Source organism: Prunus dulcis, chromosome 6, assembly GCF_902201215.1.
Source record: "Prunus dulcis chromosome 6, ALMONDv2, whole genome shotgun sequence".
NCBI classification, from domain to species: domain Eukaryota; kingdom Viridiplantae; phylum Streptophyta; class Magnoliopsida; order Rosales; family Rosaceae; genus Prunus; species Prunus dulcis.
This window is the reverse complement of record NC_047655.1, coordinates 24,525,574-24,591,866: the sequence shown is the minus strand read 5'-3', so window position 1 is coordinate 24,591,866 and position 66,293 is coordinate 24,525,574. Positions and strand designations below refer to the sequence as shown.

At 38.6% G+C, this 66,293-nt stretch overlaps 12 protein-coding genes across 17 annotated transcripts; 7 read left to right on the top strand and 5 right to left on the bottom strand.

Moving 5' to 3' along the window:
• Nucleotides 1–7,298: 7,298 nt before the first annotated feature.
• Nucleotides 7,299–8,219, top strand: LOC117630530 (protein NRT1/ PTR FAMILY 5.5-like). Its single transcript, XM_034363237.1, has one exon. The coding sequence runs from the start codon at nucleotides 7,299–7,301 to the stop codon at nucleotides 8,217–8,219; it is 921 nt and encodes a 306-aa protein (XP_034219128.1).
• A 233-nt stretch (nucleotides 8,220–8,452) lies between these two features.
• LOC117632674 (26S proteasome non-ATPase regulatory subunit 7 homolog A-like) lies at nucleotides 8,453–11,867 on the top strand. Of its 2 annotated transcripts, XM_034366224.1 has the most exons (11): nucleotides 8,480–8,848; nucleotides 9,182–9,274; nucleotides 9,392–9,473; nucleotides 9,693–9,789; nucleotides 9,933–10,008; nucleotides 10,158–10,216; nucleotides 10,366–10,488; nucleotides 10,615–10,672; nucleotides 10,774–10,859; nucleotides 11,491–11,578; nucleotides 11,692–11,867. In XM_034366224.1, the coding sequence occupies exons 1-10, from the start codon at nucleotides 8,662–8,664 to the stop codon at nucleotides 11,560–11,562; spliced, it is 933 nt and encodes a 310-aa protein (XP_034222115.1). In that variant the 5' UTR covers nucleotides 8,480–8,661; the 3' UTR covers nucleotides 11,563–11,578; nucleotides 11,692–11,867. The 2 variants fall into 2 exon arrangements, with proteins under 2 accessions (XP_034222114.1, XP_034222115.1); XM_034366223.1 differs by having other exon boundaries at nucleotides 8,453–8,848; nucleotides 11,491–11,867.
• A 747-nt stretch (nucleotides 11,868–12,614) lies between these two features.
• Nucleotides 12,615–15,337, top strand: LOC117632673 (putative tRNA (cytidine(32)/guanosine(34)-2'-O)-methyltransferase). The gene is made up of 9 exons (XM_034366222.1): nucleotides 12,615–13,004; nucleotides 13,094–13,143; nucleotides 13,235–13,343; nucleotides 13,457–13,517; nucleotides 13,614–13,666; nucleotides 13,875–13,967; nucleotides 14,105–14,168; nucleotides 14,559–14,666; nucleotides 14,887–15,337. Exons 1-9 carry the CDS (start codon nucleotides 12,834–12,836, stop codon nucleotides 15,126–15,128), a joined length of 951 nt encoding a protein of 316 aa, XP_034222113.1. The 5' UTR covers nucleotides 12,615–12,833; the 3' UTR covers nucleotides 15,129–15,337.
• Nucleotides 15,338–15,929: 592 nt separating this feature from the next.
• LOC117632672 (josephin-like protein) lies at nucleotides 15,930–16,770 on the bottom strand. The gene has a single exon (XM_034366221.1). The coding sequence runs from the start codon at nucleotides 16,501–16,503 to the stop codon at nucleotides 16,093–16,095; it is 411 nt and encodes a 136-aa protein (XP_034222112.1). The 5' UTR covers nucleotides 16,504–16,770; the 3' UTR covers nucleotides 15,930–16,092.
• Nucleotides 16,771–19,480: 2,710 nt separating this feature from the next.
• LOC117632671 (sulfoquinovosyl transferase SQD2) lies at nucleotides 19,481–24,048 on the top strand. Its single transcript, XM_034366220.1, has 11 exons — nucleotides 19,481–20,237; nucleotides 21,288–21,354; nucleotides 21,558–21,628; nucleotides 21,735–21,852; nucleotides 21,980–22,053; nucleotides 22,195–22,250; nucleotides 22,332–22,415; nucleotides 22,548–22,635; nucleotides 22,724–22,801; nucleotides 23,212–23,268; nucleotides 23,395–24,048. The coding sequence occupies exons 1-11, from the start codon at nucleotides 19,873–19,875 to the stop codon at nucleotides 23,894–23,896; spliced, it is 1,560 nt and encodes a 519-aa protein (XP_034222111.1). The 5' UTR covers nucleotides 19,481–19,872; the 3' UTR covers nucleotides 23,897–24,048.
• A 1,742-nt stretch (nucleotides 24,049–25,790) lies between these two features.
• Nucleotides 25,791–27,556, bottom strand: LOC117631687 (BAHD acyltransferase DCR). The gene has a single exon (XM_034364966.1). The coding sequence runs from the start codon at nucleotides 27,436–27,438 to the stop codon at nucleotides 26,035–26,037; it is 1,404 nt and encodes a 467-aa protein (XP_034220857.1). The 5' UTR covers nucleotides 27,439–27,556; the 3' UTR covers nucleotides 25,791–26,034.
• A 9,220-nt stretch (nucleotides 27,557–36,776) lies between these two features.
• Nucleotides 36,777–39,115, bottom strand: LOC117632611 (transcription factor DIVARICATA-like). The gene is made up of 2 exons (XM_034366150.1): nucleotides 37,981–39,115; nucleotides 36,777–37,573 (listed from the first exon to the last, which is right to left on the bottom strand). Exons 1-2 carry the CDS (start codon nucleotides 38,403–38,405, stop codon nucleotides 37,078–37,080), a joined length of 921 nt encoding a protein of 306 aa, XP_034222041.1. The 5' UTR covers nucleotides 38,406–39,115; the 3' UTR covers nucleotides 36,777–37,077.
• Nucleotides 39,116–41,118: 2,003 nt separating this feature from the next.
• On the bottom strand, nucleotides 41,119–44,355 carry LOC117632377 (laccase-4-like). Its single transcript, XM_034365835.1, has 6 exons — nucleotides 44,172–44,355; nucleotides 43,427–43,578; nucleotides 43,051–43,295; nucleotides 42,822–42,950; nucleotides 41,815–42,747; nucleotides 41,119–41,582 (listed from the first exon to the last, which is right to left on the bottom strand). Exons 1-6 carry the CDS (start codon nucleotides 44,259–44,261, stop codon nucleotides 41,452–41,454), a joined length of 1,680 nt encoding a protein of 559 aa, XP_034221726.1. The 5' UTR covers nucleotides 44,262–44,355; the 3' UTR covers nucleotides 41,119–41,451.
• Nucleotides 44,356–51,728: 7,373 nt separating this feature from the next.
• LOC117632128 (protein NRT1/ PTR FAMILY 8.1-like) lies at nucleotides 51,729–53,770 on the top strand. The gene is made up of 4 exons (XM_034365539.1): nucleotides 51,729–51,858; nucleotides 51,945–52,162; nucleotides 52,264–52,817; nucleotides 52,939–53,770. Exons 1-4 carry the CDS (start codon nucleotides 51,729–51,731, stop codon nucleotides 53,768–53,770), a joined length of 1,734 nt encoding a protein of 577 aa, XP_034221430.1.
• A 1,286-nt stretch (nucleotides 53,771–55,056) lies between these two features.
• On the top strand, nucleotides 55,057–58,730 carry LOC117632129 (protein NRT1/ PTR FAMILY 8.1-like). Of its 3 annotated transcripts, none has more exons than XM_034365542.1 (5): nucleotides 55,057–55,155; nucleotides 56,253–56,428; nucleotides 56,525–56,742; nucleotides 57,072–57,622; nucleotides 57,738–58,730. In XM_034365542.1, exons 2-5 carry the CDS (start codon nucleotides 56,323–56,325, stop codon nucleotides 58,570–58,572), a joined length of 1,710 nt encoding a protein of 569 aa, XP_034221433.1. In that variant the 5' UTR covers nucleotides 55,057–55,155; nucleotides 56,253–56,322; the 3' UTR covers nucleotides 58,573–58,730. The 3 variants fall into 3 exon arrangements, with proteins under 3 accessions (XP_034221433.1, XP_034221431.1, XP_034221432.1); XM_034365540.1 differs by lacking the exon at nucleotides 55,057–55,155 and adding an exon at nucleotides 55,237–55,447; XM_034365541.1 differs by lacking the exon at nucleotides 55,057–55,155 and adding an exon at nucleotides 55,257–55,345.
• A 1,751-nt stretch (nucleotides 58,731–60,481) lies between these two features.
• On the top strand, nucleotides 60,482–61,804 carry LOC117632618. The gene is made up of 2 exons (XM_034366159.1): nucleotides 60,482–60,910; nucleotides 61,019–61,804. The coding sequence occupies exons 1-2, from the start codon at nucleotides 60,578–60,580 to the stop codon at nucleotides 61,460–61,462; spliced, it is 777 nt and encodes a 258-aa protein (XP_034222050.1). The 5' UTR covers nucleotides 60,482–60,577; the 3' UTR covers nucleotides 61,463–61,804.
• Nucleotides 61,280–64,877, bottom strand: LOC117632617 (pentatricopeptide repeat-containing protein At3g09060). Of its 3 annotated transcripts, XM_034366156.1 has the most exons (4): nucleotides 62,567–64,877; nucleotides 62,441–62,488; nucleotides 61,945–62,082; nucleotides 61,280–61,392 (listed from the first exon to the last, which is right to left on the bottom strand). In XM_034366156.1, the coding sequence occupies exon 1, from the start codon at nucleotides 64,794–64,796 to the stop codon at nucleotides 62,724–62,726; it is 2,073 nt and encodes a 690-aa protein (XP_034222047.1). In that variant the 5' UTR covers nucleotides 64,797–64,877; the 3' UTR covers nucleotides 61,280–61,392; nucleotides 61,945–62,082; nucleotides 62,441–62,488; nucleotides 62,567–62,723. The 3 variants fall into 3 exon arrangements, with proteins under 3 accessions (XP_034222047.1, XP_034222048.1, XP_034222049.1); XM_034366157.1 differs by lacking the exon at nucleotides 61,945–62,082 and having other exon boundaries at nucleotides 61,307–61,392; XM_034366158.1 differs by lacking the exons at nucleotides 61,280–61,392; nucleotides 61,945–62,082 and adding an exon at nucleotides 62,147–62,191.
• Between the last annotated feature and the right edge of the window lie 1,416 nt (nucleotides 64,878–66,293).

Below are 66,293 nucleotides of genomic sequence, written 5' to 3'. Positions count from 1 at the left end.
ACCTCAGCCACATAGCATGTGCAGTAGCTTCTGCTGCACTCATGTACTCAGCCTCTGCTGTTGACAGAGCAACACTACTTTGCTTGATTGAAGCCCAAGAAAATGCACCTGACCCCAAGTTGAAAGCATAGCCTGATGTGCTCCTCATGTCATCTTCACTTCCACTCCAATCACTATCACAATAGCCAATTAACACTGCTCTTTTTCCCTTATCATAGGCAATTCCATAGTTTATGGTGCCTTGAACATATCTCAGCACTCTCTTTGCTGTTCCCATGTGCTTCTTGGTTGGATTATGCATGAATCTAGCCAAGAGGCTTGCTGTAAACATGATATCTGGTCTGGTTGCAGTCAGATAGAGCAAGCTCCCCACCATTTGCCTATACAATGTCTCATCTGCTAGTTCACTTCCATCCACTTTTGACAACTTTTCATTCACTGCCAGAGGTGTTGCAACAGACTTGCAATCCTTGAGTCCAAATTTGTCAAGTAAGGTCTTTGCATACTTCTTTTGGTGGAGGAAGATGCAAGAATCAGTTTGTAGGACCCCAAGACCAAGGAAATGATGCAACAGCCCTAGGTCAGTCATCTCATATTGTCTCATCATATCATCTTTGAATGCAGCCATCATTTCTTTTGAGCTTCCTGTGTAGATAATATCATCTACATATAGAGACACAATGAGAATACCACTTGTAGACATCTTAGTGTACAAAGTAGCTTCACTTGGACTTCTATAAAAACCAGTCTTGATGAAATAAGAATTTATCTCATCATACCAAGCTCTTGGAGCTTGTTTCAAACCATATAAAGCCTTTTTCAGCTTATACACTTTATCTTCACTTCCTTGCATCACAAAACCAGATGGTTGATCTACATAAACTTCTTCATTTAGCACTCCATTAAGAAATGCAGACTTTACATCCAGTTGAAACAAATTCCAGTTTCTCTGTGCAGCCACAGCCACCAAAGTTCTCACAGTATCAAGGCGAGCCACTGGTGCAAAGGTCTCATTGAAGGCAATTCCAGGCTTTTGAGAATATCCCTTTGCCACCAGCCGAGCCTTATTCTTCTGCACAGATCCATCTAGGTTCAGTTTAGTCTTATAGATCCATTTGACTCCAATGATTGGTTTATCAAATGGTCTATTCACAAGCTCCCATGTATTGTTCTTCTCAATCATGGTGATTTCAGCTTCCATTGCTTTCTTCCAAGAGTCATCCTTTGCTGCCTCTTCAAAACTTTCTGGTTCTATAATGCACATGTTGCACTTTTCATAAATTTCTGCAATGCTCTTGTACTTGAGAGGAGTATGATCAACATCCTGTGATACTGCTTCCCTTTCTTGGTCACTGGTTTCAGTGTTTAAGCTAGGCATCTCATTCACTTCCAATTGTTCTTCAAATTCATAAGAACTCCCTTCTGCTCCTTGTTCTTCTTCTCTGATTTCAGTGAGCTGAATGTTCACACTAGTCTCCTTCTTTGTATTCCAATCCCAACACTCATTCTCACTAAATATCACATCTCTTGAAATGATAACCTTTTCAGTTTCAATATTGTACAGCCTGTATCCCTTTTCACAGCTGCCATACCCTAAGAAAATACATCTTTTGCTTGCCAAATCTAGCTTCTGTCTTTGCTGTTTTGGTACATGAGCATAACACAATGAACCAAACACCTTCAGATGCTTAATTCCTGGTTTCCTCCCACCATAAGCCTCAAATGGTGTCCTTTTGCTCAAGGCTTTAGTTGGACATCTATTCAAAATGTACACAGATGTGTTGACTGCCTTTGCCCAGAAATCAAATGGAATTTTCTTTTCCAACATCAAACATTTGGCCATTTCTACTATAGTTCTATTCTTCCTCTCTGCCACACCATTTTGCTGTGGTGTGTATGAGGTTGTGAGCTGCCTTTCAATGCCTGCATTGTCACAGAACCTCTCAAACTCCACTGAAGTGTACTCTCCTCCTCTGTCACTTCTCAATTGTTTTAGTTTGTAGCCACTTTGCAATTCCACAGTGGCTTTGAACTTCTTAAACACACAAAGACCTTCTGACTTATGCCTTAAGAAATAGACCCAACACATCCTTGTGCAATCATCTATGAAAGTGAGAAAGAACCTATTTCCAGCTTTGGTAACTGTCTGCATAGGACCACAGATGTCACTGTGAATAAGTTCTAGTGGGGTTGATGCTCTAGAGATAGCTTCTCTTGGAAATGCTTCTCTACTCTGCTTGCCTAGAACACACCCCTCACATACCTGTCTATCTTCTTTAATTTCTGGCAGCCCTACTACCATATCTTGTTCTTTCAATAGTTTTAGACTACTCATATTGAGATGTCCAAACCTTCTATGCCAGAGATCAGTGGAATGGTCTACACTTGCTCTATAAGCAAAGTGCATTTCAGCTTGCAACTTCAAAGGAAAGCTTCTGTTTCCTTTCATCTGAACCTTTGCCACCAGATTTGTATGAGAGCTGTCATTGTAGATTTCCACCTTGTGATCACCAAATACCAAATAATAGCCATGTTCTATCATCTGTCCCACACTGAGTAAGTTCTCTTTCAGTCCAGGTACAAGCATAATTTCTTTGATATGTCTCTTGCCTGCTTTGGTTTCAACCACAATAGTGCCTTTTCCAGTTACTTCTACAAGCTGTCCAGTTCCCATTTCAACCTTGGCAGTCACCTTTCTGTCAATATCCACCAACAAATCCTCTTTTCCTGTCATGTGATTACTACACCCACTGTCCAAATACCAGATCTCTTCATCCCTTGTTACACCAGCACCACTTACATTGCTAGCATAGAACATTGTTGGTGCAGCTTCCACTTGAGTAGCATAGTTGACCTGCTGTGGTGTTTTCTTGTTGTAGCAGTCTTTTGCAATGTGGCCAAGCTTATCACAGTTATAACACTTTGGCTTGCCCTTGAATCGACATTCACCAAAATGTAGCTTACCACAGTGCTTGCAGGGAGTTTTAGTGCCTTCACTTGCCTTGTTATCCCACTTCTTGCCTTTGGATTTCCAATTCTTATTCTGCTTGCTGTTCTGTTCTCCAGTCTTAGTCTGTTTGGCATCTACACTAAGGCTAGCAAATGCCTTTTCTGTTCTGTTTTCATAGTGCCTATCTAAACGCAACTCAAAGCTCTTTAGTGAGGCAACAACCTCCTGCACCTCAATCTCATTCAGATCTCTAGAATGTTCAATGACTGAACAGATAGAGTCATATGTAGATGGCAGACTAATAAGCAGTTTTTGAACAATTCTCTCCCTAGGCAATTCCTCCCCATAACTTCTCATTTGATTAATTAAATCAAATAGTTTAGTAACATAGGCAGTTAAAGATTCATCATCCTTCATTCTTGTATATTCAAATTCTCTTCTAAGGCCTTGCAATTTAACACTCCTTACCTGCTTATCTCCATGGAATTCTTGCTGCAGAATACTCCAGGCACCTTTTGATGTCTCTTCATGAGATATCCGTGGGAATATCTCCTCTGAAACTGCTCCTTGAATCAATCCAAGGGCCTTGGCATCCTTCATGAGTACCTCAGCAACCATGCCTTTCCCACTTGATTCTTCTGTCACCTTCTTCTGATCATCAGACTCATCTGACTTCTTCAGATCCATACCATCAAGTCCTTTGATCACAAAATCCCACAGACCATGAGATTTGAAGATGGTCTTCATCCTAATGCTCCAGAAATCGTAGTTCTCACCATTGAAGATTGGTGCTCTCAACTCACCACCACTTGATCCAGCCATGTTAGACTTAGATCTGCAGAACTCAAGCTTAGCTGCAGCTTCAATAGCTTAGCACAGAAAACGCCCAGTATTACAAGATCAAACCTGGCTCTGAGGCCATGTTAGCATATGCAGAACATTATCATGCATATAGATTCATTCAAAGCATGTAATCAATCTTAATGAAAATGCAGAGAGCTTTAGAGTAGAGAAAGGTCAGATTTGTGTGTGAGAGAGAGAGAGCTTGAAGAAGAATGCTAGCTGTCTCAGCTCAGCACCAAAAACATGCATATATTCTCTTGCTGACCAAAACCATTACAAAGAATATATTCCCTATAACAACACACAATCTAACCAATCAATCATAACCCTATAAGATAATGACAAGTGGCAGAATGCTATTACATTCCTGCTGTACACTTGGACTATGATCCAAGGCAGCCTTTCTAACAAGAATAGAACCTTCCTATTCTAATTCCATCACAGCAGCTACACCTATACACCAACAGACCTCGACCACAACCCATCCGTCTAACCAAAATATTTAGGGTACAAGATACCAAAACCATCCTAACCCTGATCGCCACGTGTACGACCTGTATCATAAGAGGTGTGGTAATTAATTTCCATTGGAAATACCTACTTCACTGAACAAGCAACTGATCTAAATCACTATGTAGGGAGCTTATGGGTTCCTGTTATTATCTTTCTCCCTTTTTTTTTTTCCAAGAATTGTCTAAAAAGCTTTGTAACAGAGAAATAAAATGGTGTGCTGGATTTCACGTGTTTGGGATTGCAGTGTCAATGGTTTTTGCAACCCTATGTTGCATCACAGCTGCGAAAGTGGAGACCCGAAGGCTGGGCCTGGTTGAGAGCGAGGGCTTTGTTGACAAGCCAACTTCAGTAATTTCCATGACCATGTTTTGGTTGCTTCCACAGTTTCTTCAACTTGGAGTGGCTGAAGACCTTTCAGAGAGGAGCGTTATTAAAATCTGAGAAGCTGGAAATTAAGACACCGGAGGAAGATGTAGATGCAGAGGCAATAAGGGAGGACAAGAAGATGTACATGAAAATGTTTGCTCAAGCTGTTAGTGGAGTGGGAATTATATGCGGTGTGTTGTCTGTTTATGTGGTGGGTGAGATAAGTGCGAAGTTGGGAGGGAGTTCGAAGGTGGGAGGGACCAGTTGGTTTCAATACACCCTGAACAAGAGCCATTTGGACAATTACTATTGGGCCTTGGCTGCATTGACTGCAGCTAATCTGGTAGTGTATGTTCTACTGTATTTTCTAGATCTTATATGAGATAAAATAGATGATTTATTTATATATATTTTCATGATTTAGTTGCGGGGATTGTGAATGATTATTGTTGTCCGCGAGCAACGCTAATTTGAATGTCAAATTGTGAAGAATTTATAGCTCAAGTAATTAAGAACAATTACCTTACACTTGAAGTTTTATGTTCAAATCCCTTACTATCGCTTATGAAAGAAAAGTATGTCAAATTAGGAATATATGCAAGCCTTTCCTCATGCATGCAGGGTTTAGGCCTTTTGACATTGTCTACAGTAGAGAAGATACTCTTTTACATATCACTACCTCTAATAGCTGTGGGAGTCTCTGCTTACATTGCCGCCACACTGACCCCCATTGGCGACCAATTGAAGCCGCTGTCATCATCATCAGAATCTGAGCCGTTGTTGGTGCCAGCGGCATCAGAATCAGATAATGCCAGCACCGGCACTGCCAACGCCCACTGGACAGCGGCCATGTTTGAGAATGTCTTATTGGTGGTACTAGCGGTCTTCCTCCCAGTATCTGCACTTATAGCAGTTGGTTATGTAAGCCCTTGGTGGATCAAGTTTCTGATTCCCACCGCTGTTACCGTTGTGGCAACAATTATTTTCTTGACAGATTCAAGTTCTTCATACCAAAGAGAACAAGGGGACCTTTATACTTTCAAGTTTCACCTCCAATTTTTACCACAATACATATCAAAACCGGCCTCTTCGCCATTCCCATGTGCATCACCTTCATCCTCTTAGGCGTCGTGTGTTCAATCGGAAACACTTTCTTCATCGAGCAAGCAGTCGACATGAACCACTATGTTGGGAGCTTGTGGATTCCAATCCTTATCCTTCCAGGGATCCAAGGGTCCGTGAGGAAAAACTGGGGGGGTGGCAGGAGAATGCTGTGCTAAAGTTCCCAAGTTTGGGATCGCAATGTCAATGGTGTTTACAACTCTCTGTTGCATCACGGCTGCGAAAGTGAAGACCTGAAGACTAGGCGTGGTTGAGACAGAGGGTTTTAGCGACGATGCCACGTCGATAATTCCCATGACCATGTTCTGGTTGCTTCCTCAATATATTCTACTTGGGTTGTCGGAAGCGTTTTCGGAGAAGTGCATTGCGGGTTTTTTCAGCGACGAGCTGCTGCCTGGAGCCAATGAGGGTGATGAGGCAGCAAAAGGGGCGAAGAAGAAATACATCGAAAGTGTTGCTCAGGCTGTTAATGGGGTGGGGATTATATTGGGTGTGTTGATAGTTTATATAGTGGGTGAGATTCAACCCACTTGGTTCCAATCCACGGTGAACAAGAGCCGTTTGGATAATTACTTCTGGACCTTGGCTGCATTGTTTGCAGCTACTCTTGTATTGTTTGGTTTGTTCAGCTGTTGTCTGTCTGTTTATGAGTTTAAACGTCGGTCGACAGAGGATGTGGAAGGCAATGTCACTCCAGCAACAACAACAACAACAACGACATAGTTAAAAAATAAGAAAGAATATCGATGTTGTATTGAGTTTCAATAATTGCTGCTGGCTGTATTTGACTTGAGGATACATAGATTTGCATATGAATTGTGATTTTCTTACTTCAGTGTTTTAAAGTACTTCAAAATGCAACTGCAAATCCGAGGGGCTATCAGCAAAATAAAATTTCTCACACACCTGTAATTTTCCTCCACTTCTCTGAGATTCAGCCTCCAGCAGATGAACCAGTTTGTCTTTCTCTTTGCGTATCCTGGGTCGCATGCTGTCACACCATTGCCTCGGAGTTCCATGAAGGACATACAAAACTGATTCCTCTAATTCCTAACTCGCTAAATCAGAAGTTAGAAACTAAAGTTAAAATACAAAGAAAAGAATCAGAGCAAGAAGGAAGAAGACAGCGAGACCTTACCGTAGGAGAGATGATGGTGGAGAAAAGGGATGAGGATGGGAGTGGCAGTCGATTGAAAGGGAAGCTGCTCCGCTGCTCTACTTGTCCAAGGAAAAGTCTTTGTTAACTCATTACTTTTATAATATGCCTTGATTAATTAACTAATTTAATAGTCTTTGTTAACTCATTACTTTTGAGTGGCATTATTACAATGTGGGCCCAAGTTACCTTCCTCTCTTTTTCATTTCTTCTTTAAAATAAATTGACTTCTATTTTGAAGTTCCAGTCAATGAATTTCCAATATCATATTGAAGTTTTTGGCTATAAAGCTTCCTCAATTGAACGAGAAAGAAGAGAGTGAAGGAAGTTTTCGTCTTCACCCCGGGAATGCGCGGCCTTGCTCTCGCCGCAGTCTGCATACTCGGTTATGTAACCTCTTGGTCGATTAAATATGGCGTCTCTGCCCTAGTTATCATAATGGCAGCATTTAGTTTCGCGGCGCTGTCACCTTGTTCTTACAAACGTGTTAAAGCACAAGGGGTTCCTGTGAAGTGGAAAGAAACCAAAAACATCCTGTTGGTGAAGCTTGTAGGCGCCTTGTTCGTGGCGATGAGCGTTGTGTCCGCTATTGGAAACACTTACTTCGTTCTGCAAGCGAGTCACTTGAACCAGAAGGTTTGGTTCGTGAAGTTTCCTCTTCCCATTCTTCTGTTTGCGTATAACGAAGCCAGATCAAAGTTTGGGGGGTTAAAACGGTCTGTCGTTGCCATCTCCATCGGGCTCGCAGCGTCAATGGTGGTTTCGAGTCTGTGTTGTGTCGTAGCTGCGCTGGTGGAAGCTCGAAGGCTGGCCGTGGTTAAGAGCTCCGGTTTGATAGACTTGCCCGAAGAAACAATTCCTATGACCATGTTCTGGCTGGTTCCACATTTTGTTCTGCTTGGGTGCACTGATGGGATTTTTCGTAGGGCAATCGGTTCTCTGTACATGGTGGCATTGATATCTGATGAGGAGGCTAAAAATCTGGAAGCATCGAAAGTCCTGCAGTGCCAGTACGCGGGTTTCTATGATATGGCTGTTTATGGAGTGGGAGTTATGGGCAGCGTGTTATCGGTTCATGTGGTGGGTGAGATAAGCTCAGAGGGGGGGAAGATCAATTGGTTTCAGCACACCCTAAACACAAGTCGTTTGGATAATTACTACTGGACCTTGGCTGCCTTGGTTGCAATCAATCTGCTGATATTCTTTGTTTTGGCCGCATGCTGTGGTGCCTGTTTTTATGTCGTTTCAAGGTTCAAGGATGCGAAATAAGTTCTGAGTTTAAATCTCAAGCATCCATAAACAAACTCTTAACTCAAAAATATCAATGCGATAATGCGCTACCGAAACACAAGTCATGGAGGTAGAACATTTTTTTGATAACTTTAAAAAAAAAAAAAAATTATTCTAAAGGTTTCATAATACCTTTAATATTACTTTAGTGATTTAGAAATTTAAAAAAAAAAAAAAAAGGAAAAGTAAAATGGTTTTACTTATACAAATAATAAAAACTCAGTTGCGCGCTGGTACGCACCGTATCAAGCACCGTGTGCTGCGCTGACTCATCTTGGTCAACCCATCGGACGGTATTTGGCGCCTTATTGCCTGAACTCCCAATAGCTCGTACCATCTTCTTTGGGTTTTACTCTTTCTCGGAGGGTTTTAGACAGAAGAAAAATCCGAATATCATCAGAGCACAGATCGAAATATCGCCATGGACGTTATCAAGACGCAGCAAGTATCGGCGAGGCTCATCGAGAAGGTAATAGTTCACCCACTCGTTCTGCTCAGCATCGTCGACAACTACAACCGAGTCGCCAAGGACACTCGCAAGCGAGTCGTCGGCGTTCTACTCGGAAGCACTTACAAAGGCGTCGTCGACGTCTCCAACAGCTACGCAGGTCCGATAATCTCAATGCCCTCACTTGATTTTACCGCATTATTGATCTTTTGCCCAAATCCCCATTTTTACTTCTTTGTTAGGTTTTGATTCGGAAATTTGTTGAATTGATTGTAGATTCGGAGATTTTGAAATTTTTAGGGTTTTGTGGAATCTAAATCGACAGTAGTTTCGTGATTCGAATTGGGGTTATTGTTTTATTCTCCGTATGAGTGATTTGATTTGGGGTTAGGGTTTGCACAATAGGGCCAACGCATTTGGGCTTCATTTTACGGTGGTTGAAGATTGAGCTTGAAATTGACATGTTTCTAACTGTTTCATTTTTAATGTTCAGTGCCCTTTGAAGAAGATGATAGAGACCCTAGCATTTGGTTTCTTGACCACAACTACCATGAAGCGATGTTCTCTATGTTCAAGAGGATCAATGGTAACTTCTCTTCAACTTTTATGTAAATATGGACACTGGCTCTGTTTTCCTTCCCTCGCCCCTCTCTTCTTGTAGTTGTTAGTAATCTCTGTAAAATGAATATCTGTTACATTTCAGCCAAGGAGCACGTAGTAGGTTGGTATAGCACCGGGCCGAAATTACGGGAGAATGATCTGGATATTCACAGTTTATTCCACAAGTAAGATCATGTAAATCAGTATATGCGTGCATGTAGCTGCATTGTGCATTGTCGCATATGCTTTCCTTCTTCTCTCTTTACTACGGTCCTCATGTGATTCTATTCAATGCATTTCATTTAGATTAATGAATAAATATATTATATAATATATATTCTCTTGGCAAGCTGGGGATACTTGCTTTTACTTTGTTTGTATATCAAGTTCCTTATGGTATGCAGCTATGTACCAAATCCAGTCCTGGTCATTATTGATGTCCAGCCTAAGGAGCTGGGAATACCCACCAAAGCCTACTATGATGTCGAAGAAGTTAAAGAGGTAACCATGGGTTTTCATGCTCTTAGCTGGCTACTATCCCTGATTAAATGTGGAGGAACATAGTTGTTTGTTTCTACATTCCCGACAAGCTATTCCATATAGCCTCCCATGCAGCTAATGTAAAGGCTTGATAATACTTACAGAATGCAACTCAGAAAAGCCAGAAGATTTTTGTCCACGTGCCCTCTGAAATTGCGGCTCATGAGGTTGAGGAAATTGGTATGTCATAGGAAGAATAGTTACATTTTCTTGTTAACACTTTTCTCTGTTCGAAATGGTAGAAAAGATAACCTGATTTTGTTTTTTCTCCTCTAGTGTAGTTCAAAATCCTAATATATTGATTATGTTCTTTTGTTATTTATCAACAGGAGTGGAACACTTACTAAGGGATGTGAAGGATACAACCATCAGCACCCTTGCAAATGAGGTTCTTCAATTCAAGTTTTCCTTTTTCTTTGGGGCATCTTTTTTACTTTCAACTACAGAGAAAACCTTGAGAATTGAATCCTTATTAATGTTAAAGCATCTGCATTATAATGAAGTGGAAGGAATGTATTTACCTTTTTTTATTTACAGGTTACTGGAAAACTTACCGCTCTAAAGGGTTTGGATGCACGGTTACGAGAAATACGCAGTTACCTAGATCTTGTCATTGATGAGAAGCTTCCACTAAATCATGAGATACTTTACCATTTGCAGGTACACTTTTCATTACTTGTTTACTCTCTCGCTAGCCACCTCGTTCTTCCTGCATACCTCACTTTGTTTATGGGTTTAATTTTAGCATAAATTAGTCATATTAAGAATTTTTATGTTGAATTTCAGGACGTATTCAATCTACTTCCAAATCTCAATGTGGCAGAGTTGGTCAAGGGGTTTTCAGGTATACAAGCAAAAATATCTAGTGTGTGCAGGTCCTAATAATTTAGATAGCTCTTCTGTTTAATTTAGGCTTTCTGATTTATCTTTCCCTTCTCTATGCAGTAAAAACAAATGACATGATGTTGGTTATATATCTTTCATCTCTCATCCGAAGCGTCATTGCCCTCCACAACTTGATCAATAACAAGGTAACCATGCTCTTTCTAACTCCTCCTGTTCTATTGACCAGAAGCAGAGAACAGCATCAGAAAGGTTTTGAATATAGTTCTGAGTGTTGCAGATCCCCTTATATCTCCCTCCCTTTTTGGCTCTCTCTGAGCTGCACATAAGAAACACCGTGTAGGAGTCCAGTACCACCTGTTAAGGTTCTGTTTTGCTGGCATACATTGTTGGTTGCTGTACATAAGCAAGCAAAAAAAAAAAGTGTGAACAGTCAACTCCGTGCAAGATTTTGGTTTCCTTTAATTTGTTCCTAACTATGCAAATAAAAGTATGAAGCTATTCTTCTCAAAAAGGAAAAATATGAAACTATGAAACTATTATTCCCGTGAACGCCCCCCTTCCCTTTCCCCTAGTACGTCGGACAATATGAGTTGGGGATGAGATGCTGTCCTCACCATTGTGCCTCTTGACAGATGAGAATTAGAATACGCTACCCTAGATTGGAATTTTAAAAGTTGGGAATGTGATAGTATACTCTCCCTTGAACCTCTTTAATTAATGAGAATTAGTGTTATGACGTTTAGAATTGAATTCAAACTCTAGCCTTCTTGCAGATTAACTGTGTGTCTCTATGATTTTGTCAAATCTGTTTTACAGATGCTAAACAAAGAACACGAGAAAGCTGAGGATGCAAAGCCAGCAACGGCCCCATCCGTTGCTGGAAGCTGAAAACCATTATTTGCTGGTGAGTGGGGTTTCAGCGGTTGTGAACAGTGCTCTAAGCTTTCGTCTTGTAGCCAATTTGATCTGCCACTTTTGAGGCCTTTATTGAAGATTTTGTATTCTCAATATTGACAGGATTTGCAGGTTGAGATATTTTGTCATTGATTTGTTATACAATATCGGAACAGTTTTAGATTTTAGTACCATGCTTAATTGCATGGTACGTGTAGTCCTTATAAAATTTCCCGATTTGTATGTGAAAGAACCACTTTTGCTCTTTTTACTGCACAAGAAAAGTGCAGTGTTTTATCGTTTTTGCTATTTTTTTCTTTAAAATAAGTAAATAAAGTTGTCCCTAAATTTAAAATTTAGTTGTGAGAGATAAATGAGAGATGTTGCATCCATTCCCAATCCCAACCTATATGATGTTTATGCCGAATGATTAAAATGATTGGATTAGTAAACATCCCATTGGATAATTTATGTTCACTTTGATAACGGATTAATAAACGTCCCATTAAGATGGCCAAGAAAGAGCATTTGATGAATGGGCTTGGTTGTTATATTTCCTGGATGGTGTTGAGCCCCGTCTCTTTCTTCATGTGTATCCATAATCTGTCTTCTTTTTCGTTCAGCTTCTTCTTCTAATTCAATTTTTAGCAAATGAAAATGGGTGTCTTTTCCAGAACGACAGAAGAAAGAGGTGGTGTTACCCGTTTAAAATTGGGGTTGGTGTTTGCCCTTAGAAAGAGGGCTGTCGTTACCGTCAATTTGGGGAAAAAAGTCGTAGCTGATGTGGCCTATCTACAAGCATTATATTATTTGAATGTTCTAGATTTTGCAAAATGCAGATAAATGCATGGATTCTAAATTTAGAGGCTCGGGATTCCGTTCAACTTCAACCAAAGCTAGTTTACTCTAAGTTCCAAATACAAACAAACAAACAAAAAAAAGATAAAAAAAGAAAGATAAAAAGTTTCCGACAAAGAACTACATGTCGTTGAGTTGATAACTCTCGAAATGAAACGGCACACCGTTATTTGCACATCTTCCTCACACAAACCCATGGTAGCAGCACGGCCACTTAGCCCTGGCCTCTGGTAAAAGCAAAAAGTTAGAAACGAATCAGTGGAGGAGGGTTTAGGGTTTTGCGACACTTCGTGTTGGAGCACGGCCAATTTCTGAAATTCCTAACTCCATTGATTCTGTGAAATCAAAGAAGCTGAAAAAACACATTGAGGGAATAGCAGCAGATTAGTAGTTATTGTTGAAGAGAGATGGGGAAAGCTTCAAGGGATAAGAGGGATATATACTATCGAAAAGCAAAAGAAGAAGGTTGGCGTGCTCGCAGTGCCTTCAAGCTTCTTCAGATTGACGAGGAATTCAACATATTTGACGGAGTGAAGCGGGTCGTCGATCTTTGTGCTGCCCCTGGTAGCTGGAGTCAGGTACTGATATTGATTTTGATATTGCCCTTTTGCTATTTTACTGAAAACCCAATTCCCAGTACCTAATTTTGATGCGTATTGTGGTTTAGGTTTTGAGTAGGAAATTGTATCTCCCAGCAAAGAGTTCATCAGATTCTAAGTAAGTTGTCAACTACTGCTTATACTAGTAGTATAACTATTCTTCTTAGTAAACCAAGACCCTAACTTTCTCTTTTTATCGATATTTTCAGGGATGGTGATGTGCCCCTTATTGTAGCTATTGATTTGCAGCCCATGGCTCCAATTGAAGGTGTTATTCAAGTGCAGGGTGATATAACTAATGCTCGAACCGCTGAAATCGTAAGGATCAGCTACATTTCTACTTCCCTAGCTCTACATTTTTCTTTCTTTTTGTATATGGTGATGTGTATTGGCATCCATTTTTTTATCTGACTTTTTGTTGACCCTTTTAGGTCATCAGACATTTTGATGGTTGCAAGGCTGACCTGGTTGTGTGTGATGGTGCTCCAGATGGTATGCTGACATTTTTAGTTTCATGGTCCATCTTCTTGTTACTGCTTTCGTTTATAATTACTATTTTCTTAAGCTTTACTTTATTTTGATTTGCAGTTACTGGCCTTCATGACATGGATGAATTCGTTCAGTCCCAGCTGATACTAGCAGTAAGTGTCCTGTAAGTCTGTACAAGGCAATACATCATCATATTTTTGCATGAAAGTTACTTGATTTAGAAGGAATATAAAATACACGTGGTTCCTGTGCTCGTTATTCTACATCACATTCTATCTTTCTGACGTAAATTTGTCTAAAATTTGTTATGCTGTTGAACTTTGTATTATATTGACACCAGCTGGTGGATCTTCCTTGCAGGGTTTGACGATTGTTACTCATGTACTTAAAGAAGGTGGAAAATTTATTGCAAAGATATTCCGTGGAAAAGATACAAGTCTTCTCTACTGCCAGGTAGTTTTTAAGCTTCCATATTTGGGTGCCTAATAAAAATTGTTAAAAATATATATTTCTGCAGTTCTTTTATTTGTAAGATGAACCATGACTTCCATTGAATTAATTCCTTGGTTATTTTGCTGATTTTGTTGCAGCTGAAACTATTCTTCCCCTTAGTGACTTTTGCAAAGCCAAAAAGTAGTCGCAATTCCAGCATAGGTAACAGATTGGGCTTCATTTTGTTTTTCGTGGCAGTTTACATTCTCAGTTCTTTTCAATCCCTACTAATCCAGTACATTTGCCATGAAATAGGATCAACCATCTTGTCAACTCTTTCTTAATTAAAATTGGCTAAATTAATAAAGAATCCTGGTAATTTCTTAAGGTTGTATGGGCAATCGAGTTAAAATACAATTCTGTTTTAGATATACAAATGCTGCATGAAATGAGCAGACTGATCTGAATTCCATTTGATATTCAAATCCCCTTCCCTTCAGAGGAGCATAGGCATGTGCACGATAACACTTACAAAATGCTGAAAATTTAACATGACATTGTTGGACTGCTTCTACTGTGTCCAAACTAATGCTGGTACTATTTATCATACAGAGGCATTTGCAATTTGTGAGAATTATTCTCCTCCTGATGGATTCAACCCTAAGGATCTGCATCGCCTCCTAGAAAAGGTGGGAAGTCCCTCAGGAGCAGATGATCTAGGTATGTAAAATCTTCTACATTGAGATATGCGGAGACTCTTATATTCACAAAGTTACAATATCGATGGGCATTCTTATAATTCTTTATGCTTGATGGTCTGAGTCTGACAAACAGTCACAGTTCAAATATAGATCAACAGCTCCAACTTCTTTTAAATTTTGAATAAGTTACTTGTTCTGAAATTGCAGTATTGACTTCATTTAATGGTTTAACTTTGTAGATTGCAGTAGTGGGTGGTTGGAAGGGCCAAATAAGGTGTATATTCCATTTCTAGCTTGCGGTGACCTCAGCGGATATGACTCTGACCGTTCATATCCCCTACCTAAAGATGCCCAGGGAACTTACCGGAGCTTGGATCCTGTACAGCCCCCAATAGCCCCTCCTTATAAGAGAGCTCTAGAAATGAAGAAAGCTTCCAGCCAGGGCATCACAGAGCTTGAGAAGCTTTCTTTGGAGTCATGAACGCAGTCATTTATACGCAGGATCAAACAACTTAGGGATCCTTAGATATCTAATTTAAACTACAGATGGGCTTATGTCCCAAATTTTTAGACAATTATTCATCCCTTTCTTGTTGTAACAGTGTGTATGTCTCACAATATCTGATTAATCTTGATATAACTATAATCTTTCTGAGATTGGAAATGATATCATGTGGTGTTCAAATATCAGTAGACAAGATGCTCTTTACACTTCCATTGGAAGCAATGCAATGATAAGGTGGCTTTCGATTGTGTGCTTTTGTGCTCCTAATTCCTAGGGTCACTCGAATATACAGGGCAAATTGAGCTCTACTTTGTTGGGTCAAAAGATTGAGATAAAGTAGATGTAAAAAGTGGTATATTCGTTGAGTTGAACAATAGTGGTCCTGAGACAGCAACCTGTGAATTCTGGTAAGGTAAAAAGAGGTACGCGACTCTAGGTCCACCCACAGCCCATCCTGCCCTCAGAGAATTGTCAGTATCCATGAATTGGTAACTCGGTATCGTGTTTGGTACTGGTAAAATATTCGACAGCTTATACTTTCAACTTGAAGAATAGGCACAGTAATTTCTAATTAGTCTTAAACGATCGAATCTTCAGATTTTGGTAAACTTTGTGGCAAGGTGATGTGAATTATGCTCTTACTGGCATTTCTTAACATACCATGTTAAGAGTATTAATTTACTAATCGGTTAAACGCTCGTATACGAACAGGTTAGAGACTATATATATGTATTATGTAATCAGCGATTACCTAAAATAAAATTAAGAGAAACCATGTAACAAAATTCACACCAGAAGGTGTGATTTGCACTCATTATGTATCTTTCTACATGTTACAGATAAATTTTTCATGCAAACAACCATAAACTAAGCTCTTCTTTTTTCTTCTTCTTTTTCCTTTTGTATGAACATTAATGCAATATATTCTACAAATCTCTAATTAACAAGAATTTGAAGTAACAGAATTGCTCCTCTGCAAAGAAGCAGCAGAGTTCAAGAACTCGATGCAGTCCTCTAAAGCTTCGGCTCGATGAGACTCGATGGGATCAGATACAGAGCGTGACCTTGTCAAGTGGTTGGAGGAAGACACCTTCCTTGAAGTCCTCTTTCTTGCAGATATAATACACACAGCTCTGGCCACCTTAGCCCTGAGTGTGCGTAGTAATTTGATGGGTGCAGGGAGTTCTGTTGTATCTTTGAGCAGCCTGAAAGCCCAAATTCCAGTGACCCTGTTCCTGCTTCCACCTACTCTGGTGCCATTGCCAGTGCCACCACTCTGTTTCAGATACAGAATCGGCTTCTCGTTCACATCAGGACTGAAACTCACCCTCTTACTAGCTTTCCTCGACATATTCGACCGGAAAACAAAGAGAAAAATGAGAGAGAGAAAAACACCAAATTTGGGAGCAGAGGAGGCAGATGGGTTGGTTATGAGGAGTATTTATGATGGATTGGTATTGAGGAAAAGAGAGAAAAGGAAAAAGAGGACACAGAATGAAAAAGAAAAAGAGAGGATTGGATTGGTTTGGTTTTTCTTGCTGGAAATGAAATGTGAGAATGGTTGTGTGTGTTTGTGTGAAAGCATATGGTGGTTTTGACTGCAAGACCAAGCAATAAGCGTTTGGTTCACGCACTCATTGGGTTGATATATGTATATATGTATATATATACTTGCATGAGCCATGCACATGATGTATGTGATTAAGTGGATCATTATTAATCCGCATTCTCTGCAGGCCGGCCTTTGAACTTTGATTATAATTTGATTAATTATACTTCGCTAAAGGTGGTTATTATTACCAATCAGCTGGCACTATGAGTAGGTATGAACAGCGGGGAAAATGAATCTACTAGTTAACTTGGAAGATTAAAAAGAAAAAAGACAAAAAAAAAAAAAAAGAAAGGGTTTTGGTCAAAAGAAAAGATGGAAGTGGTGGAGCCATAATAGGAAGACAGGAGTGGAGCAAGAGAGACAAGCACTTGATACTCTTCTCTTCATCAGAAGTTTTGCTTTTTAGGTGCTGCCTGCAGGGCCTACTCTCCATTTTCCTACATTTGTCCATCAGAATTGCGGAGAGAGAGATAAAGAGAATCTGTTTGAATTTTTGAGAGTTTGAGAGAGAGAGAGGAGCATAGATTTGGTTTGGCGTGAATATGAGGGAACTTTTACTTTCTTTTCTCTTCTTTTTTAACCTCTTTGGCCGAGAGAGAAAATTCCTGTGTCGCATAATCTGTTTGCTGCATTGGTTCTTTTGACTGGGGGTGACAAGAAAAAGGCTTCCCAGTTCCCAATAAATGTGGATTTTGCATATTCAGTCAAGAACTCACTCTTTTTTTTTTTCTTTTTTTTTTCTGTACTATATATAAATAGTCTATGCAGAGATCTTTTCCTGCTAATGTGGGTCTTCCACTGATGTTTCCTCCATCAATTCTTCATTCTTGTATGAAATCAACATTTCACGTTTTGGGTTCGAACTTATCTCCTTTGAATCATGACCTGTTGGAATATATGTCACTTTTTATTTCTAGCCTTGGCAGTCATTGCATTATGGAAGAAAGGAGATTGGTTTGAGGTTCTCCTGTTCAAAGATTGATTATTAAGATGCTGATGATATCATAGGGGTAGGGGCCTAGGTCCTCTTGGCCGCGTGAATTGTACAGATGTCATGTTATCTCCAACTCAGGTCTATGGACACATTCTTCTTTTTTGGGTCGAAATCTATGGACACATTCAAGTATGATGCTTTATCTCAAAAGATATCGATACAACTTAGAAAGAAATGTCACTTAACTAACCGTTTCGAGACAATCTCTTTATTTTTTAATCTAAAACAATTGTATTCGATCCACAAATCATAACAATAGATACCTTGGTGGACCACAACTAAGTAGACTTGACATCAAGTTGCCAAAAGATGCATAATTGCAAACATACAACACTTTAGGGTTTCGATTCCCTCCATGGGCCTGCCTGACTTCCATCTAAGTTGGGCTAATCATTAACCATTTTAATGTTTTTTAAAAAGTATATCACATTCGATTTCAGAGGGCCATAGTTTGATGGGCTCCAAGCTCATCTCCATTTTCATTCTTTCTGGCTCACCTCTAGTTTGGAGCCATGCACTTCATACACAAGTCTTTTCAAGTTCATTTCTGCAGAGGACAGAATGCAACATGTAATTTGTTACCAAGCATATTTCTTACGACTCTCATGGTATCCCAAGTTTTGTTTTCTTCACCTAAAGGGAAAGCCTTGCCAAACAGAAAAACCCCAAACTCAGTTTGAAGTTGCTTTCAAGCAACTTGTTTGATTGTGTTATGATCTCCTAATTTAATATCTACCAGCATATCTCCATACGTATCAAATTTGTAATAATGACTAAGACCACTTAAAAAATTAAGATAATCCTTGTTTTGAAGTTGGATTGGTTCAACATATTTGGGTGCCACTTGAGAAATCGAATAAACAATAAAAGGATATTCAAAAGAATATGTTATGATACTCATTGAACAATAGAATTAAGGGGTATTCAAGCAAAATGGGTTAAGCTAAAAGCTTTGTTTAACATAACAATATTAACACAAGGGTTAGAACTATGACATATCGAATCGACATTAAGAAAATAAAAATATTAAACTATATTTTTTTTGTATCTTCTATGATTCGGAATGACCTTGTGCATATAAACGGCTTACGCTACATTTTCTTATTAAAATATTCGATCAGATTGTTCTAAAAGAAGTCATATTTCAGAGCCTCTAGAATGAATCGTTGAAGCAAATGAGCAGCCATCAGCCTAAAGAACGATGAATAATTGAAGCAAACGAGCAGTGTGGAGGGACAGAGTAGCTGCCAAAACGTCATGAAAATGCCGGTTGCATAAAAAGTACGAGCAGAAAAAGTGCACGTTGGATAATTGGGTATGCATGCCAAACAGAGACAAATGCGGATTTTGCATTTCAGATTTCATAGTGTAATGCACATCAGTAAATCCAAATTTACACTCCAAGTTTTCACCTAGTTGTCAAAAGTAAAATTAAAAAAAAAAAAAAAAAACAGTAAATCCAAAAAATTGGTTGGAATATTGGTGGGGACCCTTTTTGTTTGGTATTGGTACTCTGCTACTACTTAAATGGAGATGATGAGATGCTTGATGGATGTGAAATGTGAAATCTAAGCAATGTTTTACAGTTTGACTGACAAATAGCTAATCCAATATTCAGACCATTAAATTATGGGTCCTTTTTTTAAAGCTCAATTTTCTCCTAATAATTAAATTGTGTAAAGATTTTTTTCTTCTTTATTTTTTTTTTTTTTTTTTTTTTTTTTTTTTTTTTTTTTTTTTTTTTTGTGCTTGTCCAATTGTGCAACTGAAAAGATTGATATGCAAGAAATTGACCAAAGAGAAGAGTGTGAGAAATTATAAAGGAGGAAGAAAGATTCAACTCAAGTTCTCAACATATGAAGCCAATACGGAATAGGGGCATATACTGAGAGAGCTTCCATTTGATACCACCATGAAAGAATATCCATTGCCAAAGTCCTTCAAGGTCTTCTAGATTCCTTTGCACATAATTCATCCCATCTTCCACATGCACCCACCTGTTTAATGATATTCCTTAATCCCATGGAATATATCCCTCAAGTTTTCTAACAAAAGCCCCTTCAAGTTATACCTCCATACAATTTATATTACAATTTACACTACACTCAATCATCATGGTGACCTGTGCTTTTCTCTCTATAAATCCCTCTCTCTCTCCTCCCTCTTTTTCCACAGCTACCCAATCATCTTTTTCCTCTGCCTTTTGTCATTCTCCATCCCCTGCTTTCCTCAGATTCCCAAGCTACCATTCGTCAAGAACAAAACCCAGTAGCCTTTACGGTCAAGGTGTTTGCTTTTGTTACTCTGAGAGGTCAAGGGGTTTGAGGGAAAGTAGAAAACTTGAGCTTAAAGCGAGCAATATGACTATTACAGAGGTCGAACAAGAAGAAGATGAAGAGGGTCCTCCTCCTTATGTTGATTCAGAGATAAACTCAAGACCTCGCCGCATTGCTCTCTTTGTGGAGCCTTCTCCCTTTGCGTGAGTCTCCACTGTTTTGCTACTATGACTTTTTTCGTATAAATTATTTTTTTGGGAAGTTGAACTTTATGGTTTAGCTTCGCTACATCTTCAATTTTGAGATACCCGTCTTATTAAAATGCTTAAAATTGTTGCCTTTAGCTATGGACGTTTATGTTTTTAAGCCTTTCTAAGTGAAGTTTGTGTCTTTAGGTAGTGTCATTGACTCTGGGTTTGGATCTAATCTGGTTTAGCCATTGCGTTTGATGAAATGATATGATGGTGTCGTTTTAGCTATATGACATTTGTGTTTCCTTTGAAGATTATACATCAGCTAGTAGCTTTAGCTAAAATATGGTTATTTTGTTTTTGATTGATGCCGAATGAAGTGTTAAGACCATGACTTTTGCTGCTGTTTTGGCTGGTAGGTTTAGCTCAGCTTTGATTTATGGGGTGCCTAATGATTTAGTGGCTCTTTCCAATGTTTAAGTAATCTAGTGTGCTACGCCAGCTGCTATCTGGCTTGGTGGTTTTTCCATTCTGGCTTGGTTATTTTTCCATTCTGGCATGGCATTTGGCGTTCTTGGGATCGTTTTTTTAATGAGTATTGGCTAGTTTTGTTGCTTAACTTTTAAGTTTTGTTTTTATTTGGTCAATATTTGTGGGTTAACATTTGGCCGTCATAAGTGGGATCTTGATTTTAGCTTTATCTCTGTCCACTTATTGGTGAAGTCGAGGGTGTTACTTGTTACTGCTGGCAAGTTAAGGCTAATTTAGCTGCTATGACCCTGAATGCTGTTGTCCTGAGTTTATTATGTGGTTTCCTACTATTTATGTGTTGATAGTTAAGCTTTTTCAACAACCAATTCTGTTACATCTTCCGGCAGCTTGTCGTTAATGTGTTGTCATGTACGAGGCATCCTGTATTTTTTGGGCTTCAGTTGTGATATTATAGATTGCTTGGTTGCCAATCATCTAATAGTTCACTATCAACGGGTTGCATGATTCAGCTGATATGAAATAGAAGGGGTTGCATATTGAAAGTATTTCCTTGTTCTGTTTTTCTTGCAGATATGTGTCAGGTTATAAAAATCGGTTCCAGAATTTCATTAGGTACTTGCGTGAAATGGGGGATGAGGTAAAATTGTCTATATCTTCACACTTTTCTATTATATTGACTATGGATGTCCTTAATTGAACCCGCATTAGTGAGAGTGGACTTCCTGGCTAAATTGGCAGTCAAGTTGGCTTATTTAAACTTTAAGGTTATAAAGTTTTCTTTAAATTCCAAGATTCCTTTGCATAACAATTGACATATTTGCTTACTGATACATGGTACAGGTGATGGTTGTGACAACACACGAGGGAGTGCCTGACGAATTTTATGGAGCAAAATTGATTGGATCCCGAAGGTAAGATTCACAGTGATCTAACTTCTAAAAGAATAGTAGACTAAAAGTAAACAAAGCATTGATTTTACTAATTCATTTCTCCCTTTCTTTTCCTTTTGTTCCTCAGCTTCCCTTGCCCCTGGTATCAGAAGGTTCCCCTTTCCCTTGCACTTAGTCCTAGAATTATTTCAGAGGTTGCTCAGTTCAAGCCTGACATTATACATGCATCCTCACCTGGAATTATGGTAAGAATTTATTTATTTCTTATTCTTCTCCTGGTAGGTGGTAAATTGATTATATTTTCGTTATTATGGAGAAAGAAATAATAACAAAGAATTGAAAGATGGCTGACACTTACCAATTGAACTGTAGGTTTTCGGTGCTCTCATTATCGCTAAGTTATTATCTGTCCCTATAGTGATGTCTTATCACACTCATGTGCCAGTGTGAGTTTAATTCTTTGATTTATTCCAAGTTATCAGCATATACTATGTCAGATATGATGCCAGATTTTGATAAATCATATGGAAAAAGTAATTATATGATCATAGTGCTTAGCACTGAGCTTTCTCTCTTTTGTTATGCAGCTATATCCCACGATACACCTTCAGTTGGCTGGTGAAACCTATGTGGTTGGTTATAAGTATGTTACCTTTCCTTTACAGCCTGTTATAGTAACATGTTGACAAGAGCATATTGTTGACATTGTAGTTTGTCTTATCAGAATTTCTGCACAGAGCTGCTGATCTCACGCTAGTTCCATCAGCTGCAATCAGTAAGGATCTCCTAGAAGCTGGGGTGGCAGCAGGTGAATATAGTAAACTCATTTCATGTCTCCATCCTAGATTTCCTTTGATGAAATTGTTAACTAAATAGTAAAAATTGTGTCCATCCAGCTCAGTTTTAAACTAACCTCCTTTTCTGTATTGCTTATCTGCAGCTAATACAATCCGTCTTTGGAATAAGGGTGTTGATTCTGAAAGCTTCCATCCTCGCTTCCGTTCTCATGAAATGCGATTAAGACTGAGGTAGTACCTCTATTTGTCAATTTGTGTCTCTCTTTTTCCCATGGAGTTGGAAATTTTCTTAATTCATATATGTCGTTGTTCTGAACAGCAATGGTGAACCTGAGAAACCTTTAATTGTTCATGTTGGAAGACTTGGAGTGGAGAAGAGTTTGGATTTTCTGAAAAGGTAGTGTGCTTCTCTCTTACAAATTAGAAATCAATGGGAGTCATTTCTCTCGATTGAAAAGGTAGTAATGTATAGCTTTTAAACCAACCAAGGGTATATCAAAGCACTTGAAAAGTCTTTCATTTTGGAAACCTTTTTGCCCTAAATAATCATTTTGGAAACCTTCTTTCATGTTTGTTTTTACCTGTTGCTTTTCATTTTACAACATTAAAGTGACCTCAAAAGTTCATCATATATCAAGTCAGATTTATACAACCAATTAGACAGTTGACGTAATTCTTGCTATGTGGAGCATTCAAGGCTAAGCCTAAACTTGGATGTTGTCATATCTTCTTGTATTCTCCTCTGATATGTACCATGCTTTTGCATAACTTGCGGCCTTTAACATATAAATCATTTTGGTTTAACAGTGTCATGGATAGGCTTCCAGAAGCACGCATTGCTTTTGTTGGAGATGGACCGTACAGGTATTACTCTGCCACATGATGAAAGTCTAGAATTTTTAGGAGTAATCTTTGCGTACAAAAAAAGCTCATACAAAAATTATGTTGCAGCATATTATCTCAATCAATTGTGTGGCTTTTACTTGGCAGGGAGGACCTAGAAAAACTGTTCTCTGGCATGCCCGCAGTATTTACAGGTATGTTAGGAGGTGAAGAGCTCTCTCAGGCATATGCCAGTGGGGACGTATTCGTGATGCCTTCAGAATCAGAGACACTTGGGCTTGTTGTTTTGGAGGCTATGTCTTCAGGTATCCCCGTGGTAGGAGCTCGAGCTGGTGGAATCCCAGATATAATTCCAGCAGACCAGGAGGGGAAAACTGGCTTTCTCTATGATTATGGGGATGTTGATGACTGCTTAAGAAAATTGCAGCCCCTGTTGGAGAACAAGGAACTAAGGGAAACAATCGGCAAAGCAGCACGTGAAGAAATGGAAAAGTACGATTGGAAGGCAGCCACGCGAGTAATACGAAATGAACAATACAATGCTGCCATTTGGTTTTGGAGGAAGAAGCGAGCACAGTTTCTCAGACCTTTGCAATGGTTCATGAAGCGCATTTTTCCACCATCCCCACCAGAAATTAAGTGCAGGTGATGATTCAGATCCTACAGCGTTTAGCACAGAACTGGTTGTTGTAGACTTTGCATTGGGCTTCGAAAGAAGTTTGTTGGATTGCACTTGTGATCAATTGTAACTCATTCGTTGTATATATTGGACGATCAAGTAAAGTAAATTGATTTGCTCAACTGACCCTTGCAAACTTGTATATACACAAAACTGCATCATAGCCCGTTATTGTCACGTCTTACTGTGACGTTTGTAATCTTTCAACAGGCGACGTGAAATCCGTGCACGTTTTGTGTATCTGATGTGCTGTGCAAGTGCCTCATTTTTGCGCGAAAACTACTTGGATGTTAATTGGCTGAGAGTAAGTTCGAGTGTAAGTAAAGCCACTGTTTCCATGCATTTTACTTGTGGCTGAGTGCCTCATCTCCTTAACTCATAGATTGGGCACTTCAGGACCAGTGAGAGTATTGTAGGGATGAGAAAGCTCTGTTGTTCATTAATTGGTTCACATGCTAACGAATGAGTAGGTCTAATATAAAGCAGTAACGCATTGTTCTTGTATTGGTGGTCAATAGGCAGGAAGGGCCATGGACCACACATGGGAAAATTATCCCGGTGCATCCCCTATACCACCAAGCAGTCACATATGGCATATGCGGTTGGATTTTGATGTTTGGGTCGTTCTCAAGGGGTCAATTGCCTAGGAGATGAAGCTTTTTAGGCAAGATCGACCAATGCTAGTATAAGTCGGCAAGACACGTTTAGGTGACTCTAAGCAGTCGATGCATTTGTGGGTATCAGTGCATCCACGGCTCAGTCACTCAAAAACGCATGGGCAAATGATGCTAGCATAATTCGTAAGTTCTTGTGATGCAAAACTATGAGGTGGGTTGGTGCAGTATGATTTGATAGACAAACCAAATACATTGCTTGTCGAAATAGTAAAAACGAAACCCAGTAATTGTGAGAAGTGTAAGAATCTCACGTGCATTTGGATGGTTGGGAGCATTTTGCGAAACACATGTACAAAGGTACACCTGCTGCAGTTGGCACATCACTTAAAAAGTAGTGCAGCTTTCCTAAGCTTATCACTGCTGTCTGCTGCCCTCCCCCATGAACACACACACACACACAAAAATCGCATTTGGGATTGAATGAATGAATGGTCGAGGTTTAGATCGTTCTGACTCTCGGTCGGGTTGAGGGGTCCTTGGGATATGATTGTCTCCATCACGAGAAACACTTGCATAGGACCTAACCTAAGCCTGCTTATGTTCGTTCATATTTGAAAAATTAATATATCTACTTCGCATACTTCTTTTGTGTGTGTCCTCTCAGCTAAGAATCTCATTTATGTTGCTTTCGTTTAGTGAAATCGACGTTAAGCAATGAGTTTAACATTCTCATGTTTGAAAAGTACACACGATTTTCGATTTTATTATTCAAATTCCACAAGATATTATGTATAAAGACAATATGTAAGTTGTAAAGATAAGATATTGATTGATTAAAGTTGGCTTGTTATTTGCCATAAATAGGATGGGCAAGTTTTTCTCCTCAACGTTATGTGAAGTTTTAAGCTAAGATCTTTGATTGAAACTTGTAATTAATGGGTGGGTGATTATTGACCTCAGCACATGGAGAGGGTAGAGCTGTAGACATCACACCAGTTTGTATTACTTCAGTGACCTCTTTTGTCTGTGCATAATTTCTCAAGTTTTAAATTGTGGTTTAGTCCAAATTAGGAGCGGTCTATTTCGGCCCAATTTCTATTGAACCAGATTTTTGGCGGCAACCCATTTCCAAAAAGACGAAAACAGGATTAGAGAATGCCTAATCACTCCAAACAGGAATTAGAAAGAAAAAAAAACCCAACACGTCTTGGATTTATCCGATAAAGAAATTCGGAAGTTCCGTCACGTGGAAACTGATTAACCAGATATTTATATATAATCATAATAATATTATACAATAACAATACTAATATAAAATCCTAATCCTAATATACTACAAACCACACACTAGTAGCCAAAACGTCGCTGTTTCAAGTCTCATCACAACCGTCCAAATCAATTTCACATAGCCATGACAACGTTTTGACCAAAGTCCAAGCCACCATAACGGATTAACGGTAATTTAAACCATATCGCCGACTAAGCAACCGTTTACACAACCGCCGATACGTACTGCATGAACTCCATATCGGACTCGAGCCCCGCCATCGTCTCCGGAGCCAAAACCACCTCCAGATCAACGCTCCCGTTCCCTTCTCTTCCCGGAAAAGCCGAAATCTTGCCGTCAAATTTGTTTGCCCTGCCACTCCTTACGGCCAAGGGTCGGCCCCATCCAAAATCATTGTCGTACATTGGGAATCTCGGCGAGCTCCCCATCGTGATCATTGCGCCGTCGAAATTTCCTAGCGGGAAAAGCCTTGGGGCGCTCTCCCAATCCTCCACGCCGCGGCGCACCGTGGCGTTGTCGTGCGCGGCGACGTTCTTGCGGAGCAGACCAGCGCACCAGCTCAGATCTCGAGACAACAGCTCGCCTGCGGAAGCAACGGTCGGGATGCTCTGTATTGCGTTCCCGAAATAGTGTGGGCTCAGCTTCGGCTCGAGCCGGTGGCGGCAGTTCACAGCCATCCGAAACGTCGTCGTTTTGGAATCTGGTAGATTCCTAACACGTGTCACGGAACGCCAGAGCTGCGCGCTCAGTGACTGAAACGACGAAATCTCCGCAGTTTTCGCGCCTTTACAACGAGAAACGATTTTCCAGGTGTCGTTGCATTGCTTCCCGAAAATCTCCGCCGATTCCAAAAGCCCGTTACCATTAATCAGAGGACTGTTATTGGCTCTGTTTTTTAGTTTGAGAATCGATTCTCTGGTGAAATGGAAGATTCGCTCTCGTAACGGCTCGTTTCCGGAGAAGGTGACCTTAGGGCCGCCTTCGGGCAACCGGAGCACCGCCTGCGAGTTGAAGATGTTGTCGCGCGAGAAATCTGGAGATTTGGAGATTTTCTTGGCGCCTTTGCAAATCTCAGCAAAGGTGTTAAAAAAGTGCCAGAAGGAAGTTCCGTCGGTGACAGAGTGGTTAACAGTGCAGCCGATGAAGATGCCGTCGGCGAGCTCCGTGACTTGGATGGCGGCCAAGGGTCTGGAGTGGCCGGAGTAGCTCAAGGTCCGGTCAAACGCAAAAAACTCCCTGAAGTAATGCGGAACGTCCTCGTTGGCCGGCAAAAGGACGTCGACGGAGAGGTGCTTGGCTTTGGCTTGGATGAAATCGACGCCGGCGTCGTTGCAAACGATGTGGACGTATCCTTGGGCGTCGGTCTCAAAGCGGCCGGCGAAGGCGGGGAAGTGGGAGAGGGCGAGGGAGAGGGAGTGTTTGAGAGAGGCGATAAGGTCGGAGATGTGGAAGGGCTGGGAGCTGAGGAGGACGCCTTTCTGGATGTATTGACAAGAGAGCATGGGAAGATCAGAGACGGAGAGCTTGAGGGATTTGATTGTGGATTTCGTGTTTGGATAAATTGCGCATTTTGAAATTATAGTTACAGAGGAACCAGAGCAAGGCATTTTGAAATTTGGGGATTAATTCTGTTGAGTTGTGAAGTTGTGAGGTTGTGATGGTGAGTGAAGTGGTGGGTGTGGTGGGGGGTTTATATAGAGGGCGGAGATGAGGTTGGGTTCGTAGAATTTGCCTTCTCCTCCTACTTTCTTTGGTTGATATTAGTTTAAGAGAGGGGAAATGATGACGTGCCAAGAAAAAGGGAGGCTCTCCTACTGTGGGGAAGGTAGGACACATGGATGGAGTGGGTGTTACAGTGGTGCAGCAAAAAGACATTGTTTAATCTCGGAGATTAATGTTGGAGTGTGGGCTATATCCTACTGCGTATCTTTATATTTTGATTATTCGTATGTGTTGTGACTCGTGAGCCAAATTATAATTTTGGTGCTAAAGGAAGGAAAACTCACACGCGGGTACCGCAGGAGTTTCGAAACTTGTGGAAAATGTTTTGATTCCCAGACTAAACACATATAAGAAACACAATTTCTCAGCTTAACAACTCTTGTGCATATAAAGAGAATTACCATCACACCCTTCCCCCCCTATCAACTTGGCTTATACTCAAAAAGTGGTCATTACACAGAGATCAACAAATGCATATCGCACACGTGCCATATGATTTTTGCTTCTTCTGGGAAAGCCAGTTTTCACTTTTAACAATTGAAGTTGATGAATAGGATTTTCTATCCCAATTGTATGTAGTGCCGCCCATTTCGTTTGACCAAAGGAACTGTAACACCTGGTGTTAAAAACGTGAAAAATCAGCGTCTGCTTACTTAATTTTGCCTTCAATAATATTTCTCTCTCTCAACTCAACAATCTTTGGTTTGTTCTGTTTGGGAAAATAAACTGCTTTTAAACCAGGAAAGAAGACAAAAGGAAAGGTACAACAACCAGGACCAAAAAGATGGGACTCCTTTCAGACCCTTCTAAACATGGATAAACTTAATGAACCTTTAGAGGGACTGAATTGAAATTTCAAAACAAAGTGTTTTCTGACTCATCATAGAACACTAGTCTCTCTCTTTCGCGTTGTTGGACGAATCAAATGATTGAAGAGCAACTTGACATGGGCAAACTTAGAAACAACAAAATCCAATTTTATACAAATTTGACTCCCAGTTTCGATCATTTGTTGTCTTTTCCGTACATATGAGATTTTTAATATGATCTCAATTAATTAGCTCTTAACGTGGTAGTATTTCTCTGTGATACGTTAGAGGAGATCGAAATTTAAATCGACCGTCCTCCCCCAGTGATTAAACAATTAACAAAGCTCTTATACTAAGCAGGAGAACAAAATGCTTTACCAAAACTGTAATAGGACTTTTAAGGAAGAAGAAAAAAGGAAAAAAAACAAAAACAAAATACATAAGATTATTGTGGAGTGTTCAATGAATGTTTTCTACATGGTCATATGTGTAGGCTTAAAAGTTGATTAATTAACTAGTGGCCGTGAGATCATCCACACAAACTTGATAAAAGTAATTTAATGATCAGTGCTCCGGGACATATCTAAACAAAATCTAATTAAGTGACAAAACATGTCTACTTTGACGGATAAGAGCCATGGACCAAACGATGACTGAGAATGTAATCGGGTACCTGCTGCTGCTGCCACCTGGTATTTCTAAATTAATCTTATTTAATCAACAAACGGGGTCCAATTAATCACAGCCTTTGTTCCACCATGGATGGAACATCTCAAAGCAGATTCCAGTGGCCAACAAGATACTGATCAACTAGGGCCAATCATATAGCAACCGCAAAGACGTGTCTGAATTCTATTGGCTAGGGTTCTCTACTGCATGTTAAACGCCTGGACTTTCATTGATATAAGCGTCGACAGAAGTCAAGTACATTGTCAAAACCCACCTGGCTTTAGCCCATTAGATCCTAACTGATCAAACAAACCAGGACAAAAACAATTGAGGCCGTCCTACTCGATTGTTTTCCTTGACATGGGATCACAATTCAGCATGATATCTTGATATTCATGAATCTGAACGTAGATTAATTAGGGTTGAAATTTAAAAGTGTGTTCTTAAGCATGGGAAGAGCCTATTCTTTTGGCCCACCCAACACTTAATAAGTTAAAAATTACCCACTAGTCCCCTTATATAGTTGACCCAATAATGTTTAAGTTCTCTGTATGAAAGAAAACCCTAGCCCCCCTCTCTCAAAAAACATTCTACAATCCGTTTTTACTCTGACGGGGATGGAAGTCATTGTTCTTCCCTCTCTTCCTTCCTTCTCCTCTTTGGGTTTTCTGTGTATTTTTCACCTCTTTTTTTGTGAGAGTTTTTCACAATTCCTTTGTGAGAGCTTTCCATCTTCCTCTTGTATAGCTTGGTTTTTTCAAGCTTTATCTATTTTTGGTTGTTCTGAGTTTGTACTCTTATTTGGGATGCCTATGCTAGAGTTTCTTCAATCATACGTGATCGTTGTATGAGAGGAACCCCAAATTATCTTCATTTTGATGCTAAATCATTATGTTATTGTAATGGCTCTTTGTGGCTAGTTTGTATTGGCTCTTCGTGGCTAGTGATTTTTTTGGCTGAATTATGAATGTAAATCCAAAATTTCTATAATAAAAAAACCTCCTCAATTAGTAGTTAACCTCTATCCACCTTCCCCGATACTACTTTTTATTTATTTATCAATTGGGAATAGTGAGTTTCAAATTTGGAACATTTTAAATCTTGGAAAGAAAATTAGGTATCACCAAATTAAAAGTTAGTTAGTCGTCTAATAATGCTGTAGGTGCAATAGTTTTATATTAACAGCACTACTGGAATATCTTTCAAACCCTAAATCATTTCTATCTTATTTATTGATTATATTGTTAACTAAATCCGATTAACAGAACAAATGGTTAGATAAGTAGAAGTAAAATTCATCAATAAACTTGGCGCATGAAAAGTTAGTAAAATTAGTGGTGTTGAGATGAGAGAGCATATAAAGACCATAAAAAAAAAAAAAAAAAAAAAAAAAAAAAGAATAAAAAAAAAGAAGATTGTCCGAATATAGTCGTTTCAGGTCCTCTCATAAACCTGTAGAGCAAATTCGACGCAGAGAGTGAGAGAGGATATGAACCTCTTTATCTTACTGTAGGAGATCAATGAACACTATACGACAAAAGCCAAAGGAAAAAAGATGAACTACTTTTCCATAAAGGAAATGAATTATGAGGTTTTTCTAATTGTGCTTTTGACAAGATGCTAACTCCCCACTAATCCTGGTTCCTACCAACATAATTTGGTAATAACAATTTAACTATTTTAGAATCCCAATGATTAGTTGTACACTGGTGCATGAACATAATCCTAAAAAAAGAAATTAATAAAAACTCCGGAGGATTGGCTACTTATTTATGAGGGTTTTGCTAGGCAGTGCAAGTTAAGAAGATATTTCAAAGAATAAAGTTGATCGAATAATGTTTTCTTGCGAGACATATCAAACAAATACTTATGTTGCAGAGACTGCAGAAATCTAATATCGTATTCTAAAATGGAACTTGCTATTACGTCATCAACTTGTTAGGTTCAATGGCTCAAGAATGTGAAATAATTAAAAGTTTTGAACCGTTCAATGATTTGGTCATCACCAAAAACAACCCCAAAAAATGATTGGTTTTTGGTCATTAAAACAAGCTGACCGACCATCTCTTTCAACAACTTAGGTGAGGGACAAGCTGGCACAAATAAGAACACCCTCTTTCTCTGTGTGCTTGGTTTTGATGGCATGTATGGTTTTGCTATGATTCGTTTAGATGCAATGTCCCTATTTCAGAAAGACGACAACATGGGCAGTTCAGTTTTCAACCCCCTCATCAGTCGCACCCAGTTGGCAAATGAAGTTCTCTACTTGTTATATGCACAACACACAATCGATCCCTAGCAAAACTAACTACCAACATGATGGTTTTCAGCTTTAGTTTTATGTTTTCTGGTTTATGGTTTTCCCCTTTGCAAACAAACAACCCTGGGCCATAGCAAGTCTGGCAAACACATAGGTCTATTTTGGCTGTAATCGGATAGTGTGGGCAAAATGAAGTCACGGACAACTGTATATATGTACTAGTTTCTCACAGCCAATCCATTACATTATATATCCAGACACAAATTCCAGATGTGTCACAAGAAAAAACCAAGGTCATGGAAGAATGTGATTACATGGAGACTACTGGGATTGGTTTGAATAATGAAGCATTGAATTGGAGACGATAATACTAATTCAATTATGTGTTTGGTACGTACTATACATGATTAATTAAAATATGCTATTACATAGTCTAGCAAGATTACACATAATTCAATTCAACTTAATTTCAACACTTTGGTGGAATTCATAATCCTACTACCCTATAATAGAAATAGGCAATCAATTTAACTAAGATTATAAATTCTATTCAGTCATATAATGCAACTCACGAAACGAAACTATTATTGCACATGAATTGAATAAAGCCCCAGTTGGTCTTATCGGGCTTCAATTCACCACATCAAACATTGAAAGATTTAAAGAGATAGAATAGGAAAAAGTTGGTGGTGTTAAGTTTCTCCATGTTTTCCTTGCTGAATGGAATTTTTAGTAGAACTAAAAATTGGTCAATATTTTGGTGCGCCTGGAAATTAGTGAGTGGTGCTCACTGAACCAACAAGGAAGGAGGCGGCTAAGACTTGGGAGTCTTTTAAGACCTGGTCCTTAAATGACATGAATGCCTAACAGTCTTATAGCTACGGCTTGCCTCTTCTATTAAGTGGCACCCTCTAGCTAGCTGCTCCTGCTGTGCATGCACCACATTAAGTGAACTCTGATCGTTACATAAGTTACGTACGTCTCCTCAGTTTTGTGTACTCTGTGCGTGAGTAAAGTGATTTCTAACCGTTAATGCATGTGAAATTTACAATACATAAACTGTTAAAAATCTCTCATACATATATGTGCAACAAAAAGTTTTCTGATGCGACCATCACCCAATGCTAAAATCGGTATTATTCATTAATATTAAATCATAATTTTATTATATTATAACTTGTGAATTAGTATCATTGCTCTGGTTTTTGGTGTTTTTATAAAATGTTTTTTTAATAATTAATGAAGTGTCAAGAAAAACAGATGGGGAAGGAGAAGGAAAAACAAAAGAAGAACTTCTCTATTTGTTGTAATCAACTTGACCAAAAAATATTTATTGTAATTAAGATCAGAAAAATGTTTCTGAAGATGATTGATTGGAAACCCAAATATTTTATTATTGGCCTTTATTAATTGTAGAGCATATGTTGTAGATGTCGTGGAGCATCACAATCCGTTGATTGACTTGTGGTACGGTGAAATTATTATGATCAACAAAATTACAGGTACCAGATGAGAGAACCAAATGCAAATGAAGAGAGCCCAAGCCCGAACCCGAGTCCGAGGCTGAGCCCCTTTAGTGGGTTTTGGTGGACGCAGGGAGAGTTATCTTTTTTATGGAAAATGGGTCACGGTAAGGTGACCCGGAAACTGTGGGCTGGACTCGGAAGATGGCAAGATGAGAATTCTATTTATGAGCAACACAAGGAATACTGACTGGAAAAATAACCCAAATGGGTTTGAACATCCAATTTCATAAATCAAAGTCCAGTGTTTTTTTATATATAAAAACTCTTCTTAATTACCCATTTTATTAATCACACACAGACTATCAATTTACTATGTGGGGTTCAAATCTAAGACCACTGCTCTGCAAGTCAGGACCATTTTTCACTAGGCTAGATCTCATTAGCAAAACACCGAAGTCAAGTTTTCAAAATATGCTTTTTTTACACTACGTCATTTCTAAAAATAGCTTCACAATATTGATTACAAACTAGCTCTTGATTTAGTTTTAGTGGTACATTTCATCCTAATATTAGAAGATATCTTAATTGACGAAATTATGAATTTCAAAAATCAATGGACCTCAAAGTTTGAGGAAATTATATTCTCATTCTTTTTTTTTTCATTTAAAAAAATGGGAATTAAAATATATTTCTTTGATACAAAGTCAAAATTAATCACATGAAAGGGGTTGACAGTTGACCTTGATACAAAGTCAGCTCAAAATTTAATCATGCATCTAATCTAGTTCCTTGTTATATATAATCAAAAATCAGTTTGATCCTGTACAGATAATTCACTTATTAATTGAAACTCGAAGTTGGGTCAAATTAGACATGATATATTATTCAAACTCATAATTTCTCACATGCGCAGGGGTTTAACAAACCCATTGGAGCCTATCAGCAATGCCCATATATACCAACAACAACCCATCTGCATGCAGAAAAAAGCTTACCAATTTCCTCTTGTTCTTTTTAAATTGCTTTTTGGTAGGCAGCAAATTAATTATAATAAATTTCCCCATCAGCTGCCTTTTCGATCTCTACCAAATTTGGCATGCAAAGGAGAATTTGGAACAGATAGCCTTCACCAAGCATCAAAGAGTTCAATTGAACCAAGCAATGGAAGACATGACAAGGAATTGCACCCTCACATGGCCTACGCAGCTCAACACAGATCATTTCCCACCTCATGTAATCAACTTTTTGGTGTGTGTGTGTGTGTTTTGCAATTTCCCAACAACCACTTTCCAATTTGAAAATTAGTTTAATCTGTTCAAAAGTATTTTAAAAACATGTTTCGTTTGTTTGGATATGCAAAATGTGAAGCTTAATTATGTTTATTATATGATCATTGGTTATAAAGACATATGAAATCTCTTCCACTTTCTTCCTCCTTTCAGTTCTTTTCTGGTGACATTCATTAACTTACAACCACAATGATGCACCATGGGAAATTAATAAATAACTTCACCAACTACTCACTGAGCTTTCTTTCCTTTTTCATGAATGCAGTAGTTTCTAAACTATGTGACCAAAATTTTAAATTCGGCATACGTGCAATCACCAGCTAATAAGAATAGACGAGTTTACCGTTCAGTCTCATGTGTACTCATTGTTTTGTCACTTAAGGGACCATGTGGGTAACCAAATTTTAATTTACACATGGCTGAGCGGAGGCATGTCAATTAAAAGTTTGAAACCACTCAAGAGAAGAATCAGAATACTTTTGCATAAACATTGAAGGAACACAAGAAAGCCAAAAAATTTGTGTTGTGAGGGACTAGGGTATGTGGTCATAAATCAACACAAAAGTTATATAATCAAAATTAGAATAAAGGTGGCCAAAGTGCTTTTCCGATGCAACTTGCAGAAAAAGTTGGTTCTTTTAAAAAAGAAAGTTGGGTAATTTTGTCATTTAATAGCTCAAGTGTTTTTTTTCTTCTCCCTTTTTTGGTAGGATTCTTCACACAGGTCATGTTGCCTCGAAGTATTTGTCTAGTGGGTGGGACCAAAATAATGTGTCCAAGCAATAGGGTGGTGGGCACTAGGCTTTTCATGAAATGAAGGTTGCAAAAAAGCAACAATAATGTTAGTGCCAGCAATTAGCAACAGCAAGCAACTCAACAAAGGGCCCAACTATGAATAAGAATAGGAATATGTACCATCCTCCTTCAATTTTAACTGCAATATTACAAGATTTGACTGTACATGTAACTGTTTGAGATTTTCAATTCTAGGTAAATTTGTGGGGGTAAATTTTGAACTTCCAATTAGAAGATGATACGTGTTACAGACAACGATGCTCAGAAAAAATTACTTGATCTTATTTGTCAAGCTCAAAGTTGGTGGTAAGTCCTACCTTTTATAATGATTAAGAGAGTTCCACACATGTAGTGTCTGCTTGGGTAAACTACATAGGCTCAAGATCTTGGGTGGGATGACTCCTCATCCATAGTGAACAATGCATTTAGGCAATCTCAAGTTCGAATGACCCTTTATTCAAACGTACTCAACTCAATTACATCCGAAACCATCAAGTTTGGACGTTTAGAAGTCAAGTACATTTACTCCCAAGGACCTGAAATATAACCACATGTGATATTAGTCTAACTAAACCACCGAAGAGTTGATATATGGTCAAGATCATTCTCTCCACATTGCATTTGACTAGCACGATGATACCTTTAGTAATGAAAGTGCTTTCACACAATAAAAGTCAAGACGTTATTTTCTCAGAGAATCCAAAGCCCATTTTGAGGTGCAAACAAAAAATTATATAATGCGCCTTTGGCATAAAGAGTGATTAGTTAATACAAATGGTAGCTAATAATAAGCTTTGATGTCCCATAAATTTTGCATAGGGCTCTTTAGGAGAGGACGGGGTTGGAAGAACAATATAGTAGTAGCCTTTTTGAAGTTTCTTTATCTGGCATAGTACAATTACGAATCATTAAACCATGATTCCCTCTGCTTATTACATTAAGCAGTCAAGGAAATCCCAACTCTCTGCAGATACCAGTGCCACTGACAATTGCCTTTCTTTTGGAGGAAGGGAGGGAGGGAGGATGTGTACGGATCTTTTTATTCCTTGGTGTACGGCTATTTTCTTTATAAAAAAAATTAAGTAGAATTAATTCGAGACTTACGCTACCGTGTTGTACGCGAGTGGAGAATTGTAAATCGTTGATTCATGCAGGTCTCATAATACATGAATCACTAATAATCTGTCGCTTTCTACTTTTGAATGTAACTTTAAATATAAAGTTTTGAGTTAGTTGAAGCGATGAATCAGGGTGAGAAAAATGAGTTAGGATTGTGATAAATTAAGGGCTAAATTGAATCCAATGTGACCAAAAGAATATAATGCTAAATATGATGAGTACAAAAAGAAGAGTCATCCTCAAGAAGAGAACAAAGTGAAAAGAGGGTAGAATGAAGCATGAGATGCCCAAATTAGTGGCTCTTGGTCTTAGCTTAGAGTCAAGATTCGATTGTCAAATGTAATCAATCAAGGTGCAGTCAGAGGCATAAATTAATCCTAGTTTGCATAAAAAGAGTCAGGGTTAAACAGATCCAATTAAACTTTGTCATTTGCAGAAATGCAGTGGACCGAGGCATCTGATGACATGGCCTGTAAAGCAAAGCATGCATAATTCTGTGCGTTGAAACCATGCCACAGACAGACTTTTGGGTTTTTGATTCAAAAGCTACAGTTTATTCTGCACTGTTCATAAATATCTTCTTCAAGTAGATCAAGGACTTGATATCCTAAGACATATCTCAACCGTTAAAATAGATTCCCTGTCAAGTTTATTTCTTTCACTGATGCCAGTAACCCACCCACTGTGTGAAATTTGGAAGCTGCATGGCTTACTTCATGCAAGTAACAAGGGTGGTTTTCATTTATTTGTATGTACCTTCAAGTCACTTTTTTGCAGAAAATTACTTGAAATAGAATATTTGTAAGACATGCAAACTCAATCTCAAAATTACTCTCTCATTTCTGACTATTCTCAAAATCCCCAAGCACACAACCAGAATCACAAGTGATAAAGCTCAAGCTTTCATGTAAATAAGCTTCCCTTCTTTCGGACTTTCAGAATTTGAATATTAAATCACAAGATGAACTAACTGATCTCTCTGTAGAGTCTAAAACTAGGGGACTAACTCAATGTCTTCATCATCAACTTTTTCACCACATAAAAACCTTGATGTAGCATGGAGGGAGAGCAATAAAGTCTGGCATTTTTATAGCTCTAGCACCCTCCATGCACAGGTTCACTGGTATCGCATCGATTGCATCTGAAAACGGGCATTGTAATGCCCCAATTGAGATCCATGAAGATTGCCACTGAGTAAATTTTGCTCCTCAAGCTTAGGTACATATGAAGAAATCCCACAAAATGGTCCCATGGTGCTCCCATTTACTGAATTGAAAACCATAGGCTGCCCCTCATTCGGCGATTTCCAGTCAAATTGTTGTTCACTCATGCCAGTCACCTTTTGATGCTGCTGTGACTGCACCACTGTGGAAGAATGGTCTGATGATGGAGGGCTTTTGCTGTCTGGTGAGGGAGGTTTGTTATCTTGGAGATTGACGGTTGTGATATCATGGATGCTGGATCTTCTCTTGTCCTTTCCTCCTGTAAGTTGCCTGATAAAGTATTTTTGAGCATGACTGGCTACCTGAGTAGGCGTCCTTGTGGTCACAAAATTGCGAGAGATGTTTCTCCAGTCACCTTTACCATACTTTTTAAGACCCATCAGAAACTGCCTGTGGTGCAATTATCAAAGAACACCACATCAAAAGCTGCAAGAAGACACTAGGACGCAAGCCAAAAACACTTTATAGTAAACCAATTATTAAACCAGTTATACTGTTCATCTGTATATTAAATTGTACGAACTATACCTAATTCACCAGATCTAGCAGACTTTAGCTCTCAAAACTATGCATAATAATTTCAGGTTCTCCACCTAACATTTCTCCAGCTAAAATTTCAACTTTACCATAGCCATGAACAGGTTCAATTCTAGGAAAAATTCATGTTCCAGACTTTTAAAGGGTTTCAAGAACTTGCTCTCAAAACATGTCTCTCCTCACTGACACTCACCATTGGCAGAGTAAATACAAGGACAAATGAGTAGTATATATGATATATTCAATAGGCATGTAAGTACCTGTGTTCTTCTTCTGTCCATGGCACCCCTTTCTTCCTTTCCTGATCAGCAGGCCGGGTCGAGGTGCCTCTCTTTCCACCAACACCGTAAAATTGTTTCAACCCATCAAAGCCTTGATTGTTAACCCACTCCAATGTGAAAGAGTTACTGGTGTAACCAGGGATTGGGATAAGCCCAGCTTCAATATCACTAACATCCTCTTCCAATTCCTTGTACTGTTTGATCACGTCGCCTACAGTCTTTCCAGGTATCCTGGCTGCCACCTTGAACCATCGATCAGGAGTATCCTTATCATAAAGAGCAAGAGCATTTTCAAATTGCTTGTTCTCTTCTGCAGTCCACTCGGTTCCATTGCTCTCTTGAAACAACCAATTTGAGTTCTCAAGATACGAGGTTGGAGACAGAATTCCAATTCCTCTGTACATGGTTTTTTATATAGTTGGTCAAACTGGGAAACTGAATCACATAGCAAGGAAGCCAAGGATAAGTAAAACAATGAGCCTGTTTGTCTCTCTCTCTCTCCTCTCTCTCTCTCTTTGAAAGCTCAAAGAGAGAGAAAACCCAGATAGGAAATGCAGAGAAGTGAAGGTCTTTATGACCAAAGAAGCATTAATCAAGGAGTAGCATTTGAAAAGGAATCTCAGTGGGGTTTTAACACAAGCACATGTTGAGGAATCTGAAAAAGGCCCAACCTTTCCAAAACCCAAGGGGGGAAATTCGATAAGCAATATGAAAATATTAGATCTTGGATTGTCAAAGATAAACCCTAGACCTCCACACCAGATTCAAAGGCACAGACAAAAAAAAAAGAAGAAGCAAACCCAGATCAAGTTTTCAGGAAAGCTTGGAGCTTGGAGAGTGAAATTTAAGTACGCAGAAGAAAACTTGAGAAGATTATAATGAAAACCCAAAAGGAGAACAAGACCCAAGTAAGGAAACTTGATAAAGGAGAGTGCTTTTGCAGAGGTGAGCTGAAGAAGAGAGTGGGAAATTTCTTTTCTTTCTTTAAATGTGGTTTTTAGGTTTGTAGGCTATAGGCAGTGAATAATAATACAGAGAGAGAGAAGGCTTTGATTGAGAGACGGGGGATCTATGGAACAGGAACAAGTAGAGGGAGGAGAGTGAAAAAGAGAGGTCAAAGTTGTAGAGTTGTGATTGGTTGGTATGGGCTTTGTGGGCGCAGAGCGTAGAGAGAGAAACAGAGAAACCCAACAACAACAATGTAGAGAGACTTTGAAATGGACAGCCTGTGATTCGCTGATTGGTGACAGAATGCGCATGTGGGCCTTTTCGTAATTTCGTATCAAATGACCAATCTTCTTTTTTTCGAAAATATCCCAGATAGATAGTATGATAGTATGACAAATTCAATTTGGTTACTAATGACAATCGCACCCCACACGAGTTCATGAAAAATTAATCATTAATTTAACCTTTGAAAGTCGTGAATAACTGTCGGTAAAGTGCACTCTTGCATATATAATTGTTTTCTGATATTATTATAAAAATATTTATTTTATGGTACATGTTAGGCGTCACATGTGTACTTGTCTTGGTCATTTTCATCTCCTAATTAATCTTAATCTTGATCTTAATCATGTAAGGATAAGTTCAAATTACAAGTAAAGTCAAATAGGGAACCAATAATGTATTGGAAATATTTGTTATTTTTTAATTATAAAAATACATAACCTATCCCTAGAAGTATGACCAATATTAAATCATCATAAAAACCAATCTATTAGGAACAATAAATGAAGAAATTGAAGTTTTTATTAATCATTTTATTTTTTTTAATAATGAGGCGATAGTATTTTATTGATAAGAAGAGGAGAAGTACAAAAACTGGGTTATGTCCTAAGGAATTAAGTGAACTTCTCTATACATAAAAGTTCAATCGTCGGATTAACTGAGCAGTCTACCCTCTCAACTACAATGGGAGTTATCTCTTACTAATACAAACTCAAATACAAATATGTCATTGAATATAAAGTGTATGTTTTCCTAATACACGGAACACATAAAGTAGAATAAAAAGGGATACAAGAAAGGTGGCCATAATAATTGATTGTTGCACTACTGACAAAGGAAAAACAAAAGTGAAAGTTACAAAAAAAGTTAAGATGATTTTTATACAAAAGGGTTAGCGCTAGAGGTTTACCCTTAGAAACACTTTGTATAGAACCTTCCCCAAATATCGCAAATAGAGCTAATTCTATGTAAACCTATCATTTAGTGCCCTAATTCTCTCTTTTTAAGGTTTGTTAGGATTTCCATGCTACAAAATACACCTGTCTAAGATTCAGTATTTTTGGATCAGAAAAATCTGTCATAAATTGTTTCATTATAGGAAAGGGAAAATTGTTTTATTAGTCCCTAAATTTAGACCCGATTTGCATTTGAGTACCTCAATTTTCAAAAAGGTTCCCATGGTCCCTTAACTTTAGTTTCGTTAGGACAAATCTTGATGTCAATTTTGTTAACTTTTTTGTTAAGTGCATGGGCAAAATGGTATTTTTGTATCAAAATTGATTAAAATATGAATAAAAAAATATTTAAAAAACTAAAAATTTAAAATTAAACTCTCTCTCTCTCTCCCCCTTTATCCCGATTTCCACTCCCCCCAAACTTTTTTGTTGTTGTTGGTTTTGTATTTGATTTTCTTTTATTACTATTTTGAAGATATGTTTTTCTTTTATTTTTCTTTTAAACTCTCTCTCTCTCTCCCCCTGCATTTAACAAAAAAAGCTAACAAAATTGACGGCGGGACCATTTGTCCAAACGAAACTAAAGTTAAAGGACCAAGAGAACCATTTTGAAATTTGAGGTACTCAAATATAAATCGGATCAAAATTCAGGGACTAATAAAATGATTTCCCCTTATAGGAATATAATGCCGTTGGAAGAGCCCATGACATAAAGTCATATCTTGTGCTAAAGAGCCTCCACCAACTTCAACGGCCCATGTCATTTACTCATAAGTTTGTGGTTTCTCTATAAATGAAGAAGAGGAGCTGCACAAGCGATTGGGATTTTGAACCTCTGTTCATATGAGTGGAGGTGGAAGAGTTCAACCAACTGAGGTATACCCTATTAGCAGGATATGATGTTTTTCAATGTCAAATATGCAAATAGAGGTCACAAGAAAAAGAAATTTAAAATTCCATTTCACAACTTTATAATAGATAAACAAAGACTCGCACATCCAAGATCCAATACATATATTAATTCTTGAAAAAAAAAATGGTATTCTTCACTTCAACAACCAAAAATTAACTCAAACTTTGCTCGAGCAAATTTTTTCAGTCACTCAAGAAATAAGTTTGAATCTAGAAATATATATAATTTTGTTTGTTTATTCATCCGCTCTTTCTTCTTCTTCTTCTTCTTGATCATGTGCCTTTGAGTCCGCACGTCTCCTTTTTTGTTAGTTCTCTCTACTTGCAAGACTAGAGGCCCCTTTTGGCTACATTAACATTTTGGGAGATCGCTTGGAGGTGGTAGAATTGATTCATTCGGTCCTTTCCCATTGTCCACCAGGAATGCCATCTTAAGCCCCCATGTCGTGTGCACTTCAAGATGGCAATGCAAGAACCACACCCCTGAAAATTGCAAACAAATTTGGGAAAACAAAAGGTTATAAGTGAATTAAACTAGCACCAAATCTCAATTACCTATAATGATAAAGGAATTTTTATATCAATCTGTACTATGTGATGTTCCTCTCATAATATGTACATAGGTTCCATCACATAATAGTGGATCTCACGTACATGTTATGAGAAACAATAAATATGACAGGCTCATATAATAGATGATTTTTACATATTTTACCTGGATTATCTGCTTGAAATCGGATAGCTGCCCATCCGCCGGATGGCACTCCAACTGTGTTCCTTTCAACAGGATCAACAAGATTAAACTTCTTAGGATCCTTCTTGGGATTGTAATTCCCCACTCCCCTCCCCACAGCATAGAAATTGAATCCATGTAAATGGACAGGGTGGTTCTCAGGGGATATAGTCCCAGTGTCTTGCAAAACAAGTTGAACAGTCGAGTTATAAGCCAGCCTATAAAGCTTTGTCCCATTTGTGGTTGCCATGCTCGCATTTGCAGATGGACCTCCAGAAAAGTTGAAGGTATTTGGCGGGTTGCCGGGAAAATCGGTGGTAAAAACCCCACTGATGTTGAAAACATGAGCTTGAAGAAGAGCAGTTGTTGGCATAACAAATGTGACATTGTTGACACTTGCCACAACTCTGCTCCCATTACCTGCTTTGCAAGTAGGGCACGGGTTGATCCCGAGCCCAACTGTGAACAAGAGGTTGTGGTCAATTTTCAATGGGACTTTGGCTGGAAATTTCTTGGAATTTAAGCTTTTGAGGGAGTTGATAAAATTGTTAGCAACTTGGGTTGCGTTTTGGGGAGGTGGGTTGGTGAGAGTTGTGGGTGTGGATGCAAGTGTGCCTGAATAATGCAGAGTTGCAGTGGCAGTGAGGTTGTCGACAGCAATGGGAGAGTCCATGAATGGTGAGGCTGCAACCAAGTACTTGCCTGAGTTTTGATTCGCTGTGATGAGGGCATTGGTGGTTTGCCCTGGGGCAATCACAATGGTGTCTGTTTTGAATGGTTTCACATAGGTAGCATCTACTTCCACTATGGTCAATTTGTGTCCTGCAATTTTGAAGAAGAGCTCCTCATTGAGCGCAGCATTGATGATACGTAGCAGGTAGGTCTTGCCGTTTTCCACAGGCAATGTAAAGCCGCCTGCATTAGGATATGTTAGAAATGTTCTCTCGTCAGACAGCCTGGTATGTTATTTTTCATTCATATGTGCATACCTTGGGAAGAACAATTTGCAACGGAGCCTGGATGGCCGTTAATGGTGTGAGCATCCGAGACATTTGGTGCTACACCAGAACTGAGAGCTTGATTGATCACTGCTTCAGTATCTGATTTCCACCATTCAGCTGCAATGTGCATATTGTTTAATTAATTTCTATAAAATCAAACATTTACCTGCAATTGTGTTGTTATTAGAAGAAAAAAAACAGAGAGATTAAGTCTCACCTAATATGACATTTACTTCCTTGTGGGGTGCTGGGAATGGATAAGGCACACCACGCTTGGGCAAAATTACAAGGGCACCATGGACTGTGGCCCTTAGCCAGAGAATATGCGCATGCCAAAGAAGTGTGCCTCTTTGCCCTGTGATGGTGAAGTTGTACACATAGCTTTGGCCTGGGGGAATTGGGCACTGTGTGATGTATGCTGGACCATCTGCCCAACCAGTTTGCAGTTGCCGGACACCATGCCTGCCGGACCAAAATTTAATTTGGTAATTGAGATTATTTATTATTATTATGTACATTGAATTTAATGTGAATTATAGATTGATGATTAGTCATGTAGCGGTATATAATTAAATTGGTTTCTAAATTCTCACCAGTGAATGGAAACATTATACTTGACATGGTTGGTAACTTTGACGAGCACTGTGTCGTCTTCCCTGGCATAGAGGGTTGGCCCCGGGAACCGACCATTAATGGTTACGATCGGCTTGGTGGAGCATAGTCTGGTAGTATTTTTCAAGACCACCTAAGCACGTCACCAAAAGGGACAAAGGGGCAAAACCAAAGTTAAAAATTACTCTTGTTAGACTTAGGACTCACTGAGCATGTTAATCAATTATAAAATGTGCATGTTGTAATGTTGTTGTGAGAAATTAGCAATGCAATGTCATTTGGCAGCAAAATGATCGAAGGTGTAACTTTTAGGTTTTGAGGTTGTACCATCCATGTACTTTTCATTTTAAAATTGGATATACCTCCCTGTCAGTTATCTTTTGGTATAAGAAATCCATGTCTGACTCTGAGATATGATTTAATTATCTACAAACTACAAAGACCAGTTTGATCAAATTCAGTATCAGAGAAGTTCTTGATTAAGTTGAATCAATTCGATTAATCATCTCTTGCCATGTCTTGGACAGCCTTTGGTTTTTGCCAACTTTGAATGTCACAAGGGCCATAACAAAAACTATACAGCGAGAACAAAAACTATACAGCAAGAACAAAAACTATACAGCAAGAACAAAAACTATACAGCAAGAACAATGTAACAAAAACCAAATAGCAAGAACAATGCAACAAAAAATTATGTAGCAAGTACAATGTGGTTAAAGTACTTACATTAAACTTGTAGTGTCGGATTCTGCTCTCAACCAAACCCGGAAGAAGGCACGCCAGAAAAAGCACGAGAAATCGAACCCACGACTCCATTTATCACTGCTCTCTCCCTCTCTCTCTCTCTCTCCCTCTCTCTCTCTCTCTCTGCAATAGTAACACTACTGAAAGATCTCTCTGTTCTTAATTGTTTGTCTTGGTATTGTTGTTGTTCATGGTCATGACTGGCCAGCGTAAACTTATAAAGGGTGACGAGAGGCATTGCTGCCATGTCGTTTTTCCTTGGTAGGTGGACGATGGAACTCTTTAAAAACAAGATTTCTTAAGCTAACCGAGGTTTTTCCCTGTGTTATCTTACATGTCACATAAAGTTTTTCAATTGACCACGCCAGCTGATATTTCTTGGCAATTTCTGGTTAATGCGGATTATAATAATAAGCTCATTAAATGAAATTTTATCTCATAATTAACCTTTTTGTTTATGGAGTTTGTTTGTTTGAGACAAGTTAATTATGTCCCCCTGACTTAGTGCATAATTAATAGGATGTTTATCTACTGCCTACAGAGGCTTTTGGGTCAACCTAGCAGCTGGTAGGCCATGACCTACTTATATTATTTAGATTTGTTTCAGTTCACCCTAGTCATAATTTCAACAACATACGGAAGCAAAGTGGTTCATGTCAAAAATTTTATAAGTTTGATGACATATTCATATATGAAGCTAGCTTGAATAATGTATTACCAGAATTGGTTTTTTATACTCTGTAAGTTCAAAATCTGCAGTGCTTCTAGAAGTGCCAATTGAGTATACGTATTTCTTCTTACTTACATCCGAAGTTTACTTATTTTTAACACAAAATATATTAAATGCGTACGTAATTTCGTATACGATGAAGTAGCGGAAAGCCAAAATACATGTACTGCATGGTTGGTTGAGAAATACGTATAGAGGGAAGTGTTAAATACATACGTACTGTCTACATGGGATGCTTAGACCACAAACAAATTAGTTAATGGTTGAGAAATGGCTTTCAGGTCATATATCAGATGGAAGCACCAACAGCGTGGAAATCATGGTTTGTTTGAAAGCCAAGACAAATTAAGTAAACATAAGTAAACAAACGGTGGGTAAACTCAGTGAGTCTTCATCCACTTCTCTCTTCTCTGTTTGTTTGTTTCTTCATCAATTGCAACGTCCTCTTCTTCTTCTTTCTTTTCTCCAACTTTAACACCACACTCTCCCTCGTATATATACACATTTGAGTACAGTATTATGCGTATATGACAAATTAAAAGTAGATGTGTGGTTATGATGGTCAATTTGGTAGGAAGTTAATCTTCATAATGCGTAGGCACTTATGCTTGATGCAATAGTATTGATACATATTATTGTATACGGTCAAAATCCATTAACTTGAAGATCGAATTGTTATAGTACATAGACGACCATCAAAGAAACGACTGAGAATGTCAAAGTACGTAGAAATCGACTACAAACTACCCTAAGTTAACGAGAAAAACATTTTTCTTTGACATTAAAAAAAAAGGAGGAAAACGTTGTTAGTCTTCATTGTTTATTATCAGTGTCTTCTAGATACGATGTTTGAATTTTTCTCTTTCATGAGCCCTATACAAGAAGCTAATAAAATAAAAAGGTGCCAACTTTTTTGCTTGGTAATGAGTGCTATAGGAGTGATATTAATTGTTGAGTAACATTAATTTAATCAACGCCATTAAGTATTAGGTAGTATGAATTGATATCTAATCTCATAATTAATTACGGAACATCTAGAACAAGTAAGGACGACAATGAACGTATCTTTCATTGAAAACACGACTTCATCTGAATATGTTGAAGCAAAATTTTCATAGTTGGAAACTTCTGAGGTCAGGAAGCTGTAATGTTGGGCCAGAAAGCCTAGGCAAATCTTTAAACCAAAGACGGCCCAACCAAATGCTAACTCACTAGCATCAAGATCAAGGTTCCATCACGAACATATTGGGTTGAGCCTTCTGCATTTAAGTTAATCAATTTGCCCTGAATGCAATCCCATCCATGCCCTAAACAAGTTTTAGGCTTGAGATGGTGTGGCATGGGTAAATCTTAGGTGTAACTGGTCACATTACTAGTCACATAATGAGAGAGATACACACAATTATATACAACTAGTAGGTGTTTGTATCTCACGCCACATTATTAGCAGGGGCAACTTTGAGATTTTAGGTGCCCTATGCACAATAGAAATGAGGCCTCCTAAAACAAAAATTTTGGACGAAAATACAACCAAAAAATCCACATATATTGATAGCAAATTTAGAACTAAAAACTCATCACCATATAATTTTTCAATATTATAAAGGATTATCAAACAAATAATTCAGTGGGAACATAAACCCAAAATTCTATGATTCATTAATTCACTTAGTACTTTTTCGTATTCTCCAAAATAGATTTGCCCAAAGTGTAGATTGGATTTGAGTTAGCCACATTCGCTCAACTCCATGACTTTTCATAACACAACTGAGAAACCAACAATAGAAATAGAAAAGCATAAGCAGAGGCTAGAAGCTACATCCAAAGCCGTCAACACCTAATGCAAAACAAATAGCACCATAAATACAAAATAAAGAAACATACTGAAAACTCCTAGCCCAACCCCATGACTACTCCTAGTTTTTGTCAAAGCTTGGACAAAAACTGTGGAGTGAAAAAAACACCTTGCACCTTATCAACGTTTCTTCTAGATTGTGGGTAAGGCTTCTTCTTTCTTTTTTTGTTTTGTCCTGGTCCCAAACGTTTTGGGACAAGGAATTAGAATTTTTTTTAGCCATGTGCGCTGTAAACGCAGTAGCTACGCATTAAATATATATATATATATATAAAGCCTCTTTGAGGCATTAGACTTAACTCCTTGTGAAGAAATGTCTATAATGAGTAGGAGATTCGTGAAAAAAATAAATAAAAATGAAAGTATGGAAAATGTAATTTTGCTCCTAATAAGCTTATTGGTAAATGCCCATTAGCTCTAGAAGAGGCAATATCGTCTCTCTTGTTAATGTTTCTTTATCGTCTCTCTTGTTAATGTTTCTTTATCATCTCTCTTATGAAATTTTTTTTTTAATGTACAGTCAAAAGCATACAAAAATAGTGGGAAAAAAAAAAGTATGACATCATATATGAGAATCATGCATAGGAAGATGAGATTTGTTATGTGATTTGGTATTTATATCACACACTCAAAAGTCTCACACAATACACCATTTAATGGAATACCTCAAAATCAGTAAGTTTTTGAATATCACAATACTTTTTCTTATCTTTTAAAAGGAGTGCTGCTAAACGAACCCTAAAATTAACTGAGTACACCCTACTACCAAACTATTTATTGAATTACTAATTTACCCTAATATAAAATGGCCAAAAAGGATATATTGAATTGTGAAACAAATAAAATTTTAATAAGTACACTTTACTCACTATATTCAACCCTTATCAGACGTATAAAAGTCTTCATATTGCTTGGTGCTCACGAATAATGCAGCGAGTACTAGTTTAGGATTGGTATTACGAAATTAAAGATTTTGATGAAACCCAAAATCTGAAAAGAGGGCACAAATTCATGTAAAAAGAGAAACCTGGTTTAGGATTGGTATTAGAGTGTTGTACTAGGGCTATTTTTGATAGTTAAATTGTAATAACCCAAAACAAAATATCAAGAAAATAATAAAATATCTAAAAAGTAGGAGTAATATCTTCCAGCAAAAAGACAATTTTACCCTCGCATTATTTAATTAGGAAAAAGTTGACTTTTTGATCGAGAAAAAATTTGGCAATTCCGCTTGGGCCGTTGCGTAGAGCACAGCGAAACGAGTCCGTAGACACGGAGTAGACTCGAATCGGAGTTGTAACGAAGAAAATACGATCAAAATACCGCGAAGGGCAACATGATAATTTGGTCAAAAAGTCAGATTTTGATCTCTTCCTCTCTTATCTCTCCTCATTTCTCTCTCCTCCCGATTCGCCCCAGCCCGCGACCTCTCTCTCTTCCCGACGTCGCCACGGCCGCCACACCTGGAGCCGATCTCCGAGACCAGTGCCAAACGAACCGCCACTCACCCGCCGTCATTCCCCTTGCCGTCGCCGCCGTTGCCGTTGCCGGAGCTCGCCGGAGCTCGCCGGAAATCGCCATTTTTGCCGATTTTCCAGTTTGAACTTTGAGCTCCTCTTTCTCCCTCAATTCTCCACCAAATCGATCGAGTAAGGTATGGTTTCTCAGCTATTTTTCGTGTTCTAACTGATGGATGTATGGGTTTCGATCGATTTTGGCTTTAGAACGTTCGATTTTCAACTTGAAAATTGGCCAAAACTTCGGCCGCCTTGATCGGCCATTTCCGGCCACTTTTTGAGGTATGTCCAAGAACAAAAGTGACTCCAAATGGGGTGTTTTACCTAGGATAGGACTTTGGAGTCTTGGTTCCAAGATTTTCCGGCAACCCAAAATCGCTTTGGACACCCAAATCTGCCCGCGCGTGTGGCGGCCCTTGGGCAAGGGTGGTGAAGTAATTCTATGTATTTTTTCGATCCTCGTGTCGTCACGAGCGCGTAGGATTTCGCGAATCTCGATTCGGAGTCCGTTTGAGCCCCGAACGAATTTTCCATATTTCGCGATCCTTGGGTGCAGTGTCGTCAAATCATTGGATCGCACTCAATTTTGGATATGTCGTACTATATGATTCCAGGATCGTGTAGGATTCGACGGATTGCAAATCGGAGTCCCGGATACTCCGAAATCGCGAACCCTGGGGCTAGGGTTTGGATTTTAAGCGATAACACGATTTTGGCCAATCCGACGGTCCGTTTCAAACCCAATTCGCGGAACATGATTCCTTCTCTATGAGGAACCTTTAGAGAAGCCTAGATTGGCCATCTGAGACCGTGGAACCACGGGGTCCCGGATCGGCCGGCCTGGTGGTTTATCGCTTAGCTAAGCGTCAGGTCTTCCACGATCGTTTTAACTGTTTGAAAGGCTAATATGGGCATAGGAGTAACTTGAAACGAGTGCACGTATTTCTAGGAGCCGGGGGCAGGGTGTTTAATTTAAATTCTTTTTATTCAGCAGATTATTAATTTAATATTCATGGTTAATCAGGCACCAGAGGTCCGATCGACCCACAGGAGGGACCTTCGAAGGGTCCAGCTAGCTCGGACCAGCTGTGAGTGGACTTTCTTTCATAAAGGCTTTTATATAAATAAGTTATATAGATGATTTCTATAAATAAGATTTCATAAGTGATTTTATATTAATTTTATACAAATAAGTTTTTATAAATGAGTTTATCTAAATAAATTTCAGTATCTGATCTTGAATAAGTGTTATTACATATTTTTCGAGTATGAAATGTAGTGTAAAACATCTTTATCTTTATATTATTCAGTTGAGTAGTAGACTTGAGATTTGTGATACAGAAATGGCAGCTTACCTCAGATTTACCAGATTACAGAGACTTATCAGGTTTTACTAGAATAGTTGTTTAGAACCACCGTGTACCCGCCTTTTTATTTGGTGATTACCCTCAGACGGACCGATGTCTACGGACATCCAGTCTGTTTACAGTTCAGTCAGTGCACTTGACTTTGCCTCACGAGTTTCGGGGACGCTCGGACCGTGAGTGCCAGGATTTGCGGCTCGGCAGACTTGGTGTCCCGAGACCTGCCAGGATTGCGGCTCGGCTGACTCTGTGTCCCCGAGACCTGCCAGGATTGCGGATCAGGCTGACTACGGTCCCCTGTATCTTGCCAGAGCGGCTCGAGTCGACTTGGTGTCATCGAGACCTGCCGGCGGATCAGGCTGATCATAGTCCCCTGATTTCGCCAGTTTGCGGCTCGGGTAGACTGCGTGACGCCCGAGACCTGCCAGGGGAATTGACGGATATGACAGGGGTACAAATAGGTGGTAGTTTCAAAGGATTTTGAGCTTTCTTTTATCCAATTATGACTTTCAGTTATTTTATACCAGTTTCTTTGATATTCGCGCATTTATATCTTTATATATTTGTTCAGTTATACGAGTATATTCATCAGTATGTTTTTACATGCTTATTTGAATACCTTGTATTGAAATATAGACAAACCATCGATTTATATCCTTACTTATTTTTAAATGGGGGTATTATGGTTATAAATTGTTTTCAAGAACATTATTTTTTGTCCACTCACATTTTCAACCTGTTTTTCGCCCCCAGGCCATAGAAGTGCGCAGGATCCACCACCGGGCCATTCCTAGCTTCCGCGCCACCAAATCAAGTAGAGTTTTGTGGAAAAATCCTTGAAACCCTGTAAACTTTAGAAAATGCTCTGATATCTCGTTTTAGTGGAAAACTGGAGCTGGTGAATACTTGGTTATTCTATTCTGGCAGTTGGTGTGGATTATATCGATTGTTTGACAGGTGGAAAAATTTGGGTTTGGTCAAAATACAGGGGAGACTCTGCCGAATTTTCGGCAGAAGTCCAAGGGAAGTTTTCATAGTAACTGTAACAGGAAGGGTAAAATGGTCATCTGTGCCCGACAGTTGCCAGATGTCGGACACACAAAGGGCTTGGTTCGAATTCCAAAGTGGAATTGGGATCGGGTCCTGTCATAAATAAGGTGTACTTAGTTAATTTTACATTTTGATTAAAATATTAGGGTTAACTTAGATTATATGGTGTATTCAGTTAATTTTAAGGTTCGTTTAGCATCACTCTTTAAAACTCTTAATTGAATATCACCGGACTTGTATTGATTATTTAAAAATCCTAATTGAATACCACCATATTTTAATTGATTACTTAAAAATCCTAATTAAATACCTCTGTACTTTTGAGCTTTAAAACAATCCATTAAAATCACAATTGAATACAACCCCCAAATTACTAATTATCATCAATTATGATTGAGATAGAGGGAGAAAAAAGTTGAAGAGATTTAGAGAGTAAGACTATAAGAAATTATTCGGATTGGAAGAGAGAGAGAGACAGAGAATTGAAATTTCAGTAAAATTCAATGGCCAAAAAAGTATTTAATCTTTAAGTTAAAACAAGTATTTATATAATAATATAATGTTGGGGGCCCCATGCAATCGTTCATGTTGCACATACCACATGCGACCTCTATTACTAATTACCTGATGAGAGAGACATACATTATGCAACTTGTGGTAATTCTGTCAAGTTGTATGCCTCAAAAAGTGTGCCAGGAAAACTGAACTTGAATGTGCCTACCATTTAATGAAACGCTGCTGCTGCCGATAGGGTCATCTTAATTTGAATACATTTAGCAGTCCAATTTCCGATCATACCTAAATGTCACCTCCACAGCTGAAAACGACACAAGTGCACTACATTTATAGGTTACATTCTTTTCAAGGGTCCGTTTGAATTGCGTGCCATATGTCGTCAATATGCAGTGCACCATGAATTCATATAAAACTGCTTGTTGTAGAGCATATAGAAGAACTCCCTTGAGCTCAAGCTTTCTCTCACTAAAATAAAAGTGAGGCACACAAGAGAGAGAAAAACTTCATATGAGTGAGATAGAAAGATTATTAATGGAAGAAGAAGACATTCATACCAAGGATGGAACAACAGATTACCAAAACAGGCCTGCAATCAAGAAGAACACAGGAACATGGAAAGCTTGCCCTTATATTCTAGGTAATTAAACCCCCTTAATTAATATTTTTGTTTGAATTATGAGAATAACAAATGCTTAATTACAATCTTTGGCTTTTGATGAACAGGAAATGAATGCTGTGAAAGATTGGCTTACTATGGGATCAACACAAATCTGGTTAATTACCTCAAGTTTCAACTGAACCAGAGGAATGTGGTTGCTGTCAATAATGTCACAAATTGGTCAGGCACTTGCTATGTGACCCCATTGCTTGGAGCATTTCTAGCTGTTGCATACTTAGGAAGATACTGGACAATTGCTGCCTTCTCCATCATCTATGTTTTTGTAAGTCAATTTCTCTGTCAAAACTATATACTAAAATTCTTGTTGGTCCATAAATAAAAAATCCATTTTCCATATGATCAAAAATCCATAATTTGTTGCAGGGAATGACATTGTTGACCTTATCTGCATCACTTCAAGGACTAAAACCTCCCTGTGACACAAACAATGTGTGTCATCCAACAGGGTTACAAGCAGGGGTGTTTTTTATGGGGCTTTACCTCACAGCACTTGGAACTGGAGGCATAAAGCCTTGTGTCTCATCATTTGGGGCAGACCAATTTGATGACTCTGATGAGGCTGAGAAAAAGAACAAGGGATCCTTCTTCAACTGGTTCTATTTCTCAATCAACATTGGTGCCCTTGTGGCTTCCTCTGTGCTTGTGTGGATACAAACAAACGTTGGATGGAGTTGGGGCTTTGGCATCCCAGCTGTGGCCATGGCACTTGCTGTTGTGAGCTTCTTTTCGGGTACCCGGTTGTATCGAAACCAGAGGCCTGGTGGGAGTCCCCTGACTCGCATTTGTCAAGTGTTTGTTGCATCCTTCAGGAAATTCAGAGTCAAAGTTCCTGGTGACAAGTCTCTGTTGTATGAAACTGCTGATGAGGAATCTGTAGTCAAAGGAAGCCGAAAGCTTGATCATACAAAAGAGTTAAGGTAAATTGTAAGTTTGTAACAAAGAATCATGACTTTGTTACTTTTGAAAGCTAACTTTCCACGTAATAAAACAATAGAAAATGTTCTCTTATCAAACTTACATTGCTAATAACTTTTGTAGTTTCTTGGATAAGGCCGCGGTCGAGACTCTATCAGATAAAATCAAAGGCTTAGTGATGGCATGGAGACTCTGCACTGTGACCCAAGTTGAGGAGCTCAAGTCCCTTGTAAGGTTGCTTCCCATATGGGCAACTGGCATAATCTTCTCAGCAGTCTACAGTCAAATGGGGACATTGTTTGTGCTCCAAGGCAACACAATGGACCTCCACGTCACCAAATCCTTTGAAATCCCATCTGCCTCACTCTCCCTCTTTGACACAATCAGTGTCATCTTCTGGGTTCCTGTTTATGACCGTTTGATAGTTCCATTTGTGAGAAAATTCACAAAAAGAAACAATGGCTTCACCCAACTCCAGAGAATAGCAATTGGGCTTGTAATCTCCATTTTTGCCATGTTGGCTGCAGGGACTTTGGAGCTTGTGAGACTAAATGAAGTGAGAAAGCACAATTATTATGACCTCAAGCACATGCCCATGTCCATTTTTTGGCAGGTTCCACAGTATTTTATCATTGGGTGTGCTGAAGTTTTCACCTTCATTGGGCAATTGGAGTTTTTTTATGAGCAGGCTCCTGATGCCATGAGGAGCTTGTGCTCTGCTCTTTCTCTCACAACTGCTGCTTTGGGCAGCTATTTGAGCACCATGCTTGTCAATATTGTGACTGATGTGAGCACCAGAGATGGCAAGGCTGGCTGGATACCAGATAACTTGAATTATGGTCACCTTCACTACTTTTTCTGGCTTTTGGCTTGCTTGAGTGTGATGAATTTATTGTTCTATCTTTTGGTTGCTAGATGGTACACTTACAAGAGGGCAGTGGTGCCCAATCATTGAGCTGTTTATCTAACAAGGATCCATTTTGATAGTGATCTTCCATTTTTCTTATAAAGTACCATTGAGTTTTTCTAATTATTTCATTTTTCTTATAAAGTACCATTGAGTTTTTCTAATTATTTCATTTTTCTTATGGTACCACTGTCATTATGCTACATGATGTTACCGTCAAACATTGCGTTGCACGTCTTCGATTTAAGAAAATTTTTGAATAAAGGAAAGCTGTAGAGGGCATGTGTCTTTCACCAGCATGCTTTCACATGACTAGAAAATCTTTACCGTTCGATTTCAATTAGAGTAGGATTGTGCTGTCAAGTGGATTTCTTTGTTTCCACTTTTGCTAAGAAAATGAGATTTTCAATATATAATAGTTCCAGTAAAGAGTCCAGGTACAAGGTTAACCTAAAATGTCAACAATTTTAAGATTTATTTATGCTAAACTTCTGGGATTACAAATTAAATTCAGGTATTTTTTATGTTAGGCCCATTAAATTCTCTAATTATTTTTTTCAGAAATTGCCTTTTAAAAATTAAAATGTATCACCTATGTTCATATATTTATTGGTTTAGAAATATCAAAATCCCACATAAGGTGCAATAAATAAAGATTGCCTTTTTAAGATGAGACTTGCACGAATCTGTAGAAAAGCTGTGACGTAGGTATACCACAAAGCATGAAATAATTACACAATGTCATTGTCAAATTTTCCCAGACTAGAAAAAAATTTCCAATGAATCACATCAATCTATTTCCGTACCACAAGGACTCATAATCACATATGGAAAGTTAGCTGTTCACAACCACAACCGCACTTTGAGTCTGGCAAGGAAAATTATCGAAGCATCTTTACCTACCAAGTTCCAGCCTCATTCATAAGATTTTGCTTCTTGACGGTTGTGGGCAGCCAAAAATTTTCCTCCTCTGCCAAATGTTCCAAAGGCAGCATGGTGATTTAATTGCCATCCCTTGCTGATCATTTGACTTCTTTTTTTTTTCATCAATAAGCAGTTTAAGGGGTCGCCATGCTAATCGCAGTTGTCCACGTGAGTCAATGATTTGTGGTTTTATATTGATCAACGGCTACCATTCATCCACGCGATATGCCCTATTTTCAAAAGAAAAACAAACAAACAAATGAAATCCTTGTCAAATAAATGCTACGTAAACGGGTAGTACTAAAAATCATATTCATATCTGACTATTTTTCTATAAAATTTAGTGGCTCTTGAATGTGTAGGAGCAGGAACCGGACTCATTTTCCTTGTTTCGCTCGCATTGTAATCCCCCATATAAAACTCATTAGCCCTAATCACCCTTAACGCCCATAAAAAATCTACTCTCTTTTTTTCCTCTCTCTTTCTCTCTTTTGATTTTCACTCCAAAGGTATGTGACATGTCTGCACATTTGATCAGTACTTTTTTGTTTATATTACTCATTCTCTCTCTCTCTCTCTCTCTCTCTCTCTCTCTCTCTCAGCCATTCATGTCAAAGATTCATATTTCTTAGAAAGTCTCTTGTTGGTTCAAATTCTGATGTCCCAACTTGCTTGTTTTGATCTACAATAAGTGTGAAGGTTGCTATTGAGTGGTTTGCTTTTGCCTCTGTTGTTCATGAAATGTTTTAGAATGGAAGTTTGAGGCTTGACTTAATTAACAGCGTGGAAAAGAAATCCTCTGTGTGTGCCATTGTCTTTCTTGGTTTTCTTTATTAATTTTTTGGGTTGTGGAGTTTGTCCTTCTCTTGAACAAACTGATTTTGACTTTCATGATGGTGATGATGACATTGCTTAGGCTTTACTTAACTTTTGCTTATTTGTGTTTATGGAATTTTGATTGATTTTTCTTTCTTTTTTTTGGTTGAGAGAATGGGATTTTGATTGATAAAATAGGGTTTGTGGATTCTTTGATGATGGGAGGCTCCAGTTATTGGAGATAAAGAAAACTAGTTTGCTAAATTGCGCTTAGTATATATATATATATACATCTTATGTGTTGTGCAGATTCTGCTCAAGAACATTTTATTCTTGGTGGACCAGTTGTTGTGAGTGTCCCATTATTAGAGTTCATAATTTGTGCCATGTTAGAGTTCATAATCCCTTGTCTTTCAAATTATAAATAATTAGCAATTTAAGCTCTTTTTCGACTCGTAAGCAAAAACAAATGTGAGTTTTCATGTGACAGGCTGCTTGAATTATACTTATTATCCATGTCAGCAAAATAGATAGATGGCCTGTAAGGTTTGGTTATATAGCGCATACATGTGCTCTGTTATATGTTCAAGTGTTTGGTGAAGTATTCGTGCTCCGAATTACATATTTTGAGAATCTAGATTTGAGTTTGGCCATATAATTCCTAACTTGCTTTTCAGCAACCAACCTAAGCATTATCAAATGAGTGGAATATATCCAAGCCAATGCTTTCACTTTCAAAATTCTCATGATTGCTCTTATCTAGCGTGTACATGATGATGCGATTTTGTAGGTGTCTTTGGTTTTAGATACTAAGAAAAACAAGGCCTGGAACTTGGAAGATAGCTAATCTGCAGCACACTATGGGGGAAGATGATAATTATACCAACGATGGGACTGTGGACATCCATAAAAATCCTGCTAACAAGAAGAAGACTGGAAATTGGAGAGCATGCGGCTTTATTCTTGGTATGGCTTTATTTGTTATTCATTTCTTTTCTGTTTATTATCCCCTTCATGGTACTCTGTAGGGCTTATATTGATCACTACATAATTCTGTTGCAGGAAATGAATGCTGTGAAAGATTGGCATACTATGGAATGAGTACCAATCTAGTGAACTATCTTGGGAAACATCTCAGCATGGGAAATGTCGCTGCATCAACCACTGTTACTAATTGGTCCGGGACGTGCTACGCCACTCCATTGATAGGAGCCTTCCTAGCTGATGCATACTTGGGAAGATATTGGACAATTGCCATCTTTTCAGTTATTTATGCCCTTGTAAGTTTGGTCCAAATAAAAACTCTTCTCCTCTCAGAATATGGGACATGAAAGTTTGAAATGGATATAGTGATAAGTTTATACTTTACTGTCAAGCCTTTTAGTGCACATGTTATCCAATTTGACATAAAAACCATAACTTTCATCTGTGTTTTGTCAAACCATGCTGATGTTTCATTCTTGGCCATACTCTCTAGCCACAATCAAACTTTTCGCTATGGGTTTGTTATTGTTTGCTGTTTTGGCTACATTTAGACCAATTGATTTTAATATAGATTTTTGTTCTTCTCCAAGAGGTTATTTATTGAAGAATTGTTCTGTTTTTGTAGGGGATGACTTTCTTAACACTCACTGCCTCTATCAAAGGACTAAAACCGCAGTGCGATAAATCTGGTTGCCAGGCAACATCATCACAGAGAGCAGCCTGCTTTGTAGCACTGTACATGATTGCACTTGGCACTGGTGGAATCAAGCCATGCGTTTCATCCTTCGGTGCAGATCAATTTGATGAAACTGATGAGACTGAGAGGAAGAAGAAGAGCTCATTCTTCAATTGGTTTTACTTGTCAATCAATATTGGTGCACTTATTGCTTCCACAGTTTTGGTCTGGATACAAATGACTGTGGGATGGAACTGGGGGTTCGGAATCCCAGCAGTTGCAATGGCCATTGCTGTTGTGTTCTTTTTCTTTGGCAGCAAGTTATACCGTCTTCAAAAACCAGGAGGGAGTCCCCTCACAAGGATTATTCAGGTCATTGTTGCATCCATCAGGAAATGCAATGTAAAAGTTCCAACTGACAAGTCTCTTCTCTATGAGACTCCAGATGAGGAGTGTAATATCCAAGGAAGCCGCAAGCTTGAGCACACAGACAAGCTAAGGTAAGCTCACACAGCTAGAATTTCAGTAAGCTACAGATAAGTTTTCATTTTAAAACCATATTCAATCTTTAAGTTTGTTTGATTATGCCTCGACATAATATTGGTCGAATTTCAGGTTCTTCGACAAGGCTGCTGTGGAATCAGAAACTGACCATGCCAAGGACTTGCCAAATCCATGGAGGCTCTGCACAGTGACTCAAGTAGAGGAGCTAAAGTCCATTATCAGATTGCTTCCGATTTGGGCATCTGGGATAGTCTTTGCTGCAGTATACAGTCAAATGAGCACAATGTTTGTGCTGCAAGGCAACACAATGGACCAACACATGGGCCCAAACTTCAAGATCCCATCAGCTTCCCTCTCCCTCTTTGACACAGTCAGTGTCATTTTCTGGGCTCCTATATATGACCAAGTCATTGTCAAATTGGCAAGGCGGTTCACTGGCCATGAAAGAGGGTTCACCCAGCTGCAAAGGATGGGCATTGGCCTTGGCTTGTCCATATTTTCCATGGTTGTTGCTGGGCTTTTGGAAGTTGCTAGGCTTGGCATTGTGAGGAAGAACAATTATTATGACCTTGAGTATATACCCATGTCAATTTTCTGGCAAGTTCCTCAATATTTCATCATTGGATGTGCAGAAGTGTTCACTTTCATTGGACAGTTGGAGTTTTTCTATGACCAGGCACCTGACGCCATGAGAAGCTTGTGCTCTGCTCTCTCACTTACCACAGTTGCTTTGGGGAATTACCTCAGTACTCTGCTTGTTACTGTGGTAACTAAAGTTACCACAAGAAATGGGCACCTGGGTTGGATCCCAGATAACTTGAACAGAGGCCATCTTGACTATTTTTACTGGCTCTTGGCTGCCCTCAGCATCATCAACTTCTTTGTGTATCTGTGGATTGCTAAGTGGTATACTTACAAGAAGGTGACGGGGCAGACGAACTCATAGAGGTTACAGCAGAAAGGCACTAGGAGGAGACTGGCGCTTGTGAATCTTATTGCTGGTCTGCCATTGTAGTTTCTTTTTCTTCTTCTCTTGTTTTTTTTATTTTTTTATTTTTTGAGATATTTAGTGATATACTCATTTTTAGTACTAATATTATAAAAAAATCCTACACAATTGAATTTCTATAAACAAACCAAAAAAATGACAGCTGGCCTTATTGAATTTAATATTGATTATTAAATTATTTTGATGCCCTATTGAGTGTTTTGGGTATTTTTATGAGATTTTGGGGTTATGCTTGTTTTGAGAAATTGATGGCAGTTTTGTAATTTATAAGAAGTTAAAAGCTTTTTGTTATATTGTAAATGGCTTTGATTGTGTTTCTAAAATTCATTTAATATAGAGTATTTTTATAATTTGGCCTCTATATTTGGTATAATAGTGAATTTCCCTTCTTCTTTTTTTGTGGTTGTCATTTTAATGTTGTTAGTTGAAAATATTGTTTGGGAATTTGTGTGTTAATTTCAAAATAGACTACTGGTGTTTTTTTATTTTTTTTAATTGCTAGATTTTAGGGCAATTAATCCATCATGTTTTGTGTCAATTATTTCTTTGTAAGCAGATTTCGCTTTTGTTTTCAATTTATAAGCAGATTTTGTTCAAATTAGTAAAAGAAACAAATCTACTTCTGGAGTTGTATTAGCTTGATTATGAATACAATTTTCACCTTGCGGGTTAGGCCAGTTGGTCAGGGAGTGTGTCTGCCCCTTTACATTCAAGTTCGAATCCTCATCTTCATAGATTGATTCATTTAGAATAATTTAGACTATTGCTTGCATTTATTATAAATATAACAAATTGAGGCTTATTTACTGTTTCACCCCCTAGAGCTCGCTCTCACTCAACGCCGTCTCATTTTAGCGTTAAATGACCTCTCTTTTTATCTCTCTCTCTCTCTCTGCCTCTTTCTTCTCTCCTCTCCCCTCCCTAGGGCAAACCCCCACCCCAGACTTAACTTTCCATGGAATTACTTAACACACCCAAACCACCACCACTCAATTTTTTTTAGTAAATTTAGGTTTTGCCCATAAAAAAACTTTCACTTTTGGAAAAAGCCAAAGCTTTTTCAAAAAAGACAGAAAAACCTCTCAACTTTCAAACTAAAGACATGCAAATGTAAAGGATTCTTTATGAAATCAAAAAATAAATAAGGGCAATTTTATCCATTTTGGCTTCTTTTAAAAATTTTCTCTCTCCTTTGGTTTTTTCCAAAGTCACCCTTTTTTTTTCTTATAAATCTCCTCGACAACCACTCCCCATCTTCTCTCGATAGAGAGAGTGAGAGTGAGAGAAAGAGGCATAGAGAAGAAAGAAGATGGAAGGGTTGGGGTGTGATGAAGGAGTGCTGGGGGTAAGGTCTGAGGATAGGATGGGAGAGAAAAGAGAGGCAGAGAGAGGGAAGGGAGTTAGGTGCGTGTGGGGTTGGATCTGGGGAGAGGATGAGAGAGAGAGAGAGAGAAGATAGAGGGGCTAAAATTACTAGAATGCCCATGCCACCTGAGCACACTTTACGATTTTGTGAAAGGAAGTGGTAAAGTGAGAAAATTTCAATAATTTTTAGAGATTCAAGGGGTAAAATGAGGAAGTTTGAGTTACAGGTGGTTAAGTGAGAGTGAGATCAAGTTCCAAGTGTGAAACAGTATATAAGCCTAAAAAAATTGAATACAATTTTCACCTCATGCACAGGGACTGCTGTTCCAGCCCATCAGGACATTCTTTTGGGTTTACAATATATTCTTTTTCTTTACACAATTAGGTGATAAAAACCCACATTTTAAGAAACATTCATGTGTAAGAAACAACTATTTATACTGATGGATAATGTAACACCACATGAGAGGCTCAGAAGGACCTAAAAACAACATATAAAATATCTATCCTTCTCTTTCTCCTTCTATTTCTCCCTCTCCTTTATCCAAACTCAAAGCCAACACTGTAGGCAGAGAAGATGATTGGCCTCAAGCTCATTCAAACCTCTTTCACCACCACCAAGCATAACATTTTACACAGAGGAAGACTGTCCAACGCTAAGAATTCCATCTTGCGCTTCAGCAAGTCCAGTGATTCTGATTCTGAGTCAGAAGCTTCCCCACCACAAGGAGATACTCGCAAGCAGGACCTGCTGGTGAGGATAGCAATGCTTCAAGCTCAGAAAGTCCGTCTCACTGATTACTTAGACGAAAGATCCGAATATCTTACCAAATTTGGAGAAGAGGCCACCGCTGAGTTTGACAAGATTGGAGAAGACGCCCTCAAAGACCTGGATGAAGCCAGTACCAGGGTCTGTTTACGTTCCTAGTCCAAGAAATAGCATTAAAAGATTTTTAAAAAGGGGGCTTGCTATGCAATTCTGTTGATAATCCAATTCTTATTCATTTGTGATTAGCAGATTATGGACAATATAAACAGCCGCATGCAGGCCTTCGAGGAATCTGCAGGAATTAACATTGAGGAGATGGAGAAAAATGAGAACGAGTTAGCAGCATTTGAAGGTGAGATAGACAAAGAACGCAATGAAGGGTTATTTTTTAAGAATCTGACACAGGGGAAACCGAAGGAAAAAGTGGATGCTACGGAGGAAACAAAGAAGATCAAGAAGCTTACCAAAAAAAGTGCAGGATCAGAAACCAGGAGGAACATTTATGTTGCACTGATTGGCCTGCTACTCATACAAATCGTTGAATCCTTCATCACTTCAACGCCTGATTGGAGAAAAGTTGCAGTTCTCGGCGCAATTTTTGTGGGTTTGGTTGCTCAGGTCATCTATGAGCAGAAAATGTTATCAGAAACAGAAATAACAGAAGAGGGGAAAACAGAGGAAGAAAGAAGGTGATGCTTGTCCTACTCATGAAGCAAAAACATTATGCTGTAAAATGTTCAGCCTTAACTATTTTACATAAACATAGCTTGGGTCTACACAAATATACCATGCTTTTCCTGATCAATGGAGAAAGCACTACTTCCCAGCTACACAAATATAGCATGATTAATAAACCCAAGTAAATCTTACAACTTGGGTTTGATACGTCAAGCCTTGCTTTTGCATCATCAAAAGGTGATCTTGGTGATGTACTGCAATCACCAAAAACTATGTAACTGAGTTACATATATGATGCTTCATGAACTTTTAGTTACAATGGATCATGCCAAGCACGCCTTTAGATTTTTTAATTAATATGGTTTTCTATATGACCTTCTAAATGTTCTTAAATTAAACCCAGTAGTGTACAACTAAATGCATGTTAACCCATAATTGAGATTCGACCCAAAAAAAAAAAAAAAAACCCCATAATTGAGAACTGATTGGCTACAGACATTAAAGTCCGGTGAGGAAGGTTGTTGATACAGATTGTGTGAAAGTCACACTTGTACCAAATGCTGACTTGACGTCTCATCCAGCATGGATAAAAGAAATTGGCATCCAAACTGCATCAGGACCTGCGCTACTGTCATCTGCACACATGTAGCATGATAAATAACCCCAAGCAAATCTCACAGCTTGGGTTTGATACATCAAGCCACTTTGCTTTTGCATCATCAAAAGGTGATCTTGGTGATATTACTGCAATCACCAAAAACTATGGCACTGAGTTACCATATACGATGCTTCATGAACTTTTAATTATTATAATTCATGCCAGACATGCTTCACGATTTTTTAATTAATAATTTTTTCGACATGAGCTTCTATATGTTCTTAAACCCACTACTCTGCAATAAAATGCATATAGACCCAGATTTGAGAACTGATTGGCTATAGACAATAAAATCTGGTGAGCAAGATTGGCAATCCAAATTCTGGAAAACTCACACTTCTGCCAAATAGTGACCTGATCAATAAAAGAACTCAGCATCCAACCTGCACCAGGGAACAGCTATTAATGAGTATGCAACACACCCAAGAAACAAATATAGACAGTATACAATTCATTCATACCTTATGTCACTTTCAAAAGAAAAGCATGTTCAGCGTGAAGAATATTTCGTTGTGCATATTGCCAAACAAAATCTGAAAAGAGAATCCTCGTACAATACCAGATGAAGCAATGCATGGGATGAATTATTTCCATGCTACTTTATACCCAAGAAGAGTACTAAGTGGCCTCATTGTTGAGCACTGCCCTAACAAGTATGTACCACGTTATGGAAGTTGGAAGAATTCCAAGATGCAAAGCCTTTTCTAAAAACCTAATGGCATCTGATATTCTGCTGCATGAACAAAACCCTTTGAGTGTAACATTATAGGAGATGATATCTGGTTGTAGCCCGTCTTTAAAAATGCGGGCCCAAATTTCTGATGCCTTTTCACAGTCTCTAATTTTGTAAAACCCCTCCATCAAGGTGTTGTAGGTCACAAGATTTGGAACACAGTTCCAACGCCCCATCTGAAAATAAAGCTGCAAAGCATCTTCAGCTTTGCCCGCAGAGCAAAGCCCATGAATTATAATGTTATGCATAGTTACATCAGGCTCAGATCCCTTGTCAAGAGCTTGATGCCACAAGTTGAGGGCCATGTCAATCTTCCTGTCTTGACAAAGGCCATCCATTAACAAGCTGTATGTGATCACATCCGGCTTCCATCCTTCTTCCAGCATTTCCCTCACAAACAAATATGCGTCACTAAATCTTTTTGCTTTGCATAATCCATTTATGAGAGTATTGTAGGAGATGACATTTGGAGAGCAAAATTTTGTACGCATTCCCCTAAAAAAGAAAATGGCATCTTCAAGTTTGGAAGCTCGGATAAACCCATATATCAATGCATTGCAAACATGAGAATTCGGTTCATAGCCACACTTATCCATCTGACCAACTAGCCTGGCTGCTTCATCTAGTTTCCCTTCCTTGCATAACCAATTAATCATTGAGGAATAAGCAAAGGCATCTAGGTCAGCTCTTGTATTTTCTCCCTCTTTTAAAATCCATAAAGCTTTGTTCAAGTACCCATTCTTACACAGTCCGTGGATTAATACTCCATAGGTTGTGGAATCTGCAACACAACCCTTCTCATGCATTAGTTCCCAGACAGAAATTGCTTCTTCGACCTTCCCGTTTTCAAACAACCCTCTAATGAATATGTTATAACTCACAACATTATGACAACCGCGCTTCTCCATCACCTCCCGCAACTCAAAGCACTCTTTGACCTTCCCAGCTCGACAGAACCCATTGAGCATTGCATTATAGACAATTACATCCGGTGATAGCCCTTTCCCAACCATCTCTTTATAAACTCTCTCAGCTCCATCTACATTCCCTGCTTCACTTAACCTTTGAATCAAAGAACTACAAGTAAACAAATCAGGCCCTCTGTCATTTTTCTTCATCCTATTCCATATTTCCAAACTCTCATCGAACTTCCCACATTTGCACAAACCATCGATCATAACATTATAAGTAACAACATTAGGATAAACCTCTGAGTCCCTTACCAGCCTATCCCAAATCTCATTAGCATTCACACTATCGCCTTTCCTGAAAAACCCATCAATCAAAATATTATAGCACATCACATCAGGACTAACCCCTCTTTCAACCATTTCATCAAACACCTCCAAAGCATCACACAAGTTCCCACTTTTCCCGAGCCCATTGATCAAAGTCCCATAACTAAACACATCAGGCTTCAAACCCTTTTCCCACATCCAACTTAGCAACGCTTTGGCCTTCTCAAACTGCTTCTTCTTACACGAAATCTTGATCAAAATATTATAAGTCTGCAAATTCGGCGACAAACCCACCGTTTCAAAATAAGCAAAAAACTTCTCAGCTCGTTCCCACTGGTTGGACTCAATGAAAGCATTAAGCAGCGAATTGTACGACCTTATACCAGGCGCGCACCCAAAAATCTCTTCCATTTGTTGAAACACAGCCAAAGCTTTATCGGGCATTGAGTTTTTCGCATAGGCTTTGATCACAGTCAATGCCACGTCCTCGGGGCACTTGCATTTCTGGGTCCGAATCAGCTCGACGACCCGGTCGACGTGGGCCACAAGTTTCCGGTCGAGGAGGCGGCGGAGGATGTGGTGGAAGACGTCGGGCGAATGGTTGTAGTTCGGGTGGCGACTCGCTGAGTCGAGCAGAGCAAGGGCGGAGTGCGGGTTCTTTTCGGCTTGGAGGAGCTTCAGAACTCGCTTCGGAGATAGAGATTTGGGGAAGTCGACCATGGCAATGGCAAAGACGCAAATTTGTGTGGTTTCTATGTCTCATTGTTAAGGCATGTTATAGGGAGCTTTGATCGGACTAAAATTTTCGGCGGCTTGAAAGCCTGAAAATGGGTGAGAAGCGGGAGACAAACAAAACTATAGAGTGACGAATTTTTCTGGGTCGGGTCATGGGTCGGGATTCTAAATTGGGTGGAAACTCAAATGCTGAGGCAGACAGGCCCAACTTGGTGGATCTAATTTTTTTCTGGATTCATAATATTGGGTCAAACCATCAAACATTAAAGCCCATATGCACGCATCAATAAAGGGTTTGTTTTCATTTATTCTATCTTTGAAGAGAAGAAAGGTCTCTTAAGGCCTTCTCCAACCCATTTGGTCCTAAACTCAAATTTCCTTCTTCCAAAAAATAACCATTTGGGTTTTGCCAGAACTCAAACAGTTTTTTCTCTCAACCTTTTAGACTCAAATTTTAAGTCCGCAACTTTATTAAATTGTTTAATAATAGTTTAAGTCTATTTTTTTTTTCATAAATAATTTTTCTTTATTTAATCTTTTTAAATAACTTCATAATTTATTTTTTAAGAACAATTTGATCCAAAAAAAATTGAAATTTCATAAATATACTTTTATTTGAGAAATAGGTGGGTATTTATAGAGTTTGGAGTGAGTTTTGGAGTTGGATATGATTCAGATTAATTTAAAATATTATTTTAACTGTTGGATTTAAATTTCATCCATTGGCTCTTTTTTTTTACTGTTAAAATAATAGCTAGGATTTAATATGGATCGTTGGTTTGGATTATTGTTGGAATTAAAAATAAAAAAAAGTATTGCGACACCAATGCGCAACAGCTTTTGCAGCATCAGCAGCACGACACATGGCGCCCCATTGATTCCTCCTTGCACATGGGCGGCTTTAGCCTTAAGTGGGCTCACCAAAAAGTTTCTCAATCCAGGCAATAGTTGGATTGGTATTTACCACGAATTTGGGTTTTCCCAAATTTTAGCCCCTTACTTTTCTAAGGTTGGGAGAGGAATTGGGCTAAAATTTGGGATATTTTGGATTTGGTCTCTTGGGTTGGAGATGATCAAACAATGAAAGCCCAACCTACAAATTCAAGTCGCCTTTACAGCCCAAAACAACAAATTGACTTGAAGTCTTGAAGAAGTGTGTAGTGTAGGATAAAAACGTCCCTACCCCGTTGCATTGTCCCTTTCTTTTTTTTCTCTCTCCTCAATAAGGTAGCAATGCAACGGGGCTAAGAAGAGATAGGAATAAGGAGACAATGCAATGAGGGTAGGGAAGTTTTTCTCGTAATGTGGCCATGATGCGGAGAGAGAGATAGGAAGAAGAGGACAGTGCAATAGATGTAAGAAGAAATAGAAAGAATGAGACAATGCAACGGGAGTAGGAAGTTTTTCTTGTAGTGTAGACATGATCGGGTTCATCCCTAAAAAGAAATTTAGAAAAATTGGTATCTTTCTTGTGTGAACCCC

Coding starts and splice junctions, on each gene's coding strand:
- LOC117630530 (XM_034363237.1), top strand. CDS start 7,299: ATGCGCGGCCTTGCTCTCGCCGCAGTCTGCATACTCGGTTATGTAACC.
- LOC117632674 (XM_034366223.1), top strand. CDS start 8,662: ATGGACGTTATCAAGACGCAGCAAGTATCGGCGAGGCTCATCGAGAAG. Junction 9,474..9,692: donor ATTCACAGTTTATTCCACAA/GTAAGATCATGT, acceptor TATGGTATGCAG/CTATGTACCAAATCCAGTCC. Junction 10,217..10,365: donor TCAGCACCCTTGCAAATGAG/GTTCTTCAATTC, acceptor TTTTATTTACAG/GTTACTGGAAAACTTACCGC.
- LOC117632673 (XM_034366222.1), top strand. CDS start 12,834: ATGGGGAAAGCTTCAAGGGATAAGAGGGATATATACTATCGAAAAGCA. Junction 13,005..13,093: donor CCCCTGGTAGCTGGAGTCAG/GTACTGATATTG, acceptor ATTGTGGTTTAG/GTTTTGAGTAGGAAATTGTA. Junction 13,968..14,104: donor CAAGTCTTCTCTACTGCCAG/GTAGTTTTTAAG, acceptor ATTTTGTTGCAG/CTGAAACTATTCTTCCCCTT.
- LOC117632672 (XM_034366221.1), bottom strand. CDS start 16,503: ATGTCGAGGAAAGCTAGTAAGAGGGTGAGTTTCAGTCCTGATGTGAAC.
- LOC117632671 (XM_034366220.1), top strand. CDS start 19,873: ATGGTGACCTGTGCTTTTCTCTCTATAAATCCCTCTCTCTCTCCTCCC. Junction 21,355..21,557: donor TGCGTGAAATGGGGGATGAG/GTAAAATTGTCT, acceptor TACATGGTACAG/GTGATGGTTGTGACAACACA. Junction 22,251..22,331: donor ACCTATGTGGTTGGTTATAA/GTATGTTACCTT, acceptor TTGTCTTATCAG/AATTTCTGCACAGAGCTGCT.
- LOC117631687 (XM_034364966.1), bottom strand. CDS start 27,438: ATGCCTTGCTCTGGTTCCTCTGTAACTATAATTTCAAAATGCGCAATT.
- LOC117632611 (XM_034366150.1), bottom strand. CDS start 38,405: ATGTACAGAGGAATTGGAATTCTGTCTCCAACCTCGTATCTTGAGAAC. Junction 37,574..37,980: donor TGGACAGAAGAAGAACACAG/GTACTTACATGC, acceptor ATTGCACCACAG/GCAGTTTCTGATGGGTCTTA.
- LOC117632377 (XM_034365835.1), bottom strand. CDS start 44,261: ATGGAGTCGTGGGTTCGATTTCTCGTGCTTTTTCTGGCGTGCCTTCTT. Junction 42,748..42,821: donor TGCAAATTGTTCTTCCCAAG/GTATGCACATAT, acceptor ATCCTAATGCAG/GCGGCTTTACATTGCCTGTG. Junction 41,583..41,814: donor ATTTCAAGCAGATAATCCAG/GTAAAATATGTA, acceptor TGCAATTTTCAG/GGGTGTGGTTCTTGCATTGC.
- LOC117632128 (XM_034365539.1), top strand. CDS start 51,729: ATGAGTGAGATAGAAAGATTATTAATGGAAGAAGAAGACATTCATACC. Junction 52,163..52,263: donor TCTCCATCATCTATGTTTTT/GTAAGTCAATTT, acceptor AATTTGTTGCAG/GGAATGACATTGTTGACCTT. Junction 52,818..52,938: donor GATCATACAAAAGAGTTAAG/GTAAATTGTAAG, acceptor TAACTTTTGTAG/TTTCTTGGATAAGGCCGCGG.
- LOC117632129 (XM_034365542.1), top strand. CDS start 56,323: ATGGGGGAAGATGATAATTATACCAACGATGGGACTGTGGACATCCAT. Junction 56,429..56,524: donor AGCATGCGGCTTTATTCTTG/GTATGGCTTTAT, acceptor ATTCTGTTGCAG/GAAATGAATGCTGTGAAAGA. Junction 57,623..57,737: donor GAGCACACAGACAAGCTAAG/GTAAGCTCACAC, acceptor GTCGAATTTCAG/GTTCTTCGACAAGGCTGCTG.
- LOC117632618 (XM_034366159.1), top strand. CDS start 60,578: ATGATTGGCCTCAAGCTCATTCAAACCTCTTTCACCACCACCAAGCAT. Junction 60,911..61,018: donor TGGATGAAGCCAGTACCAGG/GTCTGTTTACGT, acceptor TGTGATTAGCAG/ATTATGGACAATATAAACAG.
- LOC117632617 (XM_034366156.1), bottom strand. CDS start 64,796: ATGGTCGACTTCCCCAAATCTCTATCTCCGAAGCGAGTTCTGAAGCTC.